Below are 70,586 nucleotides of genomic sequence, written 5' to 3'. Positions count from 1 at the left end.
CTATATCCGACCCTGTTTGCATATAATTTTCTCCATGCGTGCATAGAAATAGTATCGATATAACCGGCACTATCGATATATCCGATATCGATATAACGAGACTTTACTGTATAATATAAATATAAAATATACATATAATATAGATAATATATAGATAATAATATAGATAAATATACATAAAACCTTTCATTTGGCAGCAGGCTGAAAGTTAAAAGACAAGCGACGTCACTTTTTTTGTTTTTTTAACTGACATCAGAAAAAAGTTTTGCAGTTGTATTACCGTATTTTCCGGTGTATAAGGCGCACCGGAGTATAAGGCGCACCTTCAATGAATGGTGTATTTTCAAACTTTTTCCATATACAGTAAAGTCTCGTTATATCGATATTCAAAGGAGTCCGAAAAAATATCGATATAACCGGGACTATCGCTATATCCGACCCTGTTTGCATATAATTTTCTCCATGCGTGCATAGAAATAGTATCGATATAACCGGGACTATCGATATATCCGATATCGATATAACGAGACTTTACTGTATAATATAAATAAAATATAAATATAATATAGTTAATATATAGATAATAATATAGATAGATAAATATAGACAAAACCTTTCATTTGGCAGCAGACTGAAAGTTAAAAGACAAGCGACGTCACTTTTTTTGTTTTTTTTAACTGACATCAGAAAAAAGTTTTGCAGTTGTATTACCGTATATTCCGGTGTATAAGGCGCACCGGAGTATAAGGCGCACCTTCAATGAATGGTGTATTTTCAAACTTTTTCCATATACAGTAAAGTCTCGTTATATCGATATTCAAAGGAGTCCGAAAAAATATCGATATAACCGGGACTATCGATATATCCGACCCTGTTTGCATGTAATTTTCTCCGTGCGTGCATAGAAATAGTATCGATATAACAGGGAGTATCGATATATCCGATGTCGATATAACGAGACTTTACTGTATAAGGCGCACCTGAGTATAAGGCGCACTTTCAATGAATGAAAAAAAGTTTTCCAAATATAATATTGATTTTTTTTCCCCCAAAATACAAGGCACACGACATTATAAGGCACTACAGTCGAAGTTGGTGTTACGCAATACGTCTACAGAGGCGGGGTAGAGTCGGTGGCTGCTGACAGTATTTGCGAGACCTGTTATGGCTCAATATTATTTGATGTATAAGGCGCAGGGTCATCTTTGAAAAAAAAGAGGGTTTTGGGTGCGCCTTATACACCGGAAAATACAGTACTTTAGTATGTTATGGCTGATCTAAACCTTTAATTTTTAAAGTCCGACTTTTTCATGGGTTTCCATACGTGGCGATCCAAAAAAAAGACACAATGGTGTCACCTGCTGGCTATAGATCGTATTTGCTTTCATTTAGGTTTGATTTTTTTTTCCCCTCTTCATCCATTTCTTAAAAAAAAAACCAAAATAAATGCAGCTGACTTCAACTGCCGTCGTTCCTCACAAATAAATGTGTCATTTCACAACAATGGCGCACAGAGTGAAGGAAAAGCTATAAGGTTGTTTGAAATACGTACACAACAAGGGTAATTTGCAGGAAAAGAAGTTCTTATCCAGTGTCCTTGAGAGTTTTGAAAGGTGCTTAGAAATAAAATGTATTCTTCTTCTCCTTCTTCTTTTTATTATTAGTAGTAGTAGTCGTAGTATTATTTATTTTTAGCTTGACAGTTAACTCATTCACTGCCAGACGATGCGCAAAAATGTACCAACTTGAGTGCCAGGGTTTTTGTCATTTTCACTCAAATTGCAGGACCCACAGAATATTGAGTTTTAAGATTACATAAACATTCAATTCAGCATAAGAAATCTTAGACTCTCGTCTATCATCAAAACAGTTTTCCTAAGTTATATGGGTCTGGAGTTATCTGAGCTTGAAATGGGGGTGGCTGGACAAAAATACAATATAATACATACATATTGGTTGAGATAGCGCTTTAACAACAGTTGAAGCTACAACAAAATGCTAACATAGACAAAAGGTAAATGCTGCCCCCTCGTGGGAGGGGAAAAACATTGCCAGAGGTCTGACCGGAGCTTGATCCGCACCCCCTTTCGCAAGACAAACCAAAACCTGAACAAATTCGAGAAGACTGGAGACTTTTTTTGGGGTAAAAATATGTTTCATTGCCTTTTGGGAAGCACTTGTCGCTCAGATTTTTGCTAGTGTGACAAAGCAAAATAAAAATGAATAGACAAACGAACGCCTCCAATGTGTCTTGAAAAAAAAAAAGTGTTCTTTTCTCACAAGTTACAGAGATGTCTCCTTTTGGATTAAGAGTCGACGGAATCTCGATGAACACAGTGGGCCATTTATCTGGGCTTAGTGTTGTTTTAAGAGGCGACACTGGTCTCGGAAGCAAAAAAAAAAGAAAAGATAAAAATCCACTTCTTTCTGGGTTTTTTTTTTTTTCAAAGGCAGCCGTTCATTTGCTCATCCGGTCAGTGAGTAACACCCACTTAAACGCCGCCGTGACTAAAGCACTAGAGAAAAGGAGGGGTTTATGCTAGCCTACCACTGAGAGAGAGCCACAGGCTACACAGCGTCTGGAGGCCGCCAGCTTCATTTCATCGAGAGGGGGGACCGTAGGGGCTTAAAAGTTAAAGATTACTTTGAAATCGGCATCCTTGCCATCAAACTGTTTCGCGACAATCCGCCTTTCCTCCCTGCAGCCGTCACTTCCCTCTAAAAAAAGAAGAAGAAAAAAAAAAAGACGTGGCCACGGAGCAAGGCGATGAGTTGGGAGTCAATCCTCTTTGATGATAGAGAAGGATCCTTTTGTTCCTTAATCCTCACACAAGCCTTTTTTTTCCCCTCCTCCTCTCCCCCCCCCCCCCCCCCTCTGCTCACTATTTCTGGACGTTCAACTGGACAACGAGGGGTTTTGATCATAAGGCGCCAAGTTAGGAGTTCACCTGTTTGGCTTTGATTGGAATCAAACAAAGTCGTCTGCTTTTTTTTGTGTGTTCTTTTGACTTTAAGATGGCGCCTCAAGAGTGGCTGCCTTTTCAGCAGCTCCTGTATTTTGTTTGTCTACTTTCATTTCTTTCATAACTTTGCTGCTGTGAAATGTCCATTTGTCCACTGCGAGACGAATAAAGGCTAATCTGATCCAACCCAATAACAAATAAATTACAAAGAAACTAATAAACAACTCAATAAACAAATAAACAATAAATAAATGAACAAATCAATAAATAATTAATAATGAATAAATAATTAATAATGAATAAATAATCAATAATCAATAAATAAGCAATAAATAAGCAATGAATAATCAATAAGTGGTGAATAAAATGAATAAATAATGAATAAATAATCAATAAATAGCCAACAAATAATAAATAAATAAATAAACAAATAAATAAATAACAAATAAATAATCAATAAATCGTCAATAAATCATCAATAATCAATAAATAATCAACAAATAATCAATTAAAAAAATAAAATAAATAAATAATCAATAAATAATAATAATAAATAATAAACAATAACATAAAACATAATAATAATAATAATAATAATAATAAACAATAAATAATGAATAAATTATCAATAAATCATCAATCAATAAATAAATAATCAACAAATAATAAATAATCAATAAATAAACAAACAAATAAATAAATAAATAAATAATCAATAATCAATAAATCGTCAATAAATCATCAATAATGAATAAAAAAATAATCAATAATCAATAAATCATCAATAAATAATCAATGAATAAATAAATAACAAATAAAAGAACAAATAAATAAATACAGTCAAGTCTCGTTATATCGATATTCTCGGGAGTCCGAAAAAATATCGATATAACCGGGACTATCGATATATCCGATCCTGCGGCATGTAAATTTTCTCCTTGCGTTCATAGAAATAGTATCGTAATAAGCAGTACTATCGATATAACCGATATCGATATAACGAGACTTTACTGTAAATAAGGATGAATGACTCTCTGTGTCTTTGTCATATTATTTATTTATTTGTTTGTTTGTTTGTTCTTTTGACTTCAAGATGGCGCCGCGAGAGTGGCTGCCTTTCCAGCACCTCCTGTATTTTGTTTTTCTCCTTCTTTCCTATCCTCATCCTTTGATAACTTTGCTGTTGTGAAATATACATTTCTCCACCGCGAGACTAATATACGTCAATGGAATCCAATTCAATTCAATTTTGGCTCTCTTCCGAACAATCCGATGCTTTCACGTCAGTGAGAGGAAGCTCAACCAAGTCACATGACACGGGTCAATTCAGTCAAAGGTGTTTCCCCCCCCCCCTAAGGAACAACTATTTGGCCCTTTCAGGAAGTAAAAAGGTCACCAGAAACAGACACTGACGGGGTTGCCATTTCCTGTGTGCCCAGTGTTGCTTTTAAGATGTGGCCGTAGCATGCGCCATGATCAGATTGGACACACATTTCACACAAGTCCGGGAGATCAAAGTGTTCTTCTCGATATGAATATCTGTCCCTGTCCCAAACAAATAATCTCAGAAGCATAGCCCCGAGGATCGCCTTTATTATGCAATTGCTTTGACGCATCATGTGATCATAAATTTTATCAGCGCGTGTCCATCGGATTTCTTGTCCGTGTGCATTTGAGGGGACATTGAATCACAAGTAGACATATGGCCTAATAAGTGCGTGAATGTTACAAAAATGGTGGGCCGTCTAGGCCTGCAAAGTCTTCTCTGCTGGCCTAAAAATATCTGAATTACAGACTGATGTTAATTATATTTTGTCCATAAATTCCTATTAAATAATTCAAAATTGTCTTTCGGCTTCCTTTCATTACTTTTGTCCCCGTTTTGCTGCTTCCAGATGCGTCTTTTCGTATTTAAGCATTTAACCAATCACATTTCAGCCATCATTTGTTACCAGGGTCATGAAATCTACCTGGATGCCTTCACAATCAGTTCTGCAGGCCCTGGAGCATTAAATGTGTCAATCAAACTGTTGCTCAAACCAATCACATTTCGAATTGGCAGCCCAAAAGGGTTCTTGAAGGCATTCTACTCAGCATTTTTACTCAGTGGTGCTTTCTACTATCTTTGTGACTGTTTTATTCCTGTATACGATAGGTGAACGTGTTAAGTGCTTTGTTACAGCTACAGCTGTTGTTAAAGTGCCTTATAAATCAATATGTATTGTATCATATACGGATTATTGGCTGGCCCCTGCAACAAAGCGGAAAAACATGGATCAAGTGTAGCAGTGAAAGCAAATGATAATAAAATGTATATAATAATAATAATAAAATGTATTATCCAACATTAGACTATCTAGCTGGCTATCTAGTTGCTATTATATAATAATACATTTCATTTATATTCAATGTATTATTATTATTATTATATTATTATTATTATGTATTAGCTATCTAGCTATCTAACTATGGGCTATCTAGCTAGCTATTAGCTATCTATTAGCTAGCTAGGTAGTGTTCTATCTCTGAGTTATTCCGGGTAGAGTGAACGCTGGCGTGTCTGGCTGCCGCTGCTCACCCGCAGAAAAACGTATCCTGTGACTGTAATGTGACCTTGAGTTTTGAAGGGCGCTTATAAATGAAATGTATTATTATTATTATTATTATTATTATTATTGACTAGTAAATACGTATAGAATGTGAAAGGTGACTTTAAACGAGGAAAAATAACGTCCTAAAGTGGCTTTATTCAATTGGTTTGCTGATACTTTCTCATTTAAACATAAAACAGCTTTGCGTTTAATATATTTTATAAACACGTAAACAAAAAAAATGGTGAAGAAACGAAAGCGACCCATTTTGGCTTTTGTCTCTGAAATTGACCGATAGTAACCCTACTGACGTCGCCGCTTCCCCGAACACGCGCCACCTACATTCCTCCAATCACAGGCCGCCAAACGTTCGACGTCATCCAGTCGCTTCCGGGCTTAGAATGCCATCCCGACTGCCGCTAAAAATGTACCATTTTATCAATTTTATCCGGCTTTTATAAATTACTGGAAATATATTGACTTGAGGCCAGTTACGTAGTGCTTTTAAAAGGGACTTAACATCATGCAGGAAGTTCTCAGTGAAGGATAACAGTACCTGAATCAATCCGGCGGAGGCTCACACGTAGCGGATGAGGTGAGAATGTATTGAAGCTTGGCAAATATTGCCGATCGTTAGCAACCGGGATGCTAAAGCGTGCGTCACTCTGCGACTTGCTATCCCCCCAAAAAAATGCAAAATTTCGATTGTGATTTAATTTCGCGCACGTAAGGATTTCGAATGCATCAGCGGCTTCTATCAATCTGAATGGAAATTCATTTTAAAATCGCTTTCTCTTTTGGGAATGTTTGTCCAAACCAATTGTAAATTTACAAGCAAACCTGATGTTGCTTTAGATGCTTTGCGTGACACATTTAAAACACATTTGCTCACACAGTAACTATGTGAACGGATGTGCTATGTGTCATAAATGTTGCAGTCGTGTCTTGATCTCGTCAAATGTGATCATTGTCTTAAGACCAAAGTAATCGATGCTTGAGCATGACCTCTCCTTTTCAAGTCTCAAATTCATTGACCGAACCCCCTTGCACAGTGACCAGGTTGCAACGGACATTTATCACATGGTATTGTGCTGTAAAGTATAAGTTAAAGGACAACCGACACCATTTTTTGTTTTCTAACTGACATCAGAAAAACGTTTTATAGCATCTAAAATACCCAAAACACGCAGGCTGATATTTTTAGTCAAATGCAAAACACCAACGATGCACCATCGCATTATTTGTGTTTTTCTTCTAATTTCGCCATCAACATGAAGTTTTCAGACCAACCAAAGTACCCAAAATACATTGTGTGTCACTTTCTCGGTCAGAGTGAGTCTTAAAACGTAAAATATAGCGCTATGTCGTGGCATCTTTGTAAAATACGCTCAGTAGAAGTCATTTGAAGTTATTTTACAAATTATGGACACAACTTGTCCGGAGGCGTCGGTTGTCCTTTGAAACAGCAATAAGGTCCATAAATAAAATTGAGTGTAGCAGGTTTACACTTTGGCTAAGGTGAATCTTCCTCACAACCCAGTATAGCCTCCTTCCAGCCTCACCTCTTTAATTCTTCAGCGACCTTGGATAGAGTTTTGTGCTTCTTTTTTTTCTATGTAGCTGATGCAGGCTGTAATTTCTAATGCTTTTGTTTTCCTTCATTGCAGGTTAACTTGCTCACGGAAATCAAGCACACCCACTACTCTTCCACCAATCATCCAAGACCCATTTTTGGAGACGTTCCCATAGCTCTGCTCCCTTTAAAAAATATATATTTTATTTATCCTCTCAAGATGAAGCTGAAGGAGGATATCAACCCCCTGCTGCTGCAGGTCTTTCGATCTGTTGTTTGGGTCTACTCTGTGATCACCTTTATACCCTGGTACTTCCTCTCCGGGGCAGGCACTAACTTAAAACGGGCACGCCGTATCAAAGCGCGTTCAATTAGCGGCCACCCAGCCGGTCCGTACAGGGCCATTAATAGCCAAAAGGAGCTGGTGGCGTGGTTGGATCCTGGGGTTGACACGCTGGATAAAATTTTTGAATCTGCAGCAAAGAAATTTCCCCGAAGGGACTGTTTGGGGACCAGGGAGGTTTTGAGTGAGGAGGATGAGCTCCAACCTAATGGGAAGGTCTTTAAGAAGGTGAGAGAAAGATTCCTACGGCGGTGATTTGACTTGTGAGTTTCATTTGCTGACCATTCATCAAAAATTTGAATCTCTAACCGTCAAATTGGAAAATATTCAATTCCTGACCAGCGGTTGCGTTGATACATCAAACATTTCAAATCTCTCCGATCAAATATTTCCCACCATTTTCACTGCAGCGCAATTAATCAGCAGTCTTATGCAAACAAACAGAACACCGAGCCTGTTTTCAACAAGTTAAAAACAAAAGGCGTTTTGTGCACTTTACAGCGAGGTCCCTGCATGTGGCACTATTTGACTGGATATAATAATATAATCATCATCATAATACATTTCATTTATAAGCGCCTTTCAAAACTCTCAAGGTCACTTTTCAGTCACAGGAGGAGTGTTTCTGTGGGTGAGCAGCTACACGCATCAGCGTTCACTCAACCCGGAATAACTCAGATAGAAAGTTAGCTAGCTAGCTAATAGATAACTAATAGCTAGCTAGATAGCAAATAGATAGCGAGATAGCTAATAGATAGCAACACAAGCCAGCATTCACTCAAATAGATAGAAAAGTTAGCTAGCTAATAGATAACTAACAGCTGGCTAGCTAGATAGCTAATAGATAGCAAATAGATCATTAGCTAGCTTGAGAGCTAATAGATAGCAACACGAGGCAGCATTCACTCAACCCGGAATAACTCAAATAGATAGAAAGTTAGCTAACTAGCTAATAGATAACTAACAACTAGCTAGCTATATAGCTCATAGAGAGCAAATAGATAGTTAGCCAGCTGGATAGCTAATAGATAGCAACACGAGGCAGCATTCACTCAACCCGGAATAACAAATAGATAGAAAGTTAGCTAATAGATAACTAACAGCTAGCTAGCTTGATAGCTAATAGATAGCAAATAAATCGTTAGCTAGATAGATAGCTCATAGATAGCAACACGAGGCAGCATTCACTCAACCCGGAATAACTCAAATAGATAGAAAGTTAGCTAATAGATAACTAACAGCTAGCTAGCTTGATAGCTAATAGATAGCAAATAGATCGTTAGCTAGCTAGATAGCTAATAGATAGCAACACGAGGCAGCATTCACTCAACCCGGAATAACTCAAATAGATAGAAAGTTAGCTAACTCGCTAATACATAACTAACAACTAGCTTGCTAAATAGCTAATAGAGAGCAAAGAGATAGTTAGCTAATAGATAGCAACACGAGGCAGCATTCACTCAACCCGGAATAACTCAAATAGATGACACGATATGAATGAAGCGAGACCGTAATGAGACGTTTCTCTGTAGCCTCAAAAAAAAAAACATGATTTCTCGAAATCAAACATCAACATCAAACAGAATTCCATCATTTTTTTTCTTTGTTGACTGTTGTGTTTATTATTTTGCTTTGTGTTGACTATTATGTGAAGCTCTTTGTTTCAGATGTTGTGAAAGCGCTATATAAATTAGGATATATTGTATTACAAAAAGAGAAATTGAAATATGTTGTCCCGTGTAGGTCATTCTCGGAAATTACAACTGGTTGTCGTACGAGGAGACTTACCAGGCGGCCAGGATGTTCGGAAGCGGCTTGGCGGCCCTGGGCCAGAAACCTCAATGTAACATTGCCATCTTCTGCGAGACCAGAGCCGAGTGGATCGTGGCAGCTCAAGCTTGCTTCATGTACAATTTCCCACGTGAGTCACGTTTATTCCAATTGCAGGTCATCTGGAAAAGGAGAAAAAAAATTACGATAGATTATTAACCCCTTGAGGTTATTTCGTTTGGATACAACTAACCAGATTAAAGCGTAGACTGACAGGCCCTGAAATAACTTTGTCAATGGCGTTTTTAAAGGATTGCAGCTGAGCTGCAAGCCAATCGGGTTAGAACTCAGCAATTGGCCATTCACAGGTGATTGTGATTTCCTTCCCTGAAACAATTAGCACAAAACACACCATAAATGCATTTTGGTTTATTTCAATCAGTTTTGTATACCTTGGCAATACAGTGATACCTCGGTTTACGAACCCCTTGGCTTGCAAACTTTTCAATTTATGAACGTTACATTTATGAAAATTTTACCTTGGCATACGCACTTTTTTCGGGATACACACGGAGCGGCCTCAATGAGTGATGTGACGTTCGTGAACGCGCCCATTCTTCTAACAACAAAATGGCAGCCGACTGTTTTTGTCCTCTATTCTCCACCCCCAGTCTTCGGTTAAAGATATGTGATTGGTCAAGAATGCAGCAGTGAGGGGAGGTGGTTTAAACATTAAAGAAACAGGCAGACGACAGTGAGAGAGTTTCAACTTTAAAAATTCAAAGGCAGAGTGTAGACTGCAAGGTTAAAATATCCCATGAATCAGGCTCCACAAACAACCAACCCGCACAAGACATCTGTACACTTGATGCAAAAAGCTATCAACCCAGCTAAACCGAATACAATTGATGATGAACTAGATTAAATGATCACAGAGAAAGCACCTACTAGGGATCATTCCTCAAGATGGTGAAAGAAGAAGGTTACGTTCCTCATCAAGTCATAACTTTTATAACTTTGCTGCTGTGAAATGTAAATGTCTCCACTGCGAGACTAGGCAAAGGCAAATCCAATCCAAGTGTTTAATGCTGATGAAACTGGCCACTCCATTCCATCAAGCCATCAACGACCATCACAAAGGTCAATAAAACGACTGTATTATACAGTACAGTTTATTTCTTTAATTATAATACCATAGAACATTTATTATACATAAAATAAGGTATATTTTGTGTAGTTTTAAGGCTTAGAAAATTAGAAAGTAAAAAATTGTGTTTTATGGGAACCTGGGAACGGATTCTTCTCATTTTAATGGTTTCCACTGGGAAATTATTTTTTGGGATACACACTTTTTGCCTTACACACTCTGTCTGGGAACCAATTAAGTTCATAAGCCAAGGTATCACTCTAGTTCATAGGAATCATTTGACTCGATGATACCAACTCCGAATCTTAATTGGTGGGTTTTCGTCTCTAATTTGACAGTCGTCACCTTGTACGCCACTCTGGGACCCATGGCCATCGCCCACGGTCTGAACGAGACAGAGGTCACCCACATCATTACCAGCAATGACCTGCTACAGTGTCGTCTCAAGGTACCTGCCGGCGCCCTCTATCGTTTTTCAAAATTGTCATGTGGAATAAAAGGCCTTCATTTTTTTTGTTACCCTCTTTACACTGACTTGAACAATAATTGAACAAACAGGAGCATACATTGATGCTCACATTCATATATTCTCTCTTATTTTATGTATAATAAATGTCCTATTGCATGGTAATTGAATAAATAAACTGTACTGTATAATAGTCGTTTTATTTACCTTTGTGATGGTCGTTGATGTAGTTGCCTCTTTATGATATCCGAGTGAAGTTGCCGTGCTTTCGACGATAATGCCCTCACTCGCACTGCCCCCTGCTAGCTGCTTTGCGTTAATCCAAATCAACAGAAGTTTTTCAACCTCTTGTATTGCCTGACACCATTGCTTAGACAACACAGAAACACCCTTAGCCACACGTAGCAATGGTCGACTTGGCGTACTGATACTGGGACGCTAAGTCACACAAACGCACACCTCTTTCGTATTTTTTGATGATCTTCTTCTTCTCGACTGTCATTTTCTTTTGTGTCCTCTTCGGCTTAACACTAGCCTGTGATGGGGTCTTATTCAGTCCCATAATAGCAAAAGTACTCCACTCGATAACAAACCATGTCTGCACTCAAAGAAAATGGGTGTGGAAAACTAATCCGCCAGCCACCGTGGCGCTGTTCGACCGTGTGGTTTGGTGTTCATCCACCAGAAACTAGTCCGCCAGCCACCATGTGGTTTGGTTGGTCCGCCGAAAACTAGTTAGTATGCCAAGATTATATTCTCGTGAATTTAATGTTCGTGAGCTAAAGCGTTCGTTAGCCGAGGTATCATTTGTACTTTGTTCAAAGGAATCAATGTCAATTGTCATCACATTTCCTCCCATCAGGCGATATTGTGCGACATTCCGAGGCTACGCTACGTCATCGTCGTGGACAAGAAGCCGTCGAGCTGGCAGGACATCCTAAGAGGCATCACCATCCACAGCATGGACGCTGTTAAAGAGATGGGATCCAGGCCTGAAAATTGTGAGCTTTTGTACAATCGGATTAAAAAGCTTTTTAATTTTGCTGGGGAATTGCAAGTATCCTAGGGGTGGGGTGGGGGGGGGGTTAACACCTACACCCTGATGTGAAATTGGATTGATGTGCAACACACAAAAAGACATCCCATTAACATATCCAGTTTTCCCGATTGCAGTTTTTCATTTGAATCCGAAAACAAAAGTGCACAAAATGGCTTCCCTCAACCGTATGCTCCAAGCCCACAACTGCCATTTTGTCTGTGCCTCACAGTAGCGACTCACGGCGGACAGCCGCAGTCGTCTGATATCGCCGTCATCATGTACACCAGCGGCTCCACCGGCATCCCCAAGGGCGTCATGATCTCCCACGGCAACATCATCGCCGGCATCACTGGGATGGCAGAGCGAATTCCCAACCTCAAGTACGCAAAGGAACAAAAATGGACCGTTGAGGTTTACTGCCCGTCTAAATGCTAAATGGCCTCCGATCATGGCGAACAATAATATGTGGCCGGTAACTCATTCGCCGCCATTCCCGAATTTATTTGGGTTTTGTTTTTTTCTTGCAAGGGGGTGAAGATAAAGCGCTGGTCAGACCTCTGGCAATGCTGCAATGCTTTTCCCTTCCACGAAGGGCAGCATTTGCCTTTTGTCCATGTTAGTGCTTTGCTACAGTTTCAGCTTTTGTTAAAGCGCTATATAAATCAATATACAGTAAAGTCTCGTTATATCGATATCGGATATATCGATAGTCCCGGTTATATCGATATTTTTTCGGACTCCCGAGAATATCAATATAACGAGACTTTACTGTATATTGGATGGATTTTGTACAGTCGCCCTTATTTTAAGCTCAGATAACTCCAGACCCATATAACTTGGGAATTAATTATTTTTTCCTGATAAAGGTTTCTTACGCTGAATTGAATGTTCATGCGGTCCTAAAACTCAATATTTTGTGTGTCTTGCAATTTGAGTGTAGATGACAAAAACCCTGGCACTGGAGTTGACACCTATTTGCACATCGTCTGGCAGTGAATGAGTTAAACTAGATTTGAATATGGCGCTAAGTGTTTTTTATAATTTCTTTGTAATTTTTTGGTGTCATTTTTTGTTATTTTTTGTAATTTACATTTTTTTGGGGGGATTTGCAGTCCTAAAACTCAATATTCTGTGGGTCCTGCAATTGAAGTCAAAATGACAGAAACCCTGGCACTGGAGTGGACACCTATTTGCACATTGTCTGGCAGTGAATGAGTTAAACTAGATTAGAATATGGCGCTAAGTGTTCTTTGTAATTTTTTTTTGTTTTATTTTTTTTAATTTACATTTTTTTGGGGGGGGATTTGTAGTCCTAAAACTCAATATTTTGTGTCTTGCAATTTGAGTGTAGATGACAAAAACCCTGGCACTGGAGTTGACACCTATTTGCACATCGTCTGGCAGTGAATGAGTTAAACTAGATTTGAATATGGCGCTAAGTGTTTTTTATAATTTTTTTTGTGTCATTTTTTGTAATTTACATTTTTCGGGGGGGATTTGCAGTCCAAAAACTCAATATTCTGTGGGTCCTGCAATTTGAGTCAAAATGACAAAAACCCTGGCACTGGAGTGGACACCTATTTGCACATTGTCTGGCAGTGAATGAGTTAAACTAGATTTGAATATGGCGCTAAGTGTTTTGTAATTGTTTGTATTTTTTATTATTTTTTGTAGTTTACATTTTTTGGGGGGGATTTGCAGTCCTAAAACTCAATATACTGTGGGTCCTGCAATTTCAGTCAAAATGACAAAAACCCTGGCACTGGAGTGGACACCTATTTGCACATTGTCTGGCAGTGAATGAGTTAACATGCAAAAACAATCCGCAACATGCATGCAAAAAATATTGTGACTTGTACAGGAAGTGAAAATGAAATCAGGTGTTGGATACTAATTTTGTCCTTCAACATGCTTCTTTCACGTGTGTATTAAAACGAAAGCCATTATTTTCAAAAATAATAACTGTTGTTTTTGCGCCGGCAGTGAAACGGACACCTACATCGGTTACCTACCATTGGCCCACGTTTTAGAACTCAGCGCCGAGCTGGTGTGCGTCTCTCACGGCTGTCGCATCGGATATTCCTCCCCGCAGACTCTCGCCGACCAGGTCAGTGTACGAACGCATTCTCGCCGCTTGTACCTGTACACATGACGGATTTTAAGACAGAAAATGGATGTTGTTTGTTCTCCATCGTTCCAGTCAACCAAAATCAAAAAGGGCAGTAAAGGAGACACCAGCCTGTTGAGACCTACACTCATGGCCGCTGTACCGGTAAAGTCTTGGGAATGCTGCATTTTTTTTTATTTTTTTTCTTGCGGAATTTGGACTCATGATTTTCTCATACAGGAAATAATGGATCGCATTTATAAGAATGTGATGACAAAGGTGGAGGGAATGAGCAAATTTCAAAAGACGCTTTTTGTGCTGGCGTACAACTACAAGATGGAGCAGATCTCCAAAGGATACAGCACGCCTCTTTGTGACAGGTGATGCCCGCTTGACACAATAAACATGCTGGAACATGTTATTTTTTTTCAAAATTCCTCCTATCTATATATATATTTTTCTCCCCACGGGGCAAATTAGACCTTAAAATATAACAAGCAAGATTTCTCCTTTGCGCAGCTTCGAAAGTCATTCATTGTTCACCCAAGATAGCTCGACGGTGCTTTGCGCAAACACCGAAAACCATTTACAAATAAACCAGCTCAAGGGATTCAAAGGCAGCTAAACAAAGGGAACAAAAGTAGCTCATTATAGTTAGCAGAGAGCTAATTATTAGCTATTAATAATAATAAGTCAAAGTCAGCTTTATTGACAAATATGCTAATATGCATGACATGCAGCACAGATTAAATAACTGTCCCCTCGAACCCAGCGTGCAAGGCACTTTAACAAACATAATAAACACGAAAATGTAAATTTGCCAGGAGAGGGGAGCCGCTGCGTGTTCACGCGCCGCCATCTTGGGAATAAAATTAATAATATGAATAATAATACTTTTATAAGCGCCTTTCAAGAACACTTTACAGTCACAGGATATGTACAATTTATTTTTGAGGCTTATAGTTACTAAAAAAAACATGGCCCGAGTCAATAATCTCTATTCCAAGTAAACAATGACAATTTTTCAAGCAAACCAAATATTTTGGAAAATTAGATGAATTGTTGCGCAGAAATAATTTAAATGATTTGTTTTCCCTTAAAGGACAACCGACACCATTTTTTTCAGAAAAACGTTTTATAGCACAGGTGTCAAAGTCAAGGCCCGTGGGCCAAATCCGGCCCGCCACATCATTTTTTTTTCGGCCCGCGAAAGCAAATCAAACTTGTTAAATTCCATGATGATTGCTAAAATCTGAGCCAAAATGTCATATTTTTGGATGTCAACCACAATAAAAGTAATTATTCTTGACTTCAGATTTGAAAACGAGTTATTCATTAATTTGCTGTGTGCTCTATATGTAATATTTGAAGGGATTTAAACATTCTAATTGGTTCCCCAAATTCATAACGGCCCTCGAGAGGAAACCATAACTACAATGTGGCCCGCGGCAAAAAATGACTTTGACACCCCTGTTTTATAGCATCTAAAATACCCAAAACACGCAGGCTGATATTTTTAGTCAAATGCAAAACACCAATAATTCACTGCGTCTTTTTTACGGTCAGGAGGCGGTCCTTTTCTGACGTCACGTGAGTACTCGTCAAACAACTCAAAAACAAGACTTCCTGAATGTTCAGCGCGAGTCTTAAAACGTAAAATATAGCGATATGCGGTGGAATCTTATTAAAATACGCCCAGTAAATGTCATTTGAAGCCATTTTACAAATTATGGACACAACTTGTGCGGAGACGTCGGTTGTCCTTTAAGTATGGTGTTAAAATGTTACGAAATAGGAACGTTTTCATCTACAAAAATCAAATTTACCTTTTGTCACAATGATTTATTGTTGTTTATTTTTTATTTACTGTTTGTCTGACCACCGTTTATTCCTATCAACGTCTTAGTTTGGTGTTCAAGAGGGTCCGAGCGCTGCTGGGGGGCAACACACGGGTGCTACTCTCAGGCGGGGCACCGCTGTCGGCCGCCACTCAGCGCTTTATGAACATTTGTCTATGCTGCCCCGTGGGGCAAGGATACGGTCTCACCGAGACCTGTGGAGCGGGCACCATCAGTGAGGGTGAGTACAGAAAAGCCTCTTTGGCGTTGCACCAATTTACTTATTCGCTTTATTTTCTGTGGAAAAAAAAAATAATACAGACTCAATTTAAAAATGTGATTAAGAGTTGGGCTGACTGTATTAACTTATTCACTGCCATTCTTGAATTTATTCGGGAATTGAAACTATGACGTGGAGCGCCGTTCCCGAATTTGTTCTGGTTTTGGTTTTTCTTGCAAGGTGTGCAGATAAAGCGCTGGTCAGACCTCTGGCAATGTTTTTTTTTTTTCCTTTCCACAAGGGGCAGCATTTCCTTTTTTTCAATGTTAGCGCTTTGTTACAGCTTCAACTGTTGTTAAAGAGCTATATAAATCAATATGTATGTATTGTATTTTTGTACAGCCACCCCCATTTCAAGCTCAGTTAACTCCAGACCCATGTAACTTAGGAATTAACTTTTTTTTTCCTGATGAAAAGGTTGCTTACGCTGAATTGAATGTTTATGCAGTCCTAAAACTCAGTATTCTGTGGGTCTTGAGTGGAAATGACAAAAAACCCCGGCACTGGAGTGGACACATTTTTGCACATCGTCTGGCAGTGAATGAGTTAAACTGGATTTGAATATGGCGCTATGTGTTTTTGTATTTTTTTTTGTGTTTTTTTATACTTGTTTTTGTAACTTTGTTTAATTTCTTTGTATTTTTTTGGGGGATTTGCAGGCCTAAAACTCAATATTCTCAATATATTATTTATGTATTTATTTATTATTCATTGGTGCATTTATTTATTGGTGTATTTATTGATGTATTATTTATTTATTTATTCATTTTTTTTATGTGTGTGTTTATTTATAGGTGTATTTATTTGTGTATTTACTTATTGGTGTTTTATTTATTCATTCCTTTATTTATTGTTATTTATTTATGTATTTATTTATTGCAGTTTGGGACTACAGCACTGGACGGGTGGGCGCACCACTTGTATGCTCGGAAATGATGCTGAAGGATTGGGAGGAGGGTAAGTTCAGCAATGTTAATTTTCTCATCAAAAGTCACGCGGTTGTGAAAAGGTGACTTTGTGGGTCCGCAGGACGCTACTACAGCACGGACAAGCCAAACCCGCGCGGGGAAATCTTAATCGGCGGAGCCAATGTAACGATGGGTTACTACAAAAATGAAAGCAAGAACCGCGAGGATTTTTTCGTGGACGGCAAAGGCCAGCGATGGTTCTGTACCGGGGACATTGGAGAGTTTCACCCTGATGGGTGTCTCAAGATCATTGGTGAGGAGCCTGTTCACAATGAGTTGTCATGTTTGAATCTATCTATCTATCTATCTATATGCGTTAGGTTGCTCTGATGATTTTTTTATTAACGACGCTAACAATGTAATTAACTCATTCACTGCCATTCACGAATTTATTCAGGAATTGAAAATATAACGTAGAGCGCCATTCCTGAATTTGTTCGGGTTTTGTTTCTTCATGCTTGGGTGTTGATAAAGCGTTGACCGTGGCTTCTGGTGATGTTTTTTATTTCTTTTGTATTGCATTGTAATTTGGACAACCACCCTCATTTCAAGCTCATAATGCGTTTGCAGCAGCTACTGTATTTTGTTTTTCTACTTCTTTCTTTCCTTTCATCACTTTGGTTCTTTGTTACTTCCGGGTAGGGTGAACGCTAGCGCGAATGGCTGCCGCTGCTCACCTGCACACAAAAAAATTCCGTGACTGTAAAGTGTCCTTGAGAGTTTTGAAATGCACTTAAATGGCATTAAATATATTATTATTATATAACTCCAGACCCATATAATTTAGGAATTAACTCTGTCCCTGATGAAAGAAGAGAGTCTAAGTTCTCTAACGCTGTATAGAATGTTTATGTAGTCCTAAAACTCAATATTCTGTGGGTCCTGGAATTCAAGTGACAATGACAAAAACCCTGGCAATAAAGGTGGAAAGCGCTCTATAAATTCGGATGTATTGTATGGTATTTTTGCACACGTCTGGCAGTGAATGAGTTACAAAGAATGTAATGAAGGAAACGGTTTACGGTTACGGGTATGCACAACTAGGCCACCAGGGGGCTGTCTAACATAGCCTTACAGACAAATGTTTAAAGACAAAATACAAGGGTGGAGTGGTACACCGCCACTTGACTATTCATCTCCTTGATAATGAAATATTCAGCCAAATAGACATTTTTTTAAAGTCAAATACACAATTTATAATTTTCTTTTATGTTTAATTTGACGGCAAACTCTAACTGAGTTGCAATCAACAGGATGCAGCGTCTTTTTTTTTAACAATTGTTCAATAATTGCTAATGTGCTGTCTAATGGGGCGGTTAAGTTCACTTTCTCATATAAAAATACTTATTTCCCACCATCATTTGAGCAACGTTAGCTCTAGCTAGCTAGCTATTAGCTCTCTAGATATCTAGCTAGCTGGCTATCTTTTAGCTATCTATTAGCTAGCAAGCTAGTTTTCTATTTATTTGAGTTACTTCCGGCTTGGGTTGTCAGCCATCTATTAGCTAGCTAGCTAGATTTCTGTCTATTTGAGTTACTTCCGTGTTGGGTTGTCTATTAGCCATCTATTAGCTAGCTAGCTTTCTATCTATTTGAGTTACTTCCGGGTTGGGTTATATATTAACTATTAGATAGCTAGCAAGCTAGTTTTCTATTTATTTGAGTTACTTCCGGCCTGGGTTATCAGCTATCTATTAGCTAGCTCGCTAGCTTTCTATCTATTTGAGTTACTTCTGTGTTGGGTTATCTATTAGCTAGCAAGCTAGTTTTCTATCTATTTGAGTTACTTCCGGGTTGGGTTATCTATTAGCTATCTATTAGCTAGCTAACTTTCTATCTATTTGAGTTACTTCCGGGTTTGGTTATATATTAGCTATCTATTAGATCGCTAGCTATCTAGCTTTCTATATATTTGAGTTACTTCCGGGTTGGATAAATGCTAGCGCATGTGGCTGCCGCTGCTCACCCACAGAATAATGTATCCTGTGACTGTAAAGTAACCTTGAGAGTATTGAAAGGTACTTATAAATTAAATGTATTCTTATTCTTATTATTATTATCATCTTGTGACACCTCTACGCAAATACAATTTTTTTCCCAACTGTTTACAAATGTCTGCTTTTTGGCCACAGAACAGAGAATATTGAAGAGAGTCATTTTAGGATTGTGTCCTGTTATCTTCCCACAGATCGCAAAAAAGATTTGGTGAAACTACAGGCCGGTGAGTACGTCTCATTGGGAAAAGTGGAGGCCGTTCTGAAGAACTGCCCGCTAGTAGACAACATCTGTGCCTATGCCAACAGGTAAAAAGTCCTTTGACAAATAGCAGACTTTTTTTTAATTATTATTATTATTATTATTTTAATGTATTTATGTTGGTTTGCAGTGACCAATCGTACGTTATTAGCTTCGTGGTGCCCAACCACAAACTGCTGATGGCACTGGCGGAGCGGAATCAAGTGCGAGGCTTGTGGGAAGAGATTTGCAACAACTCGCAGATGGAGAAGGAAATGCTTCGCATCCTTACGGAGGCTGCTATCTCATGTAGGGGGGGGGGGGGGGTCCTTTTTTTTCAACAAAAGACATCAAAAAATAGCCAGAATGAAAATTCCGATTTTTGAGATCTGAGATGCTAATTAGCTCTAACTGTATACACCAAATAAATGTGCTCTATCGTGTTATTTATGTAATAATTTTGTATCACATTTGATACAATGGGTGCTTTTGGCAACCTTTTCCCACAATTTGACACCAAAGTCAGAGAGAAAGCCACTTTGTCCCCACTTAAAGGACAACCGACACCATTTTTTGTTTCCTAACTGACATCAGAAAAACGTTTTTTAGCATCTAAAATACCCAAAACACGCAGGCTGATATTTTTAGTCAAATGCAAAACACCAATAAAAATGACTTAAAGTGTCTAAAATCTGCTACAAATCAGCTTGAAAATTGGGGGATTTTCAGAAAGTGCCGCCCCCAGTTCGTGACGTCACGCCAAGTCGTCTTGCCTTGCTCGAGAAACAAAACTTCAGATTGGGAGACGATGCTTTCTTGTTACTCATCCAGTTCTGAATATGATTCAAATAGTTCTGAAGAGGAAAGCATACATGTTTGCAATTGATTCAAGGAGTCCTCCCATATCAATTCGAGCTGCCAATGACAGCAATGTAGCTCCCAGAAAATGAACAAGATGGCGCCAAAGCTCCGTTGTAAATGGGCTGATTTGTCTCCTGGGAATTTGTGTCAACTAGTATCAAATAGTAGTCTTGGTGCAACACACAACGATTCACCGTAGCGTTATTTATGTGTTTTCCTTCTAATTTCGCCATCAACACGATGTTTTCAGACCAAACAAAATACCCAAAATGCATTGTGTGTCGCTTTCTCGGTCAGGGGCATTCCTTCAGTGACGTCACATCAGAAATCGGCACCAACTCGAAAACAAGACTTCCTGAATATTCAATGAGAGTCTTAAAACGTAAAATATAGCTACATGCCATTGAATCTTTATAAAATATGCTCAGTAGAAGTAATTTAAAGTCATTTTACAAATTATGGACACAACTTGTCCAGAGGCGTCGGTTGTCCTTTAATGGCTTGTAAGAGTTGTATGTTCATCTTTCTCCGAAGCGTCAATCTCACCAACCCTTTTATGTTCTTCTCCCCCCCCCCCCCCCCCCCCCCCCCCCCCCCCCCCCCCCCCCCCACACACACACAGCAAAACTGGAACGTTTCGAGATTCCCAAAAAAGTACGTCTGTGCTCGGAAGCCTGGACGCCAGAGACCGGCCTGGTCACGGACGCCTTCAAACTGAAGCGCAAAGAGCTCCAAACGCACTACCAAGAAGACATTGCAAGGATGTACGCAGGAAAATAACACACGGCCAGCCCCCTTATACACGCACGACGGCATGTAATAATAACACAAGAGGGTCCCGAGGCCCCTGAAAGAACGACTTGGGGGGGGGGGGGGTGCCTTATAATTTAGATCAACACATGGTGAGAAAAAAAAAATCCATATTAACTGGTCCACCTTCCACACAAACAGTGACTCGCACACTCGGCTCTAAGCGGGTTGCGTTTCCGGCCTTTGTTGCCATGGCAACCAGAGCCAGTCATCGACGTATGGAAACAAATACGTGACCACGGCCAAAATAAAGCGACGGAGACGGAAATGTGGCTACTTCGTCAACGGTTAATTTGTTTATTGGAATCAACAGTTACGAGTGACAACATCAAGAGTCGGGGACTTCACTGAGCCAGTCTTTATGTATTACTGTATTATTATTATTTTTATATGTTTGGAAAATGTTACCGTACATTACCATCCTTTTTTCACTCCCACAAAACAAAAATAATAGTTTTTAAAAAAAGGATATAGGCTGAAAACCAGACATTTTTTAACATTTGTCCCGTTTATATTTTTCAAAGTGTGCGTTGATTCACGCATGTTAATTTTATACCTTCTACCATCTCATTGAATTTTATTGTTCTTATATTAGCCTTTATTTGTCTCGCAGCGGAGAAATTGACATTTCACAGCAGCAAAGTGATGACAGTAAGAGGAAAGGAAGAAGTAGAAAAACTAAATACAAAACCAGCCGTAAAGGTAGCCAGTCTCGCGGCGCCATGTTGAACAAAATAACAATTAATGTCATTCAATCTTCAAGGAATGAAAGACGTAGAAAAACAACATACTCATGGCGCCATTTTGAAGTGAAGAGATAAAAAAACTAAGTAACAAATATGACAACTAATCATTAGATTGGATGTACCTTTATTCGTCTCGCAGTGGAGACATTTACATTTCACAGCAGCAAAGTGATGACAGTAAGAGGAAAGGAAAGGAAGAAGGAGAAAAACAAAATATAGGACCAGCTGTAAAGGCAGCCACTCTCGCCGCGCCATCTTGAGGTCAAAACAACAACAAAAACTAATCATTAGATTGCATGTACTTTATTAGTCTTGCAGCGGAGAAATTGACATTTCACAGCAGCAAAGTGATGAAAGTAAAAGGAAAGGAAGAAGTAGAAAAACAAAATATAGGACCATACACACTCATATATATATATATATATATCAATACATTTCATTTATAAGCGCCTTTCAAAACTCTCAAGGTCACTTTACATATATATATATATATATATATATATATATATATATATATATATATATATATATATATATATATATATATATATATATATATATACACACACACACACACACACACACACGCATGCATACATACAGGTAACATCCGACTTACGACCGAGTTCCAGTGCGACCAAACGGTCGTAAGTCAGAATGGTCGTAAGTCGAAATTCATTCAAAATGTTGAATAGATGCTAATGACTCGCAAACTCAAAGGTTAAAAATAGGATCTGGAGGTCGTGGTCGTAAGTACGGGTAGTCGTAAGTCGAGCCGGTCGTAAGTTGGACGTTACCTGTAATTTTGTTTTCCTACAAATTGATACGCACGCTCATTCCATACATTTCAGTGTTATTTTTTTTTTTTTACCAATCTTAATTTTTGGAAACGGTTTGCGTTCTTTGACAATGTCTGGAATTATTCTGATCATCTATTTTCTTTTTGATTTCCAAATAAGGTCCAGTTTTTTCAGTCTTTCCTTTTGTTGTTTCTTCTTGTACTGTATATATCCTTTTTTTGTGTGTTGCAAAACCAGTAGATATCAGTCAGATGTTTTTTTTGAGGGTTTTATTCTTCCTTTTTGTAATGGCAACATTTGTGTTTTATTCACGGTTTTGGCTCATTTTATAATTTGTATGTTCACCCAAAGATTGAGTACGTGTTTACCGATTGGACATCACCCTTTTTGTTTACGCAGTGTCCACTTTACTCTTTGTGCCATTTTGATTTCACTCCAATCGACCGGATTTTTTTTTTTTAAGCACCCTGTCAAATTTCGTCTGAATCAAGTACAATATTGTGTTTTGTTGCTGCGCCTTGTCAGTTAAAGGACAACCGACACCTCCGGACAAGTTGTGTCTATAATTTGTAAACTCACTTCAAATGACTTCTACTGAGCGTATTTCAATAAGATTCCACCGCATATAGCTATGTTTTACATTTTAAGACTCGCGCTGAATATTCAGGAAGTCTTGTTTTTAAGTTGGTGACGATTCCTGACATGACGTCACTGAAGGAACGCCCCTGACCAAGAAAGCGAATGCATTTTGGCTACTTTGTTTGGTCTGAAAACACAGTGTTGATGGCGAAATTAGAAAGAAAACACATAAAGCGGATGTGCTACGCTGCGTTGGTCTCATCGGGTTGGAGCTAACTTTGTTTCGTTCTTGTCATTATCAGAATCAGAAAGCCGTTAATAGTCCCACAATGGGGAAATTTGCCATGCCTAGTTGGCTTGCGGCCAGTTTACCACGCTGCGGTGCGTTTCTTCGTGTTGATTAGTTGCGATTTACTGCGTTAGGCTCCTTTTGTCATGATGCGCTTTGTAAGGTTATGAGTAACCTATTGCTGTTTTGTTATCATGAGGCGCCTCGTCGGGTTGTGGATATGCTATATTTTGTCTGGTTGCGGATCATTTCACGTTGCAATCAATCTTGTTGGGTTGTAAGTGAATCACTAGGTGATGTTTTTGTCATGACGCGCCGTGTTGGGTTGCGGCTAACTTGCTAGCTTAATCTTTATTTGTTTAACCCCGCCCCATGACGAGTTAACTTTTACTTAAAGGACAACCGACGTCTCCAAACAAGTTGTGTCCATAATTTGTAAAATGGCTTCAAATGACTTCTACTGAGCGTATTTTACAAAGATTCCACCGCATAGAGCTATATTTTACGTTTTAAGACTATTCCGGAAGTCTTGTTTTTGAGTTGGTGACTAGTCTGTCTGTGACGTCACTGAAGGAACGCCCCTGACCGAAAAAAGGACACATTGTAGCAGTCCTTCCATCACGTCAATGCATTTTGCTGTACTTTGGTCTAAAAATGACGTGTAGGACCAAAAAGAGGCAGAAGAGGGCGACAAAGCTCCATGTAAGGAATTAATCAGCCTGTGGAAACGGGCTGATTAATTCCTTACACGGGTTTGTCGCCATTTTCTGCCTTTTTTGGGTGCGACATTTCCCACCCCTGATGCCTCAAAATGACACGGAATAAGTACATTTTTATTGGTGTTTTGCATTTGACTAAAAATATCATACTGTGTGTTTTGGGTATTTTTGATGCTATAAAACGTTTTTCTGATGTCAGTTAGGAAACAAAAAAGTGACGTCGGTTGTCCTTTAAATGTCGCGATCTAATGTTGCGGGTCCATTATTGATGTTATTTTCTTCTCGTCGGGTTGCGGCAAACTCACTTTCTAGGCAGTTTGTTTGCCACTATCAAAATGTCACGTTAAAGTTAGCGATCAAGCATTGAAGCATTACTTAGCGATCACATTGCAATCGGGTGTCTCTAAGGGAATGTGCTGTAAATACTTTGCCTTTTCTCACACTACTTTTTATTGTTGTTGTTTTCCTCTAAAAAGTGTCCAAGGACATTTATACTCCCTCCTCAGGCATCTTTTTTTTTTAAACCTGTGAATATAAATAATACAAATGATTGTGCAATATTTATTCTCTAATTTTAGTTTCAATGAAAGGAACATTTCAACTTTTTTCAAGCGGTGAAAAAGATGTCCGATAGAACGACATAGGAACAACGTAGGAAGAACATGGAGGTAGAGAGACACTGAAAGAGCATGTGTATCGAAATGTCTTACTTTGCTATGTTTGTGTTTTGAAGACTTTGATGGGATGAATTCAACGGTAAACAATTCTGTCTGGTACATGAAATAAAATCTTTCTTAAAACCTGCTTAACTCATTCACTGCCAGAAGATGTGCAAAAAAATGTGCCAGGGTTTTGGTCATTTTTACTCAAATGGCAGAACCCGCAGAATATTGACTTTTAGGACTACATGAACATTCAATTCAGCGTTACAAACCTTATACTCTCTTCTTTCATCAGGAGAAAAAGACTTAATTCCTAAGTTATATGGGTCTGGAGTTATCTGAGCTTGAAATGGAGGCGATTGTGAAAAATACAATTATTTCAAGCTTATTTGGTTCGACAGTTATCTGCATTTAAAGTGGGGGCGGCTGTAAAAAAAAAGGCAAACGCTGACCCCTCTTGTGGGAGAGAATAACATTACCGGAGGTCTGACCGAAGCTTCAAACGCACCCCCCACTGCAAGAAAAAAAAACGGGAATGGCGCGCCACGTCATGCTTTTCAATTCCCGACTAAATTTGGGAATGGCAGTGAATGAGTTAATATTTCTGTATTCAGGAAAAAAAATATCCGATTGAAAATATATATAAAAAATTAATAAAATGCCATCAATCAAATGTGTGTGCGCAACTGGACATGAGGAAATGAGCACTGTATGATTGACATGTTCAATCGGGCTTTCCATAGAACAGAATTTTACCCGCATTTTTTTCAGACAGATTTCATGTAACTTATAACTAAGGTGCGATGGACGAAGTGCATATACAGTAAAGTCTTGTTATATCGATATTCAAGGGAGTCCGAAAAAATATCGATATAACCGGGACTATCGATATATCCGATCCTGCGCCGAACTGCATTAAACAAAAGCCGCCAAAAGAGGGCAGCCAAGCGCCATATAAAAAACTGAGCTGGCCATTAGCTCCCTTTTTTTTTGGGTGAGAGATGTTCCCCCAATGTTGCCTCAAAATGGCACATATAATTCTTTAATGATTGTAAACATGTATGCTTTAATCTTCAGAACTACAGTTTAAAAAAAAATGTTTTAGGATCATGGAATGAACTTCTGGCATTTTAGCAACTAGCAATGCATTTTTTGTCATATATTTGCTTCAATATTCATGTTGCCTTGTTACACGTGAGCTTGTTTTCAAGGCTCCTGCGAATGTGACATCAGAAGTCCAAAACGCCCCCCCCCCCCTCACCTCCTTTCCTTTCGAACTCCCTTTCATTCAAAGTTTAAAGGACAACTGACGTCTCCGGACAAGTTGTGTCCATAATTTGTAAAATGGCTTCAAATGACTTCTACTGAGCGTATTTTATACAATGCAGTGTATTTCTTTCATTACAATACAATAGCACATTTATTATACATAGAATAAGGTATGTTGTGTGTAGTTTTAAGGCTTATTTAGTTGAAAAGTATATTTTATGGAAACCCGGGAACGGATTATTCCCATTTTAATGGTTTCCTATGGGAATTTTTTTTTGAGATACACACTTTTCGCCTTACACACTGTGTCTGGGAACCAATTAAGTTCGTAAGTTGAGGTCTCACTGTACTCAATTTTCAATACTGTTATATAAATCAATATGTATTGTATATGGCATTGCTTATGAACAATAATTTATGAATAATGAATAAGATGATTGCTGTACAGTGTTTAATAGTCCTTTTTCTTCATGTCTGAAGGGGTCCCTACAAACAAATGTCTCCTTCCTTAGTTTCTTGACTGATTATTATGTAATAAAATGCTGAAAAGTTGGTGTGGTGTAGTTGGGTGCTGTTTTTTTTCCCTTTGAGGCACAACGTGTGACGAGTGTGACCAGCCTCTTGGATTCCAATCATCATGGAACTGGTGTTCCTATGGCAACAAAGGCCAATGAGAGTGCGTGCGTGCATACGTGCGGTATATCGAAAGATACAGAACGTGGCGTTTGAAAATGCGGCCTTCAATCAGAGCCTAATAGAATTTCTATTAAATCTTTTCACAAAAAAAGCACATTTTTCATAATGGAGAGTTATATACACCTTACCATACTTTTAAAAGGAACTAGAAATTGACTATTTTTCACACAGTTATGAAAATCTAATATGACAATAGTTATATGTATTAAAAACAATTGAAGCCACATCCAATATGGCTGCCCGCAAATGTCATTCGAATAAGATTTCTTAAACTTGTATGTGTGCTAACATCGGAGTAAATTTCTCCACTGCGAGACTACTAAAGGCTAATCCAATCCAATCCCCCCAAAAAATTAAAAATAGACCTTTGCATGCAAATACTTTTGCAAGGAACTAGAAATTGACGATATTTTCACACACAGATATGAAAATCTAATGTTATGTGTATTGAAAACAGTTGAAGCCACATCTAATATGGCTTCCCGCCGGGCATCGCCCCCATTTTATGAAGTATTAATAATAATAATAATAATAATACATGATATTTATCAGCGCCTTACAAAACTCTCAAGGTCACTTTACAGTCACAGGATCAGTTTCTCTGTGGGTGAGCAGCGGCAGCCACATGCGCCAGCGTTCACTCAACCGGGAATAACTCAAATAGATCAAGTTAGCTAGCTAGCTAACGAAGAGATAGCTAGATAGCTAGTTAGACAGCTAATAGATAGCAAATAGATAGGTAGCCAGCAACGGTGACCCCGTTCAACCGGGAATAACTCAAATAGATCGAGTTAGCTTGCTAGCTAATAGATAACTAATAGATAGATAGCTATCTAGTTAGACAGCTAATAGATAGACAATAGCTAGCTAGTTAGCTAGGTATCCAGCAACGGTGACCCCGTTCAACCGGGAATAACTCAAATAGATCAAGTTAGCTAGCTAGCTAATAGATAACTAATAGCTAGCTAGTTAGCTAGATAGCAAATAAATAGCCAGCTAGGCAGCCAGCAATGGTGACCCCGTTCAACTGGGAATAACTCAAATAGATCAAGTTAGCTAGCTAGATAATAGATAACTAAGAGATAGAAAGCTAGCTAGTTAGACAGCTAATAGATAGCAAATAGATAGCTAGCTAGGTAGCCAGCAACGGTGTGACCCCGTTTCACCGGGAATAACTCAAATAGATCAAGTTAGCTAGCTAGCTAACTCGTTGGACAGCTAATAGATAGAAAATAGATAGCCAACAACGGTCATCCCGTTCAACCGGGAATAACTCAAATAGATCAAGTTAGCTTGCTAGCTAATAGATAACTAATAGATAGATAGATAGATAGCTAGTTAGACAGCTAATAGATATAAAATAGATAGCTAGCTAGGTAGCCACCAACGGTGACCCCGTTCAACCGAGAAAAACTCAAATAGATCAAGCTAACTAGCTAGCTAATAGATAACCAACAGATAGCCAAACAGCCAATAGACAGCAAATAGATAGCAAATAAATAGCAAATAGATAGCTAGCTAGATAGCCAGCAACAGTGACCCCGTTCAACCGTGAATAACTCAAATAGATCGAGTCAGCTAGCTAGCTAATATATAACTAAGAGATAGAAAGCTAGCTAGTTAGACAGCTAATAGATAGCAAATAAATAGCAAACAGATAGCTCGCTAGGTAGCCAGCAACAGTGACCCCGTTCAACCGGGAATAACTCAAATAGATAGAGTTAGCTAGCTAGCTAATAGATAACTAAGAGATAGAAAGCTAGTTAGACAGCTAATAGATAGCAAATAAATAGCAAATAGATAGCTAGCTAGGTAGCCAGCAACGGTGACCCCGTTCAACCGGGAATAACTCAAATAGATCGAGTTAGCTAGCTAGCTAATAAATAATAAAGATGACTAATAGATAGATAGATAGCTAGTTAGACAGCTAATAGATAGCGAATATATAACTAGCTAGGTAGCCAGCAACGGTGACCCCGTTCAACCGGGAATAACTCAAATAGATCGAGTTAGCTAGCTAGCTAATAGATGACTAATACATAGCTAGTTAGACAGCTAATAGATAGCTCGCTAGGTAGCCAGCAACGGTGACCCCTTTCTACCGGGAATAACTCAAATAGATCGAGTTAGCTAGCTAGCTGATAGATGACTAATAGAAAGCTAGATAGCTAGTTAGACAGCTAATAGATAGCAAAAAGATAGCTATCTAGATAGCCAGCAACGGTGTAGCTAAATGATGCAATCCCAATTTCAATCATTACATTCAAGACAATAAATTCTTTTTCCCCATCCAACCCTTCAAACATCACACTTCCCGCCACCTCCCTATTAAAAAGCCATGAAACCAAAGCAGAGCGAGCGCACCGCTAAAACCGCGGGGAAAAGGAAGAACATCCACCATATTGAATAAAAGCGACGGCCCCACAACGAATGGAACGTGTCCAATTTCTTATCCCGCCCTCTGTTTTCCCTCTGACTCCGAGGTGTTCGCTGCGTCGCAAGCTCCGTATCGGAGTTGAACCAAGGATAGATCCTCGAGAGCTGGTGGGTGTCAGCTGGAGGAAAATGTAATTAAATTCTGGGGTCTCAGCTGGGGTGAATCAGAGTAAAAGGGATCAACTTCTCTGCTGGCTTAAAAATATCTCAATCACAGACTAATGTCAATTCTATTTTTGTCCATGAATTTTTATTAAATAATTCCAAATTGTCTTTCAGCTTCCTTTCATTGCTTTTCCCCTATGAGTACTTTCCGTATTTAAGCATTTAACCAATCACATTTCAGCCATCATGTGTTACCGGGGTCTGAAATCGACCTGGACGCCTTCACAATCAGTTCTGCAGGCCCTGTCGCATCAAATAAGTGTCGATGAAACAGTTTCTTGAACCAATCAGAGTTCGAGTTGGCAACTCAAAGCTTGCTGGAAGGCGCTGGAAACGTCAGAGTGTTCGCAAACTATGATTGGCTCCTCACATGACTGGCTCGTCACTAGCCACGAGTGATAATAGCATACTGGCCAGAGCTAGCACATTGTATCTGTAGCGAGCTGCATAAGCAAATATATTTTTGTGTCGATTTAATCTCCACAATGGCTGAAGGAGAATAAATGGATTTGGTTACAGATATACTGTTAAAGCCATTTTTAAAGATGGACCTTTCAAGAATAGGTGGACATCATTAAGAAAGGTTGGATAGCTCCGAAGCTAGGAAAAAATAGCAAATACAAACGCTCCCCAAATTACGAACGAGATACATTCCAAACGGTCGTTCGTAAAGTGAATTTGTTCGTAAGTTGCTTCAGTGCTATATTATAGGAACTAGCTAAAATGTATTATAGGAACTAGATAAAATTATCACAGAGAAATCACCTACAAGGGATCATTCCTCAAGATTGTGAAAGAAGAAGGTTACATTCCTCATCAAGTGTTTAATGCTGATGACTCCATTCCATCAAGCCATCAATGACCATTACAAAGGTAAATAAAACGACTATTATACAGTACAGTTGTTTTCTTTAATTATAATACCACAGCACATTTATTATACATAAAATAATGTATATTTTGTGTAGTTTTAATGCTTAATTTTTTTTTAAAAGTATGTTTTATGGGGACCTGGGAACAGATTATTCTCATTTTAATGGTTTCCTATGGGAAATTATTTTTTGGGATACACACTTTTCGCCTTACATACTGTCTGGGAACCAGTTAAGTTTGTAAGCCAAAGTATCATTGTATTTTATTTTATTATATTTTTTGGAGGGGCTCGTGGCTTTAAACGGCATGTTCATTCATTTCAATGCGGGAACAAAAAGAAAGAAGCTAATACAGTCCAATTAAAATGGCCGTGCTTGCTCAAACTATCATTTTCTTGGGCTAACGTGAAAGGTGCCCAAACGAGCTCTGTTAATTTGCGTAAACGAACATGCAAAGAGGAAGAGTGATGGTGAAGAGACAGTTACAGAGAAAGACGAGGGGAGGAGAAAGGGGGAGGGGTGGAGTTACGTCTGGACGATGACTCACCGATGGCGGGTATTTATAGCATCAATGGAGGGTGGTGGGAGTGTGTACTTGGAAGGTGCAGGACGGCATCATCACGCGGCCCGACGGGGAGTGGCGGGAGAAGCGAGAACTTGTTGGAAGGAGATCGAAAAGCTGGTGAAATAAAGGCCGTGGGCGTGGATGAATGAAATTCTGTCCATAGGATGAAGTGCAGAGAAAGGCAAAGATTGGCATTTAGTCGTAAACTACACAGAAACAAACAGCCATTGGGTGTGACGGACTTAACCCTAAATGAAGCCCGTTAAGGCTTATTTCTTTGAAAATTATATTTTATGGAAACCTGGGAACGGATTATTTTCATTTTAATGGTTTCCTGTGGGATTTTTTTTTTGGGATACACACTGTCTCGCGGTATACTGTTTTATCTATATATCTATATGTCTATATACAGTGATGCCTACCTGGCTTACGAACTTTTCGGTTTACGAACGTTAAATTTATGAAAATTTTACCTTGGCATACGAACTTTTTCCAGGATACACACGGAGCTGCCTCAATGAGTGATCTGTCGTTCGCAAATGAGCCCGTTCTTCTAACAATAAAATGGCTTGCCGACTGTTGTTGTCCTCTATTCCCCGCCCCCAGTCTTCGGTTAAAGCCACGTGATTGGTAGAGGCATAGTGTAGACTGCAAAGTTAAAATATCCCATCAATCAGGCTCCACAAACAACCCACATCTGTACAGTTGATGCAAAAAGCTATCAACCCAGCTAAACAGAACACATTTGATGAGGAACTAGATAAAATTATCACAGAGAAAGCACCTACAAGGGATCATTCTTCAAGATGGTGAAAGAAGGTTACGTTCCTCATCAAGTGTTCAATGCTGATGAAAGCGGCCACGCCATTCCATCAAGCTATCAACGACCATAACAAAGGTAAATAAAACGACTTTATTATACAGTACAGTTTATTTCTTTAATTATAATACCTAAGCACATTTATTATACATAGAATAAGGTATATTTTGTGTAGTTTTAAGGCTTAGCAAATTAGAAAGTAGAAAATTATGTTTTATGGGGACCTGGGAACGGATTATTCTCATTATAATGGTTTCCTATGGGAAATTAATTTTTGGGATTATACACTTTTCGCCTTACACACTCTGTCTGGGAACTAATTAAGTTCGTAAGCCAAGGTATCACTGTATTTGTAAACAACATGGCATCTTGGTAAGGGCTCAACATGTTTTTTTAAACAATCAGAAATTAAATAAGAAACAATCATAGAAAGACTTTCACATTGAAAAAGTGCATTGCAACCTTCTGATTCTCAAGTGAGACGCAAACCTAACGTTAACCTCTTTGATAAAACTAGTCACAAGGAGCCAACAATAAAAACAAGAGATATTATTTAAAAAAAAACAATGAGAATAAACAACCAAAATATCACAAATCTAATCATGTGAAACTAATGATTAAGAACAATTAAGAAAAATGAATCATAAAAATACTTACAAAGTTCCAAGAGGAAATAACAGTGCCGAAAGATGTCGAAAGTATCTGCAACACAAGGCTTAATGAGGAGATGCCGAACAGGTGAGTCTGCTGGAGAAAAAAAACGCCCTTGGCTCCAGCTGGAACACAACCCACCATTATTGTGAAAGTCAAGATGGAACAGAATAAAAAATAAAACCGTGAGGATACATTCAGTTTTAATGACCATCATTTTTATACTTTATTTTGTCTTTGTTTTTCTAAATTATGCACAAATCAGATCAATTTGTTACATATTATAATGCATGTTTCAGCTTTAGGAAACATTTGTTTGAATTTGTCAGGAGTCTTGGAACGGATTAGGGCATTTCCATGAAAAACACGTCTCTACTTATATATAAAATATTCCAATTAACTCATTAACCGCTGGACGATTTGCAAAAATATGTCCACTCCAGTGCCAGGGTGTTTGTCATTGTCACTCAAATTCTAGCACCCACAGAATATTGAGTTTTAGTTTTAAACATTACATTTAGCACAAGAAACCTTAGGTTCTCTTCTTTCATCAGAAAAAAAGTGTTAATTTCTAAGTTATATGGATCTGGAGTTATCCGAGCTTGAAAAAGGGGCAGCTGTACAAAATACCACATAATGCATACGAAAAAGATACGTTCCAATCGGTCGTTCGTAAGGTGAAGTTGCTTCAGTGCTATATTTTGTATGGAATATATGTTTAAGGCTTATATAAGCATGTTTAAGATTTATATAGGTACAGTAAAGTCTCGTTATATCGATATCGGATATATCGATAGTCCCGGTTATATCGATATTTTTTCGGACTCCCTTGAATATCGATATAACGAGACTTTACTGTATGTTTAAAGGACAACCGACACCATTTTTTTGTTTCCTAACTGATATCAGAAAAACGTTTTTTAGCATCTAAAATACCCAAAACACGCAGGCTGCTATTTTTAGTCAAATGCAAAACACCAATAAAAATTAGTTAAAGTGTCCCAAAACTATTTGAAAATGGAAATGGTGAATTTCAGAAGGTCCCGCCCCCTTGTTCGTGACGTCACCAAAGGACGTCTTTGCCTTGCTCTAGAATCAAAACAATGGCGTCAGATTCGGAGAAGATGCTTTCTTGTTACTCATCCAGTTATGAATATGATTCAAATAGTTCTGAAGAGGAAAGCATACATGTTTGCAATCGATTAAAGAAGTCCTTCCATATCATTTTGAGGCGTCTGGACTCCAATGTAGCTCCCAGAAAATGCACAAGATGGCGTCCAAGCTCCATTGGAAATGAGCTGATTTGTCTGCTGGGAATTTGTGTCAACTAGTATCACATAGTAGTTTTGGTGAAACACACAACGATTCACCATCGCGTTATTTATGTGTTGTCCTTCTAATTTCGCCATCAACACGAAGTTTTCAGACCAAACAAAGTACCCAAAATGCATTGTGTGTCGCTTTCTCGGTCAGGGGGCGTTTCAGACGTAACGTCACGTCAGGCATCGTCAACAACTCGAAAATAAGACTTCCGGAATATTCAGCGCGAGTCTTAAAATATAAAATATAGCTATTTGCGGTGGAATCTTTGTAAAATACGCTCAGTAGAAGTCATTTGAATTGATTTTACAAATTATGGACACAACTTGTGTCTGCGTCGGTTGTCCTTTAAAGACACAACTTCATTGATATGTGCGCCACTTCAAATGCAAATGGTGCATTCACAAGACGTTATAAATAGTGCTTTTCAATGAACGACAGCGTACGTTCGAACGATATTCCCTCGGCGTGACATTGTTTCTCCACCCGAACGCATCGCGCCGGAGCGGCTCCAATGACGTCAGTGTGCGTGCGTCACACGCCCACCTCGCTTCCCTTCCCCTGCCCTCCTCTCGCCCTTCATAGACACTAACATCATCTGTTTGCTCGTATGCGACGTCGTCGTTAGCGTTGAAAAGGGATGAGCCAAAGAGAGAGGCCGCTCGTCCGCCAACGCGGATCCCTCAAAAAAGAAGAAAACTCGTCATGTCAAGCCAGCGTTGAAGACATTTAAGTGACAAGAGGCAATCAGGAATTGATTTGTGCAGTCAGTTCAGGAACAACCCCCATACCCACTGCCCCCGCCCCAATTCCTGACCATTTAAAGTGAATAGAAACTAATTATGGAATAAAATGCATCACAGTGGGCCGCGACTGCTGAATGGAAGTTGAACCCTTTCATGCACTCAGTAACCCGATAACATGATTAGCTGTCCTGCTGTACTCACCGCAGTCCCTGAAAGGCTGCAATTCCTGAAAAAAAAGACAATGTAAATGCTGAAAAACAAAACAAAAAATGGCCGTAGGAGAGTAAACGTAGAATGATTGGGCTAAAGGACAAGTTCCGCTAGTTGACTCTAAGTAGACTAGCTAAAACAGGAGATTCGATGTAGTTTAGTTTAGTTCGTTCACTACAAGTAGACTCTGAGTGGATTAGCCTAGCTTTAATCGAAATAGACATGTTTAGCTAGGACAGTAGTTAGGTTAGCCTGGTCAACGAGAAGTAGATTAGTTTAGCTAGGCTACTCTAGTTAATATAGTAGACCATAAGAAAAACTAGACTATCTAGTGTACTAGAAATTACGAATAGAATGTAAGAGGACAGGTTCCGCTAGTTGACTCAAAGTAGACTAGCTAAAACAGGAGATTCGATATAGTTTAGTTAGTTTACTACATGTAGACAAGCTAGTAGACTCTGAGTGGATTAGCCTAGCTTTAATCGAAATAGACATGTTTAGCTAGGACAGTAGTTAGGTTAGCCTGGTCAACGAGAAGTAGATTAGTTTAGCTAGGCTAGTCTAGTTAATATAGTAGACCATAAGAATAACTAGACTATCTAGTGTACTAGAAATTACTAATAGAGGACAGGTTCCGCTAGTCGACTTGAAATAGACTAGCTAAAACAGGAGATTCGACATAGTTTAGTTAGTTTACTACATGTAGACAAGCTAGTAGACTCTGAGTGGATTAGCCTAGCTTTAATCGAAATAGACATGTTTAGCTAGGACAGTAGTTAGGTTAGCCTGGTCAACGAGAAGTAGATTAGTTTAGCTAGGCTAGCCTAGTTAATATAGTAGACCATAAGAAAAACTAGACTATCTAGTGTACTAGAAATTACTAATAGAGGACAGGTTCCGCTAGTTGACTTGAAATAGACTAGCTAAAACAGGAGATTCGACATAGTTTAGTTAGTTTACTACATGTAGACAAGCTAGTAGACTCTGAGTGGATTAGCCTAGCTTTAATCGAAGTAGACATGTTTAGCTAGGACAGTAGTTAGGCCTTACACACTGTCTGCGAACCAATTAAGTTCGTAAGCCAAGGTATCACTGTATACATATCACCATTAGTGATGAAAGGCCACTATTTTTTTCCTGACAGTACATGGAAACGTGGCCTTTTCAACATGGAGCATACGCCCGCAGAGTAACACTTTGCACTTTCATCCCACTCGTCTGCTGAAATCTTTCTTCCAGCCTAATTTGCTCCAAACCGACACTCAATTAATGCTCCATTCTACCTTTTCCGTCAGCCCAGGCAACACAATGTCTCCGGTAGCATAATTAGTGCATCAAGCAAAGAAAGTGACTCTATCAGGAGAAGAGGCGGCCGTCGGAGGAGAGCGCACGTCAATGCAAACCGGTGCAAAGAAACAAAAGGTGGAGGCAATTGAAAGGCCGTGAGGCGGCGTCGCCATGGAGACGTGGGATGAAAAGATGTGCCATGACAACGGGTGTGCCATTCTCGCGCCTCTCTTCTCCATGGTTCCTTGGATGGGTGGGCAACTTGTTCAGGGGTGGTGCTGGTAGGGTGTTGAGGATGAACATGAAAAGAAACAAATGAGCATGGGTCCTTCCTTCATTCACAGTTCCTCACATTTTAATGACTTTTTGTTTCAAAATTGATGTTTCAATTTATTGTTATTTGCTGCTGTCAAATGTAAATTTCTCCACTGCGAGATTAATAAAGGCTAATCCAATCCAATCTCCCACGTTACAGAAATTACAGTTCACCCAATTCAGATTTTGGAAAATAACATTATTTTGCACAGGCCATTGACGCGGATTTTGGCTAATGTTCATGGTATCGTTTAAAAAAATAATATTATTAATGATAATAATAACAATACATTTAATTTATAAGCGCCTTTCAAAACTCTAAAATTCACAGGATACGTTTTTTCCTATGGGTGAATAGAGGCAGCCACACGCGGCAGTGTTCACTCAACGCGGAAGTAAGTCAAATATATAGCAAGTTAGCTAGCTATCGAATACTGGGGGAATACTGGAACTGGGGGGGTGGGGGATTCAGAAAGTCCCGCCCCCTTGTTCGTGACATCACTTTTGGTCACAAACTGCCTTGCTCCAGAATCAAAACATATCTGAAATAGCTTCAGAGAGTTCAGATTCAGAAAAAGATCGTTTCTTGTTACTCATCCAGTTATGAATATGATTCAAATAGTTCTGAAGAGGAAAGCATAAATGTTTGCAATCGATTAAAGAAGTCTTTCCGTATCGATTCGACCCGCCTGGACTCCAATGTAGCGCCCAAAAAATGCACAAGATGGCGCACAAGCTCCGCTGGAAATGGGCTGATTTGTCCACTGGGAATTTGTGTCAACTAGTATCAAGTAGTAGTCTTGGTGCAACACACAATGATTCACCATCGCGTTATTTATGTGTTTTCCTTCTAATTTCGCGATCAACACGGTTTTCAGATGAAAAAAAGTACCCAAAAGGCATTATGTGTCGCTTTCTCGGTCAGGGGCGTTCCTTCAGTGACGTTACGTCGGGCATCGTCATCAACTCGAAAACAAGACTTCCTGAATATTCAGCGCGAGTCTTAAAATGTAAAATACAGTAAAGTCTCGTTATATCGATATTCAAGGGAGTCCGAAAAAATATCGATATAACCGGGACTATCGATATATCCGACCCTGTTTGCATGTAATTTTCTCCGTGCGTGTATAGAAATAGTATCGATATAACCGGGACTATCGATATATCCGATATCGATATAACGAGACTTTACTGTATAGCTATATGCGGTGGAATCTTTGTAAAATGCGCTCAGTAGAAGTCATTTGAAGTGATTTTACAAATTATGGACGCAACTGTCGGTTGTCCTTTAAAGAACAAAAAAATGCCTCATGATGAAAACGCACCCGTGATTCTTTGGCCTGCTGAGATGGTCTACTATCGCCCTTTTTTTAATCATTCTGAAGGCCTTATTTTTTAACACGTGGAAAGTGCTTTGAGTTGCATTTTATTATGAAAAATGCGACATAAATACTTGGTTGGTGAGTAATAATAAATAAGCGGGTGTTAAGTATTCCCAATAAGGCTCTGCAATACTTCCTAATTCTCGCACAACAGCTGCATCAATGGCTTCCTGAATAGAAGCATTTCATTCTATTTTTGGTACGTCAGCATATGCATAATCCAGCAATCTGCTAATGGCCATCGAGAAGGCAAGCAATGATAAGATAAAAGGAGCAGATGAAAATAGGCCTTTGACTTTTCCATCGCCGCTAATGGACTGGACAGAGATGCAAATGGAATGTCAAACCAGGTAGTGTTGCGATAAAAAAAAAAAAAAAATGGACGACAACAGGCTATACAATAGCCTGCATATCCGTTTTCTGGATGACGTTCACATGAATGATGATTCATTTACTTTTCAATCAAGTGAACTAATTTGGTCTAATTTAGAGATTATCTTTTATTTGTTTTCAATTGTGTATGCACAGGAATGATTAATACCAGTGGTGGGCCATCAGGGCCTGCAAGGCCTTCTCTGCTGGCCTAAAAATATCAAAATCACAGCCTAATGTAAATTATATTGCAAACATTTATGCTTTCCTCTTCAGAACTATTTGAATCATATTCATAACTGGATGAGTAACGAAAAAGCATCTTCTCCAAATCTGAAGCCATTGTTTAGATTCTAGAGCAAGGCAAGACGTCCTGGCGTGATGTCACGAACAAGAGGGCGGGACCTTCTGAAACTCGCCACTTCCGAGATCATTTTGAAGTAGTTTTGGGACACTTTAAGTCATTTGTATTGGTGTTTTGCATTTGACTAAAAATATCAGCCTGCGTGTTTTGGGTATTTTAGATGCTATAAAACGTTTTTCTGATGTCAGTTATGAAACAAAAAAATGGTGTCGGTTGTCCTTTAAGCATTTAACCAATCATATTTCAGCCATCATTTGTTACCAGGGTCAGAAATCCACCTGGATGCCTTCACAATCATTTCTACAGAACATGGAGCATAAAAATGGCTTGTCATTAGCCAATCATAGTATCACTAGCCACTAGTGATAAGCGTATACTGGCCAGAGCTAGCACACTGTATCTGTAGTGAGCTGCATAAGCAAATATATTGTTGTGTCGATTTAATTGCAGTTTTGTTAACCCACAATGACTGAAGGAGAAGAAATATAATAATACATTTCATTTATAAGCGCCTTTCAAAACTCTCAAGGTCACTTTACAGTCACAGGATAAGTTTTTCTGTGGGTGAGCAGCGGCAGCCACACGTGCCAGCATTCACTCAACCCGGACGTAACTCTAATAGATAGAAAGCTATCTAGCGAGATGATAGATAGCTAATAATAATAATAATAATATGTTGCATCTACAAGCACCCCTCAAAACTTTTAAGGACATTGCTAATAGATATCCCTATGGCTAATAGCTAGCTAGATATCTGGCATATAGGTAGCTAGCTAGATAGCCTGCTAGATGGATTTGTTTGCCGATATACTGTTAAAGACATTTTCAAGACGGACTTATCAAGAATTAAGGTTGGACACCTGCGAAGCTAGCAAAAATAGCAAATAATAATAATGCAATTTTATGAAGTTACCATAAATGTTTAGAGTAAACATATGAACAGTTTAATGGCAGCATTTCTTACATTTCTTCAAGTCACAAGTAATTTCCTAGCCAACAGCACCCTCTAATGGACAGGTCGTAATATCACACCACAATCGCAGCTGATTGATTCAGACTAGCACTACTGAAGGCCTAGGAGTGACACGCACGGCCCGCCACTGATTCATACATAGTTACAAACTGTCACTTGTTCATTGTTGTACCAAGAAAGTAATATTGACACAAATGTGAGGGCTGTGTTTGGTTTGGTGAGGTCGTTTTTTTTGTAAGACCATCTATTGAGGACAAGCATTGGATAAAATGCACAGATGTATGTTTCTCCATAGGGGGCGCAAAGCTACGTTAGATGACCACCACCGTACTATTTCGGGAAACAAATGCTCTTTTGGGAGCTTGTCGGAGCTCACCATCCATCTTGTCACTCTCCACATGCGTGGCCCTCATCTGGCAGGCGGCACGCTGCGTCGCCATCTTTCTCACCAGTGGGAGTGTCGCAGCTTTGGCTCAGAGTCAACCGGGGGATGTTTATTACCGTCTGGTTGGTTGATCTCAAGAAAAAGGAGGATGAAGAAGAAGGAGGAGGAGAAAGAGAAAGAGAGGAGGAGGTGGAGAGAAAATGGAGGAGCGGAGAGGGGGGGGGGGGGGGGGCTACCGAACTGCAACATCGCCTGTGAGTCATACTGGAGGGTTTAACTCTTTATGTAACTTGAGATACGGAAAGAAATTGAAGTTTACGTAAAGATGATAAAAATGTTTGGCTTTTTCCTTAATTGGGAACAGTCATCAATGATTTTTTTTATACTCGTGTTCTATCTATCTATCTATCTATCTATCTATCGAAACAATTCTTTTTTTTTTACTTTACCCTTACACGAGCATTCCATCTGTGGGAATCAATACATGCTTGTTTTTATTTTCCGTTCAAGTGACTCAAACCTAAATGTATGTTATTTTTAACACAAAGGGAGCCTTTTCTCCTTTGTTTGCAACAAGAAAGCATCCCGAGTCGTTATAGGCGGATCAATAGTTCTCTCCGTGCAACAGAGTGTTGGAAGGCTATTTTTAACATTGTGAGGTTTTTGGTATACCATGCCATAAAAACGTGAATCATTTATGTTTTTTTTTTTTTAAAAGCGGGGCGGGGCTGTCTTTTGCGTGCGTGCGTGCGTGCGTTTGGCGATGACGTAGTGGTCAGGTGTCCTCTCATATAGGCGGAGGAGCTATCAGAGTGCTGCACTCACAAAACAACATAAAGCTGCAAGAGGACATGTCCAACACTTCCACTGTTGTCTGATCGTTTTTTTTTTAATCCAAAGGTAAGACGCGCATTTTTTTCGACTCATTTCACGATGAGATAGATTGCACTGAATTAAGCAGACTCGTCATATATTTGATATGGATTGCAATGAAAAGCCCAGAAAGCTTGCATTGAATTGTTTTTTTTTTATGCTGCCGTCCAATTAGACCTCGTCGTTGCTCCTCACAACGCGTGGAATGAGTCATACCGAGATTTGATCGAGGGTGGATGGATAGAAACGAACGCTTCCTTGTGGATACGCAGATCAATGGAAAAGCCGAGGATACGTTTGTGAGAATTTAATCAACGTGTTATAAAATGATCGGAAGGGGAGACCGACGAACAATGGAACAAAATCGATACCATATTTAGAAGTGTTTTCCCAGAATGCTGGTCACCAAATTTATCGTGGGTGGTGCAAAGTATGAGAACCACCTATCAGACTGATTAAGCGAGAAAAACAAATCATTTATGAAATTCCATTTTATGTATAGGGAGTATCTTTCTATCTGCTCAATAATGTGTGATCAAGCACAGATGAATATAATTAAAAGTTAAAATTGTTTAATAGATATATTTTTTAATATAATTGATGTACCATATATAGATAGATGGAACATAAATTATTTAAAAAGAAATGTATGTATATACACATATTTAATTATCTTCCATAAGGCACTTATAAATGAAATGCATATATCCTTTTATGGAATTTCAATTATTTAAATCTGAAAAAATATTTTTTTTTAAATATTAAAATATATTTGTTTAATTTAAAAATATTAATTATATAATTGATATTCCATATATATGGATAATCAATTTTTGAAAAAAAAAGTACAATTGATTATCCATATATATATTAATAAAAATATATACAGTACAGTAAATATATATATACATTTTTATATACATACATAAACACCAATTATTTTATGTGTTGGATCAAATGAAAATATGGTAGTGGTAGTTGACAAATGACATTTGGTTATCAGGCAAGAACAGGAACAATGTGCACAAAACCAAAATGGCAAGAATGGTAATGCATTTTGGTATCTAATAGACGAATGGAATTAATAGTTAGATGGATACATAACAGTCTGCATGTTGTTTTTTTCTGTGTACAGGGGATTACTTGCCTATAATATGCTGCATTTCCACCACAAATTGCCCACGGGGGCAGCCGTGATCCTGCTCGCCGTCCTCCTCCACGGATGCGGCGTTCAGGCTGCGTCTCTCCCCCGCCACTTCCGTCTCCGAGGCGGCGGCGGTGACGAAGGCCAACCTGCCGGTTCCGACCTGCTCAGAGCTTTGGAGTACATCGAGAACCTGAAGCAACGTAACGGGGGTGGCGCCGGACCCGCGCCCTCCGACTACGACGAGGTGGACAAGTTCAGAGTCTTGCTTCAGCTGGCCTCCCAGCAACAGCGGCAGCAGCAGGAGGAGGAGGGGGAGGAGGAGGACGAGGCTCCCGCGGAGCGACAGGACATCACTGCGGAACAACTGATGGGATCCCTGCTCAAGTCCCTGCAGGATCAGGCCAAGCTCAGCCCAGCATCAACGCCCCACAATGACCGTCGCCTACACAGGCATCGCACCAAAGGTGCAGAAACCGGCCAGGGTTCAACAGCCGATTACGCCAACTACCCGAGGCCCCACAAGAAGTACCCGCTGATGTTTGAGGATGAGGAGAATACGGACGCCTCCAAGCGGGCCACAGAGGATCTGGACCAGAAGTACACCCCCCAGAGCCTGGCCAACCTCCGCTCCATCTTTGAGGAGCTGGAGAGGATGCCCATGTCGGAAGGGCAGAAGAGAGACATTTTTGGGGACGAGGACGAGGAGGGTGAAGATGAAGCGGCCCCTGGAGAGGAGTGGGTCCCCGTGGAGGAACGAGAGGAGACCGAAGAGATGGTGAACGGGAGCCACGAGGAAGCAGACAGGGCCCTCGCGGATCAGGAGGAGGAAGATGGCGAGGAAGTGCAGCGACGTTCGGGTCAAGACCAAGAAGATGCTAACGACGATACCAAGCTAGTCGATTACTACCTCCTGAAAGTTCTGGAGATGACTGATCAGTCACAGAAGAGGGACCAGACCGGAGAGCAACGGAAGAGACTCATCCGTCCCTCCATCGTGGATCCTCGTACGGTGAAAGAGCTTCTGGAGCTGTCGTTGAAGCTCCACATCCCCCCGCAAGACCTCATCGACATGCTGCTGACCGAGGAGCTCCGGAAGCTTCACCGTAACCCGCTGCCCCCTTCGTCTCGCTACGCTACTGGACAAACCCCAAAAGTACGCTACTTCAGTCGAAGACTGCCCGTGAAGAGCAAGGCCGCCGCCCCAGAGGACATGGACCGAGAAGACTTTTTGGACATCATCGGCGTGGAGACGATCAGTAACGAGTATCCGGTGATGCCCAGACCCATCAAGACGTCCTCGGATAGGATCCCGGCGGGGAGCAACCCCGATCCAAACGCGGGATCAGTCAAAATCCCGTCGCCGGCCGGACGCAGGGAGAATCTGTTCTTGTCCGAGCTCAACAAGATGCCCTTCCGACGTCAGGTCGAGGACGACGGCGACGACGGTGACGTGGAGGACGAGGTGACCACGTATCTGGCGGCCAAAATCCTGACCGAGTACCCGCCCGATGGCATCGCCAAGAGGGACACCCAAGCGCAGACCAAAGGCCACTTTCCCTCTGAGCTGTACGAGAGGGCCGTGAAGGACTACTTGAGCCAAGCGGACTCTGGGAGCAGACCGGTGGCCAAGAGGGAGGCCGTGGAGGAGAAGCCCACTGAGGCGCAGAGCAAAGAGGAGATGGAGGAAGAGGTGGACGGGGTGGACGGGGCGAGGGCCAAGACCTCCGCCCCGGTTGCAGGCACCACGTCGGGGGGAGAAGAAGAAAGGGAGGAGCACCGTGACAAAGCCGTGGCCGGAATGTAAACGCTATAATTCGAGTATTTCAATTTTCTGTATGGTGGATGTGATCTAGTTTACAAATTTTATTGTACATACACACACATACACACACACACACACGCTAAACATTTAGTCCCTATTTGCTGCAAGGTCATTATAGAAATATAATGACGTCATAGGAGATGAGACCAACCTATTCAAACGACAGGGTTTGCAATTTTGACGAATGGGAAAATTTTGAAGTATCCATATCCAATAAGAGGCTAGAATTGAGTCTTGTGACACTGTTTCAAGTTTTTGCATCGTGTTTGTAGAAACGGATTAGATAATCTTAAAAAGGAATTAATTGACCTTTGTTAAAAAAATGGATGTGAATTTAGCTGTAAACTGTGACAGCCTCTAAAAGATCAAAGCGCTTTCCGAATATTTGATAATATAATCGGGGTTATTTTGAATTGAAAACAGGCCGCCGTGGCTCCACGTATATTCAGGGTTTGTGAAAATTTGTTGTGATCATGATGATGGATCGTTATTTAACAGTCTCAATATCAGCCTGCCTTCCGATCGCTTTCATACCGCAAAGCTCCGCATTTTTTTGTCAGCCTACCGGTGGATGTGCTCTGTGTATGCCCATTTTTAAACCATTTTGTACATGCTCAATAATGTGTGATCAAGCACAGATGAATAAAGCATCAGCGGTATTATTTTTCTTCTTGCTGAGTTGGGTTGCTTCTTGTGATGAAGAATTGTCTCAGTGACTTGGTTCATTAAAATACAAATTTAATTAAGATATAAATTGCTTGTTGTAAAAAAAAAAAAAAAAAACTAAACTAAAAAACACTGTCTTATTGACTTGGTTCATTAAAATACACATTTTATTAAGATAATAATAATACATTTAATTTCTAAGCGCCTTCCAAAACTCTCAAGGTCACTTTAAATTCACAGGATCGGTTTTTCCTGCGGGTGAGCAGCCGCAGCCACACGCGCCAGCGTTCACTCAACCCGAAGTAACTTCGCGAGAAAGATAGCTAGCTAGGCCTTCACACAACCCGGATGTAACTCAGATAGAAAGCTAGCTAGCTAGCTAGGCCTTGACTCAACCCGGAAGTAACTCAGATAGAAAGCTAGCTAGTTAATAGACAGCTAATTCGATAAATAAGTAACTCGGATAGAAAGCTAGCTAATAGCTAGCTAGCTAGGCCTCCACTCAACCTGGAATAATAGACAGCTAATTCAATAAATAAGTAAAACGGATAGAAAGCTAGCTAATAAATAGCTACAGATATTAATTGCTTGTTGTATTTTTTTTTTAACTGAAGAATTGTCTCTGTGACTTGGTTCATTAAAATACAAATTTAATTAAGATATAAATTGCTTGTTGTAAAAGAAAAAAAAACCTCTGAACAATTGTCTAATTCACTTGTTTCATTAAAATTCAAATTTTATTAAGATATTAATTGCTTGTTGTAAAAAAATAAAAACAAAAAACATACAAGCGACAACTCTCAGAATAACAAATGCACAATTAATCTGAGATTACAAATATTAAAATGCAATTGAACATTGCCTTTCTTGCCGTCGGACGGGAAATAATTAGACTTTTATCATAAATTGATTAAATTCCAATATATTAAAAACATTCACCACACCCGTATAATAATTTCACCTCTTTCACTTTCAAGCGACGACCGGACCGAGACTTGTTGCGCCTCAACGTCTAAAATGAATCCAGCTTCCGTGTCATGGCTGAATTTTGTCCCTTCCGTTGTCCCTTTGTCAAAATGCCGGCGTGTTCATGTATTCCTCCATTGTCTAGAAAAGATGAAAAAGCACACAAAAGAGGATAAATCACATTCCGAGTGTCTTGATATCTCAATTGTGCGATAGGATGAATATTCAGAGGCACGTGTTTTACACATCACCTGGAATTAAAAAAAAAAAAAAAAAAAAGGTGCTGAGAACACCGACACACAGTCACTAACACAAGCAGAACATCTAACCTGTCTGTCCATATTCAAGGTCCAAACAGCTCCACCTCATACCAATCATTGCTGCCATCCTGAAGCGATAATGATCAAAAATCAATGGGAGCCTACGGCTAGGGCATCAATTCCAAATTCAGGTGTTAGTCGAGCCTTACTAAGAAGCGGAACACACCCAAGGAAAACCGCTTAACCGCACACGGCGGGAAAGGGTTGGCCAACAAACGCCACAGCAACGCAACCTATCGCTTGTAACTAACACACTGGCAGGGACAGACAGACAGATGGAAAAAGAGAGGGGAAAAAAAAGAGAAAGATAGCGACAGCGACGCAGATTCCAAGCACACACGCGTAACAGCAAACATCAAGAAGCAACGGGAGACAGGGGGAAGGCCTCAGCAGCACCACCGTTAATCAAACTGGACTATCACGTTGGACTATTGGGAGACTACACTGAAAACAACACGTTCCCATGCTGGAGCTCCGCAAAAAAAACTTGGAGGAAAAGCTACTGCTCAGGAAGTTAAACATAAACACAAAAAGTTGGGTCGTTTTTGGTGATTGGGTGATTCATTCTATGGTGCAAAAATGTTCTGCGTTCATTTTGTGTGTGTGTGTGTGTGTGTGTGTGTGTTTGTATGACCAGTCTTGTGAGGACCACTAACATATTATACCATACGTAGTGAGGACATTTTTGACAAGTAAGGACAAGTTTTTCATTCTAAAGGCTTCTAGAGGGTCTATATATGCATCTGTTAAAGTTTCAGAGTGGTCCTCACAAATTCACCCCAAATGATTTTTTTGGTGTGTATTTTCATTTCACTTGGATACACACACTTTTTACTCACTGTGTAACACTGTTTACTGACTGCGTTTATGTGTGTGTGGTTAATGAGAGGAAAAAGTTCAGATCACAAAAAGTCAGTCGATATTTTAACCAAATTCACTACAGGGGTGAGGACTTTGAATGTACCCATTCAGAAACCTCACTCCTGCTATTATTTCAGTTTCAAGTCCACTTTTTATGTCTTATTTTTAAATGAAGTGGGAAATGGGGTGACATTTAGTGTTCAAATGTAACAATCGTTCTTCTGTAAACTTATCAGCAACGGTGGTCCTCACTCCTTATATGGAGTTATCCGGACCTCACAAAACCATTGAAACAGGAATGCGTGTGTGTGGATGTGTGCTGGTGAATCAGTTGGTGCAACAGCCATGTTGGACTGTGGACAAATGATATCTATAGGCGGAGCATAGAGTTGTAGGGGCTGCAAAATTGTGTCTTTTTTGGGAGAGGGTGGGAGGCTGAACAAAACCCGAACAAATTTGGGAATGGCGCTCCACGTCATATTTCCAATTCCCGAATACATTTGTGAATGACAGTGAATGAGTTAATATTGCCTCAATAATGCATGCTTAACTCATTCGTTTGCCATTCCCGAATTTATTCGAGAATTACAAAGTGTGGCGTGGAGCGACATTCTCGAATTTGTTCGGGTGCGGGGGGTGCCAATAAAGCGCTGGTCAGACTTCTGGCAATGTTTTTTCCCTTCATTGAGGGGGCAGCATTAGCCTTTTGTACATGTTAGCGCTTCGTTACGGCTTCAGCTGTTGTTAAAGCGCTATATTGTATTGTATACAGCAACCCCCATTTCAAACTCAGATAACTCCAGACGCATATCACTTGGGAATTAACATTTTTTTGATAAAAGAAGAGAATCTAAGGTTTCTCACGATGTACTGAATGTTTATATGGTCCTAAAACTCAATATTCTTCAAAGTTCCTGCAATTTGAGTGAAAATGACAATAACCCTGGCACAGTAATGGACTCATTTTTGCACATCCTCCGGCACTTAATGAGTTAAATATCACAAATGTTTTTTGTTATTTGGTGACAATGTCATTTTTAGTGTCACAAGTCATTTCAAAGGGAATTAAACGGTGCCATCACCAAGAAATCATCTACCCAACACACAGACCCAAACATTTTATTTTATGTTTACAAAGAGTCAAACTGATACCACCTGGAGATTACTAAAGAGAGACCCCCCCCACTCCGCCGTAGACAAAAGCTGGGCATACACCGTGCAAATCAAACCCGTTTGTTAGAATAGGAGCGTATGCCGAGCTTAACCGAAGCCACTCCACAGCAAGATTCAAACACGTTATCCTTACAAGCCGCAACTGTGTGACTGGTGTTGCCGTCACCTTCTACACATCCGTGGCAATTTTTACAGGGACAGCAATATTCAATTTGTCATCAATATCAGGAAATGGTGTCAATGTCATGTCTAAAAAAAAAATTGTAGTCAATATCGCTAAGCAGTTATCAAGTAATTGGATTGGATTGGATATGCCTTTATTAGTCTCACAGTGGAGAAATTTACATTTCACAGCAGCAAAGTGATGAAAGGAATGAAAGTAGAAAAACATTAGGCATCAGGTCATTGCTGTCCGTGTAAATGCCACTTATATGTGAGTCTTGGGGGGTTGGGATGAAATAGACGTGTACAGTAACGTACACGCAAATGCAGTTAAGTGCTTTAAAACGACGCAAAATACAGAGTATCCCAAAAAGATGCGTACCCATGAAAATTTCAATTGTGGCTTTGATTAAAAAGCTATTTATTTCAAATTACAACCACACATTATTCATTTCATGGAAGACCATTCACCAGAGTTTCAGCTATTTCTGTCAATTTTTAGTCAATTTTTAAGCATGTTTGTGGGAGGGTGACCCAAAAAGATGCTTCCTACTGACTTCCTCACTGCAGCAATGTTTTCTCCCAAAAGAGGAGTGTGTAAAAGTGTCAGCGATGTTCGATCGGACACTATGGACGAAGGCACGGATACAGAAAGATTGTCTTTTACTGCCGGCAGGAGACGTCGCCATTCATGACAGACGTCTGAATTATGCAGCCCTCTGCCAAGCTATTTATTGAGAGTATATGCAAATTAAAGTGATACATTAGTAAAACATAGTTTTCTTGATTAGAATACCGCACCGCTTGAGTTCTAAGCACGAACAGCTGTAAGCAATAAAACATTGTCTTTTCCATGAACTGATAAATTTGTAACCTGGCTCATGAGCTCTTCCTGTGAAGGAGTTTCAAGTCATAAATTACTCCTGTGATAAAGGAGTTTCCCAAGTTCTAAATTCTGTCCAAGGCCAGATCTCCTAGATGAAAATGACAGTTTAACAAGCTGTGTCTGTTGACCATAGGTTGACCCCAAGTTGTCTGTGCTTCAATTGTGTATTCGAGTCACACATGTTGACTAAGCATATAACAGCATGAAACTTTTAAATATGATAACTTCTTATTCTCCATCAAAAAGTGATTCGACAACTTGGTCAGACGAGTACAGGTGTGCTTGCAACGAAATGGTGGACATCTTGGGAAAGCCATAAATGGACTAAAAATTGACAGAAATAGCTGAAACTTTGGTGAATGGTCTTTCATAAACTGAATAATGTGTGGGTGTAATTTGAAATAAATAGCTTTTTAATCAAAGCCACAATTGAAATTTTTAGGGGAACACATCCTGTATTTTTGGATGTGTCTCACCTGCTACTCTGATTGAACAGACAGACGTGTGGATTTTCAGCTCATACATATGTGACATGGAAGCATTTCATTAGCAATACCAGTGTTGCATTTGGTTGCCTTTATGGCTGCTGCTGTTAATGATTGGCACGTCGCAAAAAAAAACAAACAGATGTTCCACACTACATGTCACAGTTGCGAGTCCCTTTGTGTTGTTGTGCGGTGCGCCGGAGCATCTCACCTCCTGCAACATGTCAGAAGCTTCGATGCAGCGTTTCACAATCTGCTTGGAAGTTTCTTGGATTTCTCCTCCCATGAGAAATTCGTCCAAGATAAAATAGGCCTTCTCAAAATTAAAGATTATGTCCAGCTCGCACACCTGGGAGAAAAAGACCACGGATTATTCCAGATAATGCAAGATAGTGAACATAACATTTTTTTTCTAGAAAAAAAGTGCCAGAGTTAAGCAAAGATGAGATGTTTCTTATCATTTGCCGTGAAAGATACAGTTCCAGTTTACAGTAGATGGGGCTTGCATTATAGAAAAAGCACAAAAAAACATGTTTTTTTAAAACATTTTTTTTTTCAAATAAATGATAGATCCAGGTGCCACCAAAAATGCAAATGGTAGTACAGTAAAGTCTCGTTATATCGATATCGGATATATCGATAGTCCCGGTTATATCGATACTATTTCTATGCACGCACGGAGAAAATTACATGCAAACAGGGTCGGATATATCGATAGTCCCGGTTATATCGATATTTTTTCGGACTCCCTTGAATATCGATATAACGAGACTTTACTGTATATAATAAAGTCGTTTTATATACCTTTGTGATGGTAGTTGTCAATGGATGACGAACTTTCAGGTTGTCTATTGATGATATCCGAGTGGAGTTCCCGTGCTTTCTCGGCGATAATACCCTCACTAACAATGTCCCCTGATAGCTGCTTTTTGTTAATCCAGAACAGAACAGAATTTTTCAACCTCTTCTATTGCCTGAGACCGTTGCTGGGACAACACAGAAATACCCATAGCCACACGTAGCAATGGTCGATTTAGAATACTGGCACACAGAAACGCACACTTCGTTCGTGTTCGATGAGCTCCTTCTTCTGCTTGACCATAATTTTCTTTTGTGTCCTCTTTGGTTTAACACTAGCTTGTGGTGGGGTCTTTTTCGGTCCCATAATAGCAAAAGTACTCCACTCGATAACAAACCACATATGCACTCAAGGAAAGGGGTGATGAAAACTAGTCCGCCATCCACCGTGGTGCTGTTTGACCGTGTAGTTTGGTGTTTTTCCGCCGAAAACTAATCCGCCAGTAGCCGCTCCGTGTGGTTTGGTTCGTTTGCCGAAAACTAGTTCGTATGCCAAGATTATATTCTCGCGAATTTAATGTTCGTAAACTAAAGCATTCGTAAACTGAGGTATCACTGTAAATTATAGATCCAGGCCCCACCAAAAATGCAAATGGGTGAATTTACCAATACCATATCAAGAATAGGCATATAGGAATATAATAATCTTGAATTAAAAATGTTGTTTTAAAAATCACATATGACCAAGATTATTATTGATGGTCATTATTGTTTTTAGAAATGAGTAGAACATCAACATGACTGCTTCAGTTTGAATATGAATAAAAGAAGGTGAATGAGAAAATACATTGCCAAAGTATCTGTCCAACAGCTCAACGTAGCGATGAATGATCTCCAAAGCAAGCAGCTCATTCTCCTGGTTTTCGATAGCCAAGCAGAAATACAAGCTCGCGTATCTAAAAGCAGGGGGGGGGGGCAGAAAAATGTCTGTCAGTCAGTTTATTTTGTTATGAAGTCATAGTATGCATCGAAGAGTAGATAAGGAACAGGCAAAGCTGCTTTTGTCAACGGCTGGAAAGCAAGAATGCAAAGGGCCCACCCACCTTTTGTAAATAATCTTCAGGTCTTTCCAGTGCAGGAAGTTACAGGTACGCGGTTGCCGTGCCAACACGGCTGTGGTCATGTCCCTGATTATCTTCTTTTTGTCTCGATCAGACATGGGTGTGTACCATTTTTGCAAACGCAACTTGCCCTGGCGACTGAAGAGGAGCAGGAAGCGCATCTGACGACACGGGGACACACAACAAGATGATCGTGGTGGGTGGTTTGGATCAGAGGGGCAAACCCAGGCCCAGTACCAATAGAAACGCAAAAGTTGTGAGGCTGTTTACAGGAAGGCATTATTAACTGAAGCAAGTGCCATGGCTTATTAAACAATAACTTCACTGCCCAAACAAATGTGTGTCCTTAATGTATCGGCACACGGTTCTACCCATAACAGACTTGTCTGGCTGGTTAAGTAGAATCTGTGTGTTGTCGTTCCGCATTTTTACAAGCAGGAATACAGCCGGTACAATATCAGCACATTTCCACTTAATGCATTGGATCTTCTTTCAAAGTCATCAAATACAAAAAAAAAATACAATGCAAGAACACACACTTATTGAATATAATGTATTGAAATAATGTATTGAAATTAAGTATGAGAGCAATATTGTAATTTCTACCTTTGTTGTAGGAAAAAAACATTAAATAAAAGCCAATCTAGAACTGTGGCGAATCACAATGGTGTGTTCAATACTGTATTTATCATATTTATCCACGTGAGAAATGTTAAATGTTGTATTTTATTCCTAACATTTTATTGCAAAGTTCTAATTACTTTTAAATGTATATTATGCCAAATGTGAAATCGGCATTAAAAAAAAGAGTGACGAAAAGATTAGTTTCAGTTGAAAAGCAAATGAAGGAAAACAACGCAAGGTGACCAAACCTGTTTTGCTGTTTCGTGGTTGGGGTAGATTTCTCCCTTCTCGTTTTTTAAACATTTTTAAACGACAAAAGCTCAATGAAAGTAGAACGCACGACTTATGTTTATCAGAAAATAATTGTAAAAAAACGGATAGAGACGACGTTGTTAGGAGGTTTCCGATGCTAACAACCTGTCAGCGACAACAGGTGCAAACAGGTGATGCTAGCTTTTTATCTTTATTATATACGCGCAAACGCGTGCAGATCACTTACCATGTTGCCGACTAGTTAATCGAGGCGTCCCGAAGATGGAAATAAATATAAAACCGACCCCTCATATGGGGTCACGATATTCTTTTTAAGCACATAACCTTAACTTAACCGTCCTGTCGTCCACAGTCGACAGCAACAAGTGGAGAAAGTTGGCAAGCTCCGCCTTCCCTCTCGTCCCGACGGGCGGTGCTTGTAGATTTTCTTGTGAGTATGCGTACACCTCGAGCACCTTGATTGGCTGATTGAAAGTGGGTACGCTCGGTCCGATTACACCAGGGGAAAACGTGTATCACGTGACTTATGTTTGGCACGTTTTGGAACAAACGAGACATTAAAACAAGCGGGAGTGTGACAGCATAGACAGGGTTTGTACACCGACTCAATTTGCCTCAGACTTGTACGTTCAATTTGTAGCCATATTGGATGTGGCAAATGAGGCGATTTGATGCTGATTGCATCTAGATCACGAGATTGACACGGTGTTACTTAATTATTTTCTGTTACGAAATTCTGACCACTGAGGGAAAAATGCATAACAGTGTCAATTTATTAACAAAAACAAAAGAAACTATTGTACAACTTGCAATAAAGAAGAAACTTATTAAAACATCAAATACGGCGTATGCGTTAACCGTTAATGCATAGGCTATATTTTATGTTTTAATAAATTTAATTTTTAACTAACTACAGCTGCGGACTCCCCCCCCCCCCCCACCCAACACCCTTCCAGTCTATTTATTTCAGGGTCGACAGAGGGCGCCAGGACGCTACTTCTCCTCCCCTCCATGTGACACTCGTCTGTCACGGTGGTTATCCAAAGTAACAGAATCGTCTCCAGGCTTCTGCAAAGTTACCATTTGATGCCATGTCCCTGTACCGAAACGCCATCTGGTTTTTAAATGGAATGCACCAATATACAAGGTCAGTCAACTGTTTTCATTGTTCTTTCAGATGCTAAATATTTGTGTAATATTGCTCATTGCGCCTCTTACTCGTACTGGTGTTCTTTGTGTGTGTTTCTTTTAGAAAAATGATCTCATGTAGAGGAATTACGAAAGGCCTGATCACTGAATGGCACCACACAAGCCATCCTGTATGCGGCAACACAAATGTCTCATTGACAGTTGTCTTGTGTCATGTTTACCAACTGTTATCAGGCCGCGGCACATACTTTACATACTGCAATAAACAAAATTGTCCAAAAAAGTATCCATCGTAAACTGAAAGAATTACATTGTGTCAGTGTATTCACTAATGTACTCCCTCGATGCGATATGTAATGTAATCATTTGTTGAAGGGAGAAGCGCATTTTACCATTACGGCTGTCGCTATACGTCCCTAGCATAGATAGCCGAAAAAAGTTACATTGTTTCAAGTAGAAATACTTCTCGGAATAATCAAGTGAAATTGGATTATTTCCGAAGGCACGCCCCATGATTTATATGACACCAACTAAACCCAATTGAATTTAAATCTTAACAGATTTTCATGATTGTCAAACCCATCTGATCCTATTGCTCAGGGTGGGGTCAATATGTCATTGGTTTCTTGTAGAAATGGATATGAAGCAGCATCTCAGAACTTTGATCCCCAAGACCTGGATGTTTCCGTTGTAGGAAGGTCTTTTATGGTCACCGGAGCCAACAGCGGCATAGGAAAAGCCACTGCCATGGCTATAGCCAAGAAAGGTACACACAATTGGGCCATTTTGTTGTCAAATTGAAATGACACTAACGCTTATTGAATGCTCGCAGGTGGGAGAGTGCACATGGTCTGTAGAAACCAAGATAAAGCTGAAGAGGCCAAGGGTGATATCATTCGTGAATCTGGGAATATCGTAAGTCATCAAAGTATCAGCTATCTCTCCCCAGAAAATGTGTGCTGCTATGATACTTAAATATTAAAATTAGACCTTGGACTCACACTTGAAACCTCTATTCTTGAATCATAGGAAAATTAATTCCGGTTGTATTTGAGCGATCTGCTTCTAAAACGAGAAAGATTTTCCTTCGTAGTAGATACTTTCATTGGAATTTCTGCTATGAGATATCAGCTAGGTCCGCAAAAAAAGTGGATTGAAGCGTCAGAGTAATCCTGGTTTTCATTCCAGGAGGTGCACGTCCATATTGTGGACTTGTCGGAATCACGCAAAGTGTGGGAATTTGCAGAGGCCTTCAAGAAGCTCTATTCATCTTTAAATGTCTTGGTATGGACTTTACAATAACAAAGTATGCATATTTTCTTCGAAGCTTACACTTCACGTGATTAACAGATAAACAACGCGGGCTGCATGATCCACAAAAGAGAGGTGAATACTGAAGCCCTGGAGAAGAATTTTGCTATCAATACAATGGGTAGAGAACGTTATATTCTGTACACATCCAGTATGTGCGAGATAATCTGAGTGACATCTGCCCTTTGTTCGTCTCATCAGGCATGTACCTTCTCACTGAAAGTCTCATACCACTTCTACAAAAGAGCCGGGATCCAAGAGTGGTATGCAACAATACAAACACACAATCCAGTTTAGCGCATAGTAGCACTTTTGTGCACGCCGTTCGACGTGCCTGTCGTCGAAAGCTCTCAACACAACTATGCCTCTGTTAGATCACCGTGTCATCAGGGGGGATGCTGGTCCAGAAGCTTAAGATTGATGATTTACAGTCAGAGAAAGGTTACTTTGATGGTCTCATGGTGTATGCCCAGAACAAGGTTAGAAGGGGGGGGGGGGGGGGGGGCGATAATGCCTTTTTGAAGGATAAATATATTTTTTTGGTTCTTCTCAGAGACAGCAGGTGGTGCTGACGGAACAGTGGGCCAGTGAGTACCCTGATATCCACTTCTCTGTGATGCACCCTGGCTGGGTGGATACGCCAGGTACTTTTAAAATATATTTGCACTAAATAATTTTTCTAGCACAGCCACTAAAATTGTGTTATTATATTAGAATCATACTAAAATTGTGCTGATTATATTAGAATGATCTGATTGGATGAGGAGTAAGTGTCATGACAATACAAAACTGTACAATACATATTGATTTATATAGCGCTTTAACAGCTAAAGCTGTAACAAAGCTCTTAACATGGACAACTATCATATACAGGAAATAAAGGAGTCACAAAGATAGTAGAAAGCACCAGGGAGTAAAACTAACATCAAGTCTGACATGACATGACAGCCCGAGGGGGGGAGTTTTCGGTCTGTTATAAAAGTTGTTGTAAGCTATCCGTTAGCTAGCTAGCTGTTGGCTGTCTAGCTGGTGGCTATCTGGCTATCTATTAGCTATTTATGAGCTATCCATTAGCTAGCTAGCTATTAGCTGGCTGTAAGCTGGCTAGCTGTTGGCTATCTATTACCTATTTATTAGCTATCCATCAGCTAGCTAGCTAGCCTTCTATTTGAGTTACTTTGGGGTTGAGTGAACGCTGGCACATGTGGCCGCCGCTGCTCACCCACAGAAAAACTTCACCTGTGACTGTAAAGTGACCTTGAGTTTTGAAAGGCGCTTAGAAATTAAATGTATTATTATGACGATATCCTTGTTTGAAAATTAGGTTAACTTTCAATTCCTTGCCTCACAATATTGTACCAATAATTCAGCACTAACGTCTGTGTAAGCTCTCGTACAGTGATCCATCGATGAAAAGGTTTCCTCAGCCATCACCTGTACTTCTTTGAAGGTATCAGACATTTTGCTCCTCATCCGAGAAGCTTAGTCAGCGAACTAAAATTTTTGCTGGTAGCTCCGGCCTATATATAGGTGTAAAGTTAATCATACATTTTAGCAGATCAATAACACAAATAGTACATTGCATGTTTTCAAAGTGACCTTTTCCTTTTTTCCCAGCCGTGTCCCAATCAATGCCGCAGTTCCACAGGATGATGATGCGGAGGCTGCGCAGTCCAGAGCAAGGAGCCGACACAGTGGTATGGTTGGCCTTATCCAAAGCTGCTGGCAAAACCCGCAGCGGGAAGTTCTTTCAAGGTGAGGGCCAACACTCACTGGAAGTTGTCATCTTTTGCTTTCCAGTCATTAAAACGTAAACTGTCTGTCCCGCAGATCGGAAGGACGTCCCAACCCATCTGCCTCTTGCTTGGACTCGTAGCTCGACGGTGGAGGTTTTGACTTTTATCTCTCAGCTTGAGATGCTGGCCAAAGCTGTGCAGGCAAAGCCAATGGAAGCGTTGAGGAATGAAGGTGTTTAACTGTTAAAACATTCAAATCAAATAAATCAAATAAAGAAACACATCTTTGTGTTGCTTATTTAACTCATTCGCTGCCATTCCCGAATTTATTCGGGAATTAAAAAGTGTGACATGGATCACCATTCCCGAATTTTATTTTATTTTTTGCAGGCGTGCCAATAAAGCGCTGGTCAGACCTCTGGCCATGTTTTTCCTTTCCACAAGATGGCAACATTTTTGTCTGTTTGCGCTGTTATCTTCGGCTGTTGTTAAAGTGCGATATAAATCAATATACAATACATACATATTGTATTTTGTACAGACACCATTTCAATCTCAGATAACTCCAGACCCATATAACTTAGGAATTAACTTATTTTCTGATGAAAGAAGAGTCTAAGGTTTCTTATGCTTCACTGAATGTTTATGTAGTCCTAAAACTCAATATTATGTGTGTATTCCTGCATTTTGAATGAAAATGACAAAAACCCTGGCATTGGAGTGGACACATTTTGCACCTTGTCTGGCAGTGAATGAGTTGAAGTACGGCAATACTGTACCTTAAAGACTCATACATTGATCTTTTCCAGGTGTCATCAATTGGCAGTACGTTTGGGTGGGAGGTAATCAAAATACCTGGAGAAAATGCACGTGAACAAATTCCACAAAGACATGACCAAAACCCCAATTTGGAAAAAAAAGCTAACATGTGACTCAAAGCATGAAATACCATTTTATATTTTAATTATTCCAATGCAATTTAAAAAAAAAAAGTACTTCCTGGATTATCAAATATTTTCCCGATGAGCATAAAGCTTATTTTTTTCTATTAACAAAATACAATGATAGAAAATTAAAATTACAGTTTTTCAATGTATTCCAGTTATGAGTAATTGAAGCTTTATAGACTTTTTTTTTTATAGCAAACAAGTTCTTAAAAACATTTTCTTCTAGTATTCTTCTTTTCCTTTCGGCTATTCCCTCCAGGGCGAATCAGCGTCCTCCATCTTCAGAGGTTTGATTCACATGGTTGTTTTGGCCAAGCTTTTACATCAGATGCCCTTCCTGATACAACCCTCTGTATTGATATTAAAACAAGAAAAATAAGGTGTAGATTCACATTTTCACAACGGGATTGGTTTCTCATCTTTGGGGTGGGGTTGCAATAAAAGTATCTCCCTTCCTCGCAGGAAGACACGTTCTGAGGATATGATGACGGATCATCCGTGCAGATCTTTTTCCATTTGCATACGTCCATCTTCCCCCCCACTCCATAGCCCCTTTCTATGCGATGTAGGTGTACATATTCCGGTCCTCCGGAGTTCTTGCTAAGTATTCCCTTTCTATAAGTCCTTCGATACGTTTTTTGATGACCACGGGGCTGGGGATGAAGCGCGCCTGCAGCTGCTGAGTCACCTGAGCACAAGTGACATGATGATGGCGGCAATTTTGAGTTGTCAATGCCAAGGAGTAAAAAAATATACAGTGATACAACGGCTTACGAAGGCTTTTGCTTACGAACTTTTCGCCTGACCAACATTAAATTCGCGAGAATATAATCTTGGCATACAAACTAGTTTTCGGCAGACAAACCAAACCACACAGCGGCACGGTGGATGGCGGACGAGTTTTCCACACCACCCTTGAGTGCAGACGTGGTTTGCTATCAAGTGGAATACCTTTGCTATTATGCAGAAGGAGATCACCGAAAAAGCAAGTGGCCCAGTACCAGTATGCTCAGTCAACCATTGCTAAGTGTGGCTAAGTGTGTTTGTGTTGTCTAAGCACGGTCTCAGATAATACAAGAGGTTGAAAAACGTCTGTTGATTAGGATTAATGAAAAGCAGCTAGCACGGGACATTGTGAGTGAGGGTATTATTGCCGAGAAAGCACAGAAACTTCACTCGGATATCATCAAGAGGCAACTACTATTAGATTTATTTCTTTAATTAAAATACAATAGCAGATTTACTATACGTAAAATAAGGTATATTTTGTGTAGTTTTAAGGCTTATTTAGTAGAAAAGTATGTTTTATAGGGACCTGGGAACGGATTATTCTCATTTTTAATGGTTTCTTATGGGAAATAAATGTTTGGCAGACGAACTTTTCGCCTTACACACTTTCTGGGAACCAATTAAGTTCGTAAGCTGAGGTATCACTATATATATATATATATATATATATATATATATATATATATATATATATATATATATATATATATATATATATATATATATATATATATTCTCACCTCGGCCACCAGGACATTGTGCTGTATCTTCTTCCTGGACTTCATGATGCGTACGATGGCGGCTTCGATCATCACTTTTCGGTCGTCATCCACTTTCTGCTGTGTCTCTTTCCTCTCCGGGTCGGACTCCCCTTGTTTGGCAGCCACTAGGAAGCACACAGGGTACAAGTTGATGAGTTGTCTGCTTCCATGTTAGGAAGGACCTATTTTTAAATTCAAATTACAATATTGAAAGTAAAAGTAGGAATTAAAGGACAACCGACGTCACTTTTTTGTTTTTTAACTGACATAAGAAAAATGTTTTTAGCATCTAAAATACCCAAAACACGCAGTATGATATTTTTAGTCAAATGCAAAATACCAATAAAAATGACTTAAAGTGTCCAAAATCTGCAAAAAATTGAGCTGCGAATTGGGCATTTTCAGAAAGTCCCACCCCCAGTTCGTGACATCACGACGAGACATCTTGCATTGCTAGTGAATCAAAACAATGGCTTCAGATTGCTTTGGAGAATATGGTTTTTGTTACACATCCAGTTATGAATATGATTCAAATAGTTCTGAAGAGGAAAGCATACGTGTTTGCAATTGATTAAAGAATTTATTTGTGCCATTTTGAGGCAACATTGGGGGGAAATGTCTCACCCAAAAAAAGAGGCACAAAATGGCGACCTCCTGTGGCCACCTCCGTTTCCACAGGCTTATAAATTCCCTATATGGAGCTTGGACGCCCTCTTCTGGCGGCTTTTGGGTGCAACACAAGGTCCCCAGACCAAACAAATACAGCAAAATACATTGACGTGATGGAAGGACCAATACAATGCGTCTTTTTTTTTCAGTCAGGGGCGTTCCTTTAGTGACGTCACGTACGTCACCAACTCAAAAACAAGACTTCCTGAATATTCAGCGCGAGTTTTAAAACGTAAAATATAGCTATATGCGGTGGAATCTTATTTAAATACGCTCAGTACAAGTCATTTGAAGCCATTTCACAAATTATGGACACAACTTGTCCGGAGACGTCGGTTGTCCTTTAAGTGACAGCGCTAATCGATTAGCATACTGGTCCTGTGGCGGTGACATAAACCTCCAGCAATTGGTAGCGTCATAAACCGAGACCACCTGCGATTTATTTGCGAGTTCTTTTCAAAGTCCCACCCGAGAACGATTCCGCAACCCATTTTGGGGTCTCGGCCCACAAGTTGTGAATCATCGCTTCCAAACAGCAGCGACGGTGTCTTTTTATGCACACACCTGTCTGTATTTTGACTCTGTGCACTTTGGCGGTAAACTGGTCATTGACTGTAAATAAATGTCCGTTTTCAATCTCCTTGGACTTTGGCTCTTTGGTAAGAACTCTCTGGGTGGGCTTCCCACAGGCTAAAGATTGCAGTGCCCGCACCAACTCCCATCTGGGAATGTCTGTCTCATTATGGATCTCCTTCAGAAAAAAAAATGCAATTCGAATATGACTTCATAGTCTTGATCGCAGGTACAAGATGAAACTTGAGATGCAACCAACCTCAAAAGTGTAGCATTCTCTGTGGTTGAACAGCATAAGGATGGTCATCTGGAAAGTGGACACCTGCAGAATGGTCTTACGGGAGTTGGAGCCGCTCGCTTGGGCACCCCCCAAGTTGACATCGGAACCGTCATCCTGGACACGGGTTACAAAACAATGTTCATACCTCCGCCTGAGAAAAATCCTCCCAACAATCTACAAAGTTGCATTGGACGCTCACTTTTTTCAAAGCGCCGTAGAAGGTAGCAATTAGGTCCGCCCCACCCATGTGATGCTGTAGCGTCAGCTGCCTCCCACTGTGTTTGGCGAGGTAAAACCTATCAAAGAGAAGCATCTCATCAAGAAGGACGAAGAGCTGGCAAAAATGTCAGTGAAACAACTACTACCTCTTAAACACCTCAAAAGCGTTCTGGGGGGATATAGGGATTGTGCATCTGGGTGTCGCCGACTGCGTTGGCCAGTAACCAGTTGTGAGGACTCGGACGGTCAGGTCCACACCACATAAAGAAGCCTGAGACAGAAAGGGTTCCATTTGCACATATTAATGGGAGTCGCGATAAAATACCGGATAAGACTCACAATGACATTGTATTTCAATAACTAAACCTGAATCATGTAAAGGACAGGTGTCAAAGTCAAGACCAAATCGAGCAGAAGATGATCATCGAAAAACACGAACGAGGTATGCGTTTGTGTGACTTAGCATCACAGTACCAGTATGCTAAGTCGACCATTGCTACGTGTGGCTATGGGTGTTTCTGTGTGGTCTAAGCAACAGTATCAGGCTATAAAAGAGGTTGAAAAACCTCTGTTGGTTTGGATTAATGAAAAGCAGCGAGCGGGGTACAGTGTGAGTGAGGGTATTATCGTCGAGAAAGCACGGAAACTTCACTCGGATATTATAAAGAGGCAACTACATCAACGGCATCATAAAGGTAAATAAAATGACTTTATTATATTGTATAGTTTATTTCTTTAATTATAATACAATATCACATTTATTATACATAAAATAAGATATATTTTGTGTAGTTCTAAGGTTTACTTGTTAGAAAATTATGTTTTATGGCACAGGTGTCAAAGTCAAGGCCTGCGGGCCAAATCCGGCCCGCCACATCATTTTTTTTCGGTCCGCGAAAGCAAATCAAACTTGTTAAATTCCATGATGATTGCTAAAATCTGAGCCAAAATGTCATATTTTTGGATGTTAACCACAATAAAAGTCATTATTCTTGACTTCAGATTTGAAAACGAGTTATTCATTAATTTGCTGTGTGCTCTATATGTAATATTTGAAGGGATTTAAACATTCTAATGGGTTCCCCAAATTCATAACGGCCCTCGAGAGGAAACCATAACTACAATGTGGCCCGCGGCAAAAAATGACTTTGACACCCCATAAAATTTATGGGGATCTGGGAAAGGATTATTCTCATTTTTAATAGTTTCTTATGGGAAATAAATGTCCAGCAGACGAACTTTTCACCTTACACAAACTTTCTGGGAACCAATTAAGTTCGTGAGCTGAGGTATAACAGTACTTATTTTTTGTATTGCGCAGATGCATTTTAGCCTTATAAGCCTCTCCCGAAATCCATTTTCCATTTTAGCCTTTACTCCCCAAAAAATAAAAAATAAACATTTGGAAAAGCGAAAGTTTAAAACAGCACACACCGCAACCTCAGTTTGAGGTTCTTACCGATGTGACATGTACGTGTCGCCTAAACTCATCCATGGTCGTATTGGAGATGGTCATATCTCGAAACATTCCCTCCAGTTTTGAGGTGAACTGACAGCCACATTCCGTCTGCAGAGAGCCAAGACGATGAGCCGAACGAGCGGACGAGTGACGTTCAGAAAACCGAACTGGTCTTACTTTGAGCTTGGAGATCATGCTCTTCTCTAAATCGTCTGAGACGCTCTTGTTACTCAGCAGTCTCCGACCCAGATGCTGCTTGTAGTATCTTTCAAACACATCCTTCTCTTGTAGAAACCTGAACAAAACCATGGTCTTGTCCAGAATTAACTCCACCTCCTGTTCTGACAACTGAATAAGGGAAATAATTAATGTCAGAGCGTTTGAAAGGATGTGCAATGCTTTGATCGGCATACCCCTCGAACTCCTTTCTTCAGTTTATCGTCGATAAAGAGCGACAGGTACTCCGGCGAGCGCGAGTTGAGGTTGAGGAAATATTCAAAGTCTCCTGCAATGGTTTGTTTGAAAAGTTTGTCATTGTTGAAAGATTCTTGGAGGAAATGGTCAAACACCATCTTCAGGTTAAGCATGCCCTGTTAAGGAGGCAACAGCACAATATTATTTGAAGGCTATATTTTACAACATCGTGTTTTGGATTTTCACGGGCCAAACTGATATGCAGGGATGCATCTGGGAAATGTTGGCAGTTGGCCCCCTTTGTGTCTCAAAACGGGGCCGAATTCTAAAATAGATGGTGCCCGATTGAACTCGATTGCTGACGTTTTCAAAACTGATTGAAATAAATCAAAATACATTTATTGGAGCGCAATATTTAAGTAAAATGTTTTCTAATATATGAACAATTTTAATTAGAGTCAAACAATTTATTCATACATAAAATTAACATTTTCCATTTCATTTAGTTAGTCCGCAATCGATCCTGTGCTTTTGATATTCTACAGATAGGACAGAAAAGGGACTTAGCACAAAATTTCTTACTACTGACTACTTAAACACATTTCTTTGCAAAAGCTCTGAAATCATTCCCATTATCCACTAAATTCGAATCATTAACAGCAGTTTGCTGCAATGAATTGTCACTACCCTCCGCAGACTTATTCAATTGTTTCTTAAAAAAAAAAAAACGAGAATGTACATGTATTTGTTTGCTGACTGTTTTTAATGTTTCCTAGAGTTTTACTCCTGTTCTGACACTCCTCACTGCAACCATCCCCGATCTTAGATGTAAATACTGCAATGTAACATGGGTAAATGAAGACAGACATTTTCAAATTTGTTCGGGTTTTGGTTTTCCTTACGGAGGGATATAGTAACTTGGGAATCAACTTTTTTTCTGATAAAAGAAGAGTCTTAGGTATGTAACGCTGTATTGACGCTCTTTCCCGGCAAATTGGCATTTTCGTGTTTATTATGTTTGTTAAAGTCATTATAAGTGCCTTGCACGCTGGGTCCGAGGACAGTAATTTCATCTGTGTCATGCATATTAGCATATTTGACAGTAAGGCTGACTTTGACTTTATGTAGTCCTAAAACTCAATATTTTGTTGGTCCTGCAATTTGAGTGAAAATGACAAAAACCCTGGCACTGGAGTAAACACATTTTTGCACAGGTCTGGCAGTGAATAAGTTGAAATAAATTGAAAAAAAAATAGGCATTGGTGTGTCCAAAGATAGTTTCCAGTCATTCAAAATATGGCATTTGCTTCCCCAATTGGTTTACCTGAATATAAATGACTGGATTTTTGCCCTCTCCTTCTTCTGACACTAGAGCTCTGCCTTGTTCTCTCAAATACAAGCTCATACAATCGCACATTGTTTGTAGGCCATTGGGGACAAGGCTGAACATCTTGTACATGCACAAAAGGTCTGCAGAGGGCGAAAGATAATGATTGTAAAAGTTGACACTGAGAAATATTTGCAAAGTGACATAACTCTACCTTCCGTTATGTGATTCTGTAGCATGTAGACCATGCCCGAGTTCTCCATCTCCACTATGGTTCTCATGTGTTTTGTTATCAGCTCCCTTTCCACCACCTTGACAATGGAATCCTCTGTCGATTTGTCCAAACAATGTTTGGCTCGTTCGATTTCCTCTTGGATTCTGGCCTCCACCCTTTTAATGTACAAGCTAGTGCTGTTTTCGGCGAGAAACCTTTGGCTTTCCATCTAAGCAGGCCGATATGGGGGGCAAAGGGGGTTTTACTCTATAGCAGGGGTGTCAAAGTCATTTTTTGCCGCGGGCCACATTGTAGTTATGGTTTCCTCTTGAGGGCCGTTATGAATTTGGGGAACCCATTAGAATGTTTAAATCCCTTCAAATATTACATATAGAGCACACAGCAAATTAATGAATAACTCGTTTTCAAATCTGAAGTCAAGAATAATGACTTTTATTGTGGTTAACATCCAAAAATATGAAATTTTGGCTCAGATTTTAGCAATCATCATGGAATTTAACAAGTTTGATTTGCTTCCGCGGGCCAGACAAAATGATGTGGTGGGCCGGATTTGGCCCGCGGGCCTTGACTTTGACACCTGTGCTCTATAGACACCGGATACTCTCAAGATGACAGACCCCCGGAAGGGACTCACCTGGTAGAATTCAGCTGACATTTCTAAAAAGGGACGCTCAAAGTCTTCCTCGTATACGATCCTGCTATCCAGGCCGAGAACCATCAGCATCTGGCAGGCGTTTCTGATGGACCCCCTGCAATTTTAATATTTCCAGTCAATAATAAGTACTCAGAGCATATTTGGAGCGATTTTATATCCTTAATTTTATCGATACTTTGTAGAAATACGGTTTTGGCGTCATTTGTACAAGTTAGCACTGATTTTTAAATGAGTACGGCGTACATTAAAAATCAGTACATTTTCCATTCATGACGGGTTTTTTTCCTCATTTTTATTTTGTCACCGTTACGTCAACGAGACAAGGCACCGAATTGGTCCGTAGCAGGTTTAATCGCGAGAATCTCGCGTTGCAATTAGCGTGAAAAGCTACAAGCCCATAAATGAACAAATTTAGCCTCTAAACAAAATCGGATTCTGTGACGAAAACTGAGATTTTGTTCTGCCAATTTGTTGCAGAACACAACTTGCCTGCAAATGTTGCTGATCACATAAAATTACAACAGCCATTCTTAAATTTTAGAATTCATGATTAAACCAGGCTTTATACCAATAAATTCATAATATGTATTTTTTATTAATTGTTTTTGTTTCATTTTACTTATGCTATATGAAACATAAGATTAGTCACCATTTTGTAAGGGCAGACGCCATTATTTGTAATATTGCCAACCACCTTGTTTTGACTGGTATGAGTCCAACAACATTGAGTTTTGCTAGCTTGTGTTACTGCTCATACTATGGAGTTGTCGGGGGTTCCACTCAAAGGATTGATCATAAATATTGTTCCATACCTGTCTACGATTTCTCCCCTCCTCTCCCGTTTAATCATGTCCAGTAACGTCTGGCAAAGATGTTCTCGAATGCAGTTGTAGTGAACCACCTGGTCTCTGAATTCGACCACGCTGAGGTTGTACACATTCTCCACGCTGTTTTGCTCAACATAAACTCGGTCCTGGAATCCCAGTGAAAATTCAATTCAATGAAAATTCTGCTGTGGAAAATGACTCATGTCTGCCCTTTTGTAATTTTACACAGTGAGAAATGTCTAAAGTAATAGTTCACAAATGACAAGATAGTTATTGACCCCAAAATAAAAAACACTTCAAGGTTGGCCAAGTTATCAATAAATAAAACATCTTTTTGCCAAAGTACTAGAAGAATAAAAACATACTAATCAGATAAAAGCATCATAAAAACACCACCTCTGCTAGGGTGCTTAAAAAGGACTGTATTACGCTGCTTCCTTACCATGTACATGAGGATGTCTCTGATCAAGATGGTGGCAGTTTGATGATCATTCCACTCTTGATTTAGGACTTGCAGAAATTTGTTATTTAGACATTTGAGGACATCCTGGCGTACCTTGAAAAGGGATGGAGTCTATTAGTCATGAGCTGGTGCATACGCAAATTGTCATGGGTGCATTTCTTTACTTTGTTGATGAGATGGTCTGTGACAACTTCTCTCAGGCCTATGTAGAGCTTCTCCCCATGTTTGTGCAGAACCATGGTGTAGGCATTCCTGTATAGTTCCTCGAACATCAGCCCACTCTTGTTTTTCCTCTGGATCTCCTGGAGGGCATTTTTTAGCAGGGCCCAGATGTTCTCCACATATTTGTCATCCATATTCATCTATAATGGGTCAGTGAAAGGCACTGCTGTGACATACGGTATGATACAATGTGGTTAACCATTAGTTTATCTTGTTTCGTGTCCACTAGAGGGAGCCACGGGATTTGATAAGGAAGTACCGCAGCTTCAGTTCAATGAAGAAAATGTTAAAACGTGCTAAATGTATCACAATTTTACATTCACAATCAATGAGAAGCCCTTGCGACCAGTCCGCCATTTTACATTAAAGTATATTGATAATGATAAAGAACATGATCATTTAAAATTATTTTCCATATTTAATGCGTGTTCAGGAAATTCAATACCAAAATAAAACATTTCTCTCTGATCGCACTTTCCCCGTTCGATTTTTTAAATGTTTGTTGATTCGGTAAAGTGGGTGTGTGTCATGCCACAAACAAAAATGTCACCCAAAAGTCATTATGTTTCATCAGGCATCTTTTCCTGTATATTTGATACCGGTTGCTGAAATAAACCTACAACATTGACACAATGTTTGTAGTAAATCATTTTACAAACAGGTGAATTTGAAAGTTCTCTCTCTCTCAAAGCGCACGACTGGGTGTCAGAGCTAAGGATTGTGTGCGCATTGTGATGGATTTCCATTTTGTAAACACCGTGTATCACGTGAAAAAATAAACTCGGGTAATACTTATCCGCTATATGCTGATTTTGGACTCGTTCAAAATGGTCGTTGCAGTTTATACATGCTCGGTATATTGTTAGCATGCTATAGTATAGTGTTTCAATATATTGATTGCACAGCACTCGTATTGCAGTTTCTTTTTAGTTTTCTTCAACTTTTCATATGCGAGTCAAATTCATTGTGTAGTCCAGTTTGTCTTTTGTCGTAGGCGATAACTCACGAATGTGGTCGGCATGGCGTTGGTCCTGTTATTCTTTTTCACATGCCAATGTGGAACCTGCTTGCAATGTTTTTTTTCCAACTGTTGTGAACAGTGGAAGTCACATACTTACAAGGAAGGCGCGTATCCTCATTTTGCCATCTTTCTTGGTTTCTCCATTGAGATTGGCCATGATTCTCATGGGTGGGTGACGCTCCCAAATAATAAGAGACCGCATGAGAAGCGTTTGGGGGGGAGAGCTTTGTATAATGACGCGGGCTGGCCGAATATTTTGCCCTTGTTACAAACGACATTATGACGCCACAAGCTAGCCTTGTCGAAAATAATGTCGTAGCTAGCGCGCCCTTTTGGGAGTGGTGGTCATGTTAAAAATATGTCGCCTATCGTTAGCCAATACAGAAAAATCGTTCTCGAGAAATATAATACGTGAATTGTTCGCACCCCCATCTAATTATGTTACACACAGACCCGAGTTATAACGTAAGGAAATTAATGTCTCGCGAGATTCTGCACAACGGTACCAAGCGTCAGGTGAACAATACATTGATGTCGCGTGAGGCAAAAAAAAACTACGAACATCCGGTAAGTATTTTGTTGTTTCGAAGATATTTCGACCAACTGTTAAAACTCAAAAGCCTCGGTTATAAGACCATAAATTTGTGGCCTCAACCTGTATTTAACGTGCCCACAACAATATCACTTGATGCCACGAATTAGACACCGCGTGCACACAAAATAGAGTCAATGTATTATGCCCATGAAGTATTGGTGGAATAAAATACAAAATATTTTGAAGTTAAATAAGCACTGGGGTTTACTTTAGTGATTGTGAGCACCTTTGACTTTGACACCTTCAGATAACATTTGTATTTAAAAAAAGTTGGTTGTCAACGAGCTTTGAGATTAGGTGGTTTCCTGCATTGGTTGCTAATTTTACTACACTGTACATGTAAAACACTTTGCCCGAGGCTCTTCCTGTTGTTTAATGTTCTTACACTTTAAACACTAACTGACCGTTCTCATCAACATTCCACCAATACGCAGTAAATAATCTAAACAGTTTATCTACCCAGCTGTATTATTTGTCTAAACCTTTGCAATGCAGTTGTTGCTGTTTAATGTCTGTGGTTGGTGGGATTGCATTCCATATTTTTAGTTTAATGACATCCACCAAATCCAGAGATATTTAGCTGTTTTGAAATAATGACTGTATGAATAGCAATGTCTGCTCCTATAGGTCCCATAATGACGTTGCAGTAGTAATGTAGCTGGTTGCTTGTGCAGTGGCATTTAATTTCTTCTAGCCACATCATAGTGTGTTTGAGTGCTGATAGCTAGCCACATAGAGAAACTTTTCTCAGTCGAGGCAGCCATGCAACATGTTCACAGACATTCCAAAAGACTCTGCAGTGTGTGAGATAATTCTCTATTTTCTGAGCGTATGCACGTTGTCTTTACACCCACTTGGGTGGTATGCAAATCGCAGAGAACTGTTTATCACAGTGATGCATTTCGGAGCCACCCTACAAGTTTCAGAAATACCATATAGATTTTTTTTCAACCTGTCACAGACTTAAAGTACATTTAAAATCACTAGGAAAACAGTTCATAAAATTCTCTTCTTACTCCCCATCTTATCCTACTTTGCCAGGTGATTGCCAAAGCCGAATTCGATACACCTTTTTTTTCATCGATGTACTGCAAATAGACAGCACGGGGGCCAGGACAAAAACACTGATACCCTTAAAATCCTGCACTCCTCAGCCAAGTTGCTGTTGACTTGGCGCCAGCGGCACGAAACAGGCCAAGTAATTTAATTTGCTTCTGCTGTCGACCTTGAAACAGGGGAATGTTGGCTATTGGAATCCCAATTGGGAGGAGGATTGTCACATACAATCTCTTCTGAGCATCTAAAGCAATACTTTTTGTCCTTAGTATGTCTGACAGATAATATGATGTTAACCAATAATTGAATGTACTTTTTTTTTGTATCACAGGCCCATGTAGATCATGTGCTACTTAAGCCAACGGTCGCGATCTATCCTAGCCTATCCCTTCTTTTTAACAATACAATAAATCTTAATTTATATAGCGCTTTCACAGCAGTCACAGTTGTAACAAAGCGCTTCACATAATAGTCAACACAAAGAAAAATAATAAACACAACTGGAACATAAAAACATGGACAGTTGTGCAATCTTTACGACTTTTTCCATGTACTCTGATGTGTGACTACAAATAAACACTTTTTTACGTGAAGCATTTCTAGATTATTATTATTAATAATAATAATAATAATAATAATAATAATAATAATAATAATAATAATAATAATAATAATAATACATTTCATTTATAAGCTCCTTTCAAAACTCAAGGACACTTTACAGTCAGTCACGTAATGAAAGATGAGTATGAAAGCCTCCTTTTCACCAGTGGATCAGAGACGTCATCGTGGAATGTGCATGTCTGCTCCAAGCTAAGTTTTCAAAGTATATACGAAGCTGTAGCATCCATTGACAAAATTGCCTTTTTAAGGCAAATGTTTTTGAATGCCACAACGTTGACATTTTAATCCAGAATTAAAATAATGATGCCCATATTTATAGGTGAGTATGTGTTTTTATGGTGGCACTAAGTAAATAAAACGCTTGTCAACCACAGGTTTATTCCAAGCCATGCGCTAATTTGAAACCGATTAGATGACTTTCAAGATGGCCTGTCTGTCGTGTTACTTTGTCTTCTTTACAAGCCCTTTTCCCACCATTTACTGACCCAGAGAATCAGTTTGACCGTGTGTACCAAGGTCCCGACGTGGGATGCCCAAAATTGCTATCATAACTTCTGGCCCGGTGGACATGACATCTTTAATCACCCGTGTTGAAAACATCTTGGGTTAGAACTCGATATTGGCCATAAAATCTAAATATAAGACACCCCCCCAAGCCCTAAGGCTGAGCTGTTTTGCAGACTCACACGCCATTTCAGTAGTAGTAATAAAAAGAGCCTCTACTCTTCAAGTTACAAGAGAAGTGCTAATAATGGTGTTTTGCATCTTAAAGGCATATAGCGCTGTTTTAGCCGACTTTTTAACCTCATGTTACTCGTCCTCGTGTTTCACATATAGAACGATAGGTTTTCCTACAGTGTTTAATAATATAGTCCCATCCCACAACGCTCATTATGACTCAGTAATCATAGGCTCCACTTGATTCCCTTTTGGGTCGCTATCTACTCTCTTGTTACAGCACTCCATAAAACCAAATTTCGCCTCCCTCGGTCTCTCTTGAAGCAGAAAGATCCAGGAGAGAACAAATAGAGAACTTGTGTTAACTTTTTTTTTTTTTTTTCGCCACAGACGTGTGCTTGAGCCAGGGAGCTGTTTTTTTACAGCTCGGATCCTGCGTTTAGCTGAGGCAGTGCAATAATATCTCGCACTCATTTTGCCGAGTTTTAGAATTACAAGGGACATGTTGAGCTAACTGGTCGCTAGGTTACCTCACTTATTTGATGTCGTCCCCCTCGGTTTTGGCAATCTTACGATGGGTCAAGATAACTTAATGGCATTTTGTTCACGTCAGTTCCTTCTTTATTCTGTACAGTCAAACCTCGGTTTTCGAACGTCTCGGTTCTCATCCCATTCGGTTTTCAACCGAAAATGTCATATTTTGTATGCCCCGGTATACAACCGAATTTCGGTTTTCAACCAAACTGAGTGCACCTGAATGTATCACTCGACGTAACGTCTTCCTC

General features: G+C 39.7%; 5 protein-coding genes and 1 long non-coding RNA gene across 10 annotated transcripts; 3 read left to right on the top strand and 3 right to left on the bottom strand.

Moving 5' to 3' along the window:
- The first annotated feature begins 5,943 nt into the window (after positions 1-5,943).
- acsl3b (acyl-CoA synthetase long chain family member 3b) lies at positions 5,944-21,120 on the top strand. Its single transcript, XM_089008736.1, has 15 exons — positions 5,944-6,149; positions 7,222-7,698; positions 9,214-9,391; positions 10,726-10,835; positions 11,716-11,854; positions 12,122-12,272; positions 13,876-13,999; positions 14,093-14,164; positions 14,240-14,379; positions 15,906-16,078; positions 17,000-17,074; positions 17,147-17,338; positions 19,274-19,388; positions 19,472-19,629; positions 20,804-21,120. Exons 2-15 carry the CDS (start codon positions 7,348-7,350, stop codon positions 20,959-20,961), a joined length of 2,136 nt encoding a protein of 711 aa, XP_088864862.1. The 5' UTR covers positions 5,944-6,149; positions 7,222-7,347; the 3' UTR covers positions 20,962-21,120.
- An 8,086-nt stretch (positions 21,121-29,206) lies between these two features.
- Positions 29,207-34,316, bottom strand: LOC148891222 (uncharacterized). The gene is made up of 4 exons (XR_016116403.1): positions 34,174-34,316; positions 32,267-32,311; positions 30,772-30,942; positions 29,207-29,306 (listed from the first exon to the last, which is right to left on the bottom strand). It is a non-coding gene; the product is annotated as an uncharacterized LOC148891222 (long non-coding RNA).
- A 6,088-nt stretch (positions 34,317-40,404) lies between these two features.
- On the top strand, positions 40,405-44,124 carry scg2b (secretogranin II b). 2 transcript variants are annotated; one of them, XM_089008646.1, is made up of 2 exons: positions 40,405-40,514; positions 41,623-44,124. In XM_089008646.1, exon 2 carries the CDS (start codon positions 41,642-41,644, stop codon positions 43,436-43,438), a length of 1,797 nt encoding a protein of 598 aa, XP_088864772.1. In that variant the 5' UTR covers positions 40,405-40,514; positions 41,623-41,641; the 3' UTR covers positions 43,439-44,124. The 2 variants fall into 2 exon arrangements, with proteins under 2 accessions (XP_088864772.1, XP_088864771.1); XM_089008645.1 differs by lacking the exon at positions 40,405-40,514 and adding an exon at positions 40,769-40,786.
- A 708-nt stretch (positions 44,125-44,832) lies between these two features.
- On the bottom strand, positions 44,833-52,176 carry ap1s3b (adaptor related protein complex 1 subunit sigma 3b). 2 transcript variants are annotated; one of them, XM_089008689.1, is made up of 6 exons: positions 52,018-52,176; positions 50,877-51,055; positions 50,621-50,729; positions 49,187-49,324; positions 45,418-45,476; positions 44,833-45,229 (listed from the first exon to the last, which is right to left on the bottom strand). In XM_089008689.1, exons 1-5 carry the CDS (start codon positions 52,018-52,020, stop codon positions 45,432-45,434), a joined length of 474 nt encoding a protein of 157 aa, XP_088864815.1. In that variant the 5' UTR covers positions 52,021-52,176; the 3' UTR covers positions 44,833-45,229; positions 45,418-45,431. The 2 variants fall into 2 exon arrangements, with proteins under 2 accessions (XP_088864815.1, XP_088864816.1); XM_089008690.1 differs by lacking the exon at positions 45,418-45,476.
- A 605-nt stretch (positions 52,177-52,781) lies between these two features.
- Positions 52,782-56,472, top strand: LOC148891219 (dehydrogenase/reductase SDR family member 12-like). 3 transcript variants are annotated; one of them, XM_089008649.1, is made up of 11 exons: positions 52,878-52,938; positions 53,044-53,110; positions 53,573-53,706; positions 53,773-53,855; positions 54,129-54,224; positions 54,291-54,372; positions 54,453-54,514; positions 54,626-54,730; positions 54,805-54,895; positions 55,869-56,006; positions 56,082-56,469. In XM_089008649.1, exons 3-11 carry the CDS (start codon positions 53,646-53,648, stop codon positions 56,225-56,227), a joined length of 864 nt encoding a protein of 287 aa, XP_088864775.1. In that variant the 5' UTR covers positions 52,878-52,938; positions 53,044-53,110; positions 53,573-53,645; the 3' UTR covers positions 56,228-56,469. The 3 variants fall into 3 exon arrangements, with proteins under 3 accessions (XP_088864774.1, XP_088864773.1, XP_088864775.1); XM_089008648.1 differs by lacking the exon at positions 53,044-53,110 and having other exon boundaries at positions 52,782-52,938; positions 53,635-53,706; positions 56,082-56,472; XM_089008647.1 differs by lacking the exon at positions 53,044-53,110 and having other exon boundaries at positions 52,783-52,938; positions 56,082-56,468.
- Positions 56,473-56,842: 370 nt separating this feature from the next.
- LOC148891218 (cullin-3-B-like) lies at positions 56,843-67,394 on the bottom strand. The gene is made up of 16 exons (XM_089008093.1): positions 66,946-67,394; positions 65,770-65,967; positions 65,585-65,698; positions 65,128-65,288; positions 64,295-64,409; positions 63,640-63,868; positions 63,423-63,568; positions 62,098-62,274; positions 61,862-62,032; positions 61,685-61,792; positions 60,372-60,496; positions 60,206-60,302; positions 59,986-60,120; positions 59,718-59,904; positions 58,464-58,609; positions 56,843-57,622 (listed from the first exon to the last, which is right to left on the bottom strand). Exons 1-16 carry the CDS (start codon positions 67,048-67,050, stop codon positions 57,491-57,493), a joined length of 2,346 nt encoding a protein of 781 aa, XP_088864219.1. The 5' UTR covers positions 67,051-67,394; the 3' UTR covers positions 56,843-57,490.
- Between the last annotated feature and the right edge of the window lie 3,192 nt (positions 67,395-70,586).

The sequence above is a fragment of the Hippocampus bargibanti genome, linkage group LG11 (genome assembly GCF_051943395.1).
Source record: "Hippocampus bargibanti isolate YZ-2025 linkage group LG11, ASM5194339v1, whole genome shotgun sequence".
Classification (NCBI taxonomy): domain Eukaryota; kingdom Metazoa; phylum Chordata; class Actinopteri; order Syngnathiformes; family Syngnathidae; genus Hippocampus; species Hippocampus bargibanti.
The sequence above is the reverse complement of the archived record's forward strand: the minus strand, read 5'-3'. Positions and strand labels throughout refer to the sequence as shown.

Coding starts and splice junctions, on each gene's coding strand:
- acsl3b (XM_089008736.1), top strand. CDS start 7,348: ATGAAGCTGAAGGAGGATATCAACCCCCTGCTGCTGCAGGTCTTTCGA. Junction 14,165..14,239: donor CACTCATGGCCGCTGTACCG/GTAAAGTCTTGG, acceptor TTTCTCATACAG/GAAATAATGGATCGCATTTA. Junction 14,380..15,905: donor AGCACGCCTCTTTGTGACAG/GTGATGCCCGCT, acceptor TCAACGTCTTAG/TTTGGTGTTCAAGAGGGTCC.
- scg2b (XM_089008646.1), top strand. CDS start 41,642: ATGCTGCATTTCCACCACAAATTGCCCACGGGGGCAGCCGTGATCCTG.
- ap1s3b (XM_089008689.1), bottom strand. Junction 49,325..50,620: donor TGGACAGATACTTTGGCAAT/GTATTTTCTCAT, acceptor TTTTTCTCCCAG/GTGTGCGAGCTGGACATAAT. Junction 45,477..49,186: donor CTTCTGACATGTTGCAGGAG/GTGAGATGCTCC, acceptor TTATCGCTTCAG/GATGGCAGCAATGATTGGTA.
- LOC148891219 (XM_089008647.1), top strand. CDS start 52,883: ATGTCCCTGTACCGAAACGCCATCTGGTTTTTAAATGGAATGCACCAA. Junction 54,731..54,804: donor TGGTGTATGCCCAGAACAAG/GTTAGAAGGGGG, acceptor GGTTCTTCTCAG/AGACAGCAGGTGGTGCTGAC. Junction 54,896..55,868: donor TGGCTGGGTGGATACGCCAG/GTACTTTTAAAA, acceptor CTTTTTTCCCAG/CCGTGTCCCAATCAATGCCG.
- LOC148891218 (XM_089008093.1), bottom strand. CDS start 67,050: ATGCGGTCTCTTATTATTTGGGAGCGTCACCCACCCATGAGAATCATG. Junction 63,869..64,294: donor TGTCAGCTGAATTCTACCAG/GTGAGTCCCTTC, acceptor CGGCCTGCTTAG/ATGGAAAGCCAAAGGTTTCT. Junction 57,623..58,463: donor ACAATGTCCTGGTGGCCGAG/GTGAGAATATAT, acceptor ACTTGTGCTCAG/GTGACTCAGCAGCTGCAGGC.